At 42.4% G+C, this 71518-nt stretch overlaps 1 protein-coding gene across 2 annotated transcripts; it reads right to left on the bottom strand.

Annotated features, from left to right (window-relative positions):
- Window positions 1–10802: 10802 nt before the first annotated feature.
- CSNK2A2 (casein kinase 2 alpha 2) lies at window positions 10803–55435 on the bottom strand. 2 transcript variants are annotated; one of them, XM_017502585.2, is made up of 12 exons: window positions 54968–55435; window positions 54065–54176; window positions 43137–43238; window positions 40314–40364; window positions 31534–31593; window positions 26409–26492; window positions 25508–25618; window positions 25021–25122; window positions 24276–24376; window positions 23286–23434; window positions 21795–21888; window positions 10803–11246 (listed from the first exon to the last, which is right to left on the bottom strand). In XM_017502585.2, exons 1-11 carry the CDS (start codon window positions 55069–55071, stop codon window positions 21812–21814), a joined length of 1053 nt encoding a protein of 350 aa, XP_017358074.1. In that variant the 5' UTR covers window positions 55072–55435; the 3' UTR covers window positions 10803–11246; window positions 21795–21811. The 2 variants fall into 2 exon arrangements, with proteins under 2 accessions (XP_017358074.1, XP_037585207.1); XM_037729279.1 differs by lacking the exon at window positions 10803–11246 and adding an exon at window positions 12401–12617 and having other exon boundaries at window positions 54968–55071.
- Window positions 55436–71518: the final 16083 nt, after the last annotated feature.

Raw genomic sequence — 71518 nt, 5'->3', positions numbered from 1 at the left:
ACGGGGTTTCACCATGTTGACCAGGATGGTCTCGATCTCTTGACCTCGTGATCCACCTGCCTCGGCCTCCCAAAGTGCTGGGATTACAGGCTTGAGCCACCGCGCCTGGCCAATCCCATTTTTAAAAGAGGTAAAAGAAAAATCCTTTTTGTTTATTTATTTATTCATTTATTTTTATTTTTGAGATAGGGTTTCACTTTGTTGCCCAGGCTGGAATGCGGTGGTGCCATCTTGGCTCACTGCAACCTCTGCCTCCTGGACTCAAGCTATCTTCCCACCTCAGCCTTCCCAGTAGATGGGGCTACAGGTACACACAACCTCATCCAGCTAATTATTGTATTTTTTGTAGAGAGAGGGTTTTACCATGTTGCCTAGGCTAGTCTCGAACTCCTGGGCTCAAGCAGTCTACTCTCCTTGGCCTCCCAAAGTGCTGGGATTATAGGCGTGAGCCATCATGCCCAGCTATAACTATATACTCTGTACTATTACCTTTATTTCTGATGGGAGGGAAGTTCCATTTTGACTCAGCTTTTTAAAAAAATACCTATGAAGAGGATTTACCAACTCAGCTCTGATGAGACCCAGATCCTCTGCTTATCTTTACAAATGTTACAAAACCATGTCAATCACTTGAATAAATCACTAAGTCACCCCCCAAGTGCTTGGAAGGGGCCCAGCAAGTGAGGGTCCCTGAAGTTTGCATTTCCTCTGGATGAATATGTCTCTGCTTCCCTCCTATCATCCCCTTACTGATACTTTATTCAGCCAGGTTGGTGTTTGCCATTTCCCATAAATGAGCACTTTTCCACCTCATTTCCTGCCCATGCCATTCCCTTCTCTATCTTGTCTGCTTATTCCCAGAAGGCATGGCTTTCTCTTCAACCCTCTTAAAGTACCCCTCAACCTTTGTACCTTAAAGTAACCCTCTCCTTTGTACCCCTCAACCACTGGAGTAGTCTAGAGGTGGGATATAGGTCCTCCTCTTTCTTTGTATCTCCTCCCAGACCATTGCCTCTCTCTCATTCCAAAACCCCCCAGCTCCTTTGAAACTTACACCATCAGCCTCTGCTACCCACCACCCTTCCCTCACGGCAGCCATCTCAGATCCCTGCTTCCTCTCTTGAATATTTAATGCCTGGCCCAATATCTCTCTCCATTGCTCTCATGATTGACCATTTCTGATATGTGTGCAACAGCTTCATTGAGATGTAATTTACTTACTAGAAAACTCACCCATTTTAAGTGCACAATGCTTTTTCATTTATTTACTTAATTCTGCAATCACCATCACAAATTTTCCATGATTTTCATCAGTTGAAAAAGAGTCTATCTCTCTTGTAGCTTTTGTCTCTATAGATTTGTCTTTTCTGAACAGTTTATCTAAAGACAATTGTACAAAATGTGGTCTTTTGTGTCTGCCTTCTTTCACTTAGCATAGTGTTTGGAAGGTTCATCCACATTGCAGCAATCAGGACGGTTCATCTTTGTTGTTAAAGGGCTTCCATTGTGTGGATATACCACTTGTTTATCCATTCATCAGCTGACAAATATATGGCTCGTTTCTACTTTTTGGCTATTAAAAATAAAGCTGTTATGAGGCCGGGTGTGGTGACTCATGCCTGCAGCACTTTGGGAGGCTGAGGTGGGCAGATCACCTGAGGTCAGGAGTTCAAGACCAGCCTTGCCAACAGGGTGAAACCCTGTCTCTACTAAAAATACAAAAATTAGCTGAGCATAGTGGTGGGCATCTGTAATCACAACTACTCGGGAGGCTGAGGCAGGAGAATCACTTGAACCTGGGAGAAGGAGATTGCAGTGAGCCAAGATCGCACCACTCTACTCCAGCCTGGTCAACAAGAGCAAAACTGTCTCAAAAAGAAATAAGGCTGTTATGAACATTCACATATAAGTCTTCATGATGACATACGATATACCTAAGAGTGAAATTACTGGGTCCTACGGCAACTCTCTGTTTAACATTTTGAGAAACTACCAAATTGTTTTCCAAAGTAACTGTAGCATTTTCCAGTTCTACTAGCAATGTGTGACAGTTACAATTTCTCCACATCATCACCAACCGCTATCATAGTTTTTGATGACCCAGGACTTGGAAGGACCTCTCTCTCAAGCATCCCACTCCACTACCCTTCCTATTGTTCAGCTCCCTGTTCTGAGTCGTTGAGTCCTCAAATTACTCAACATCACTGGGACTTTGAACATACTACTCACCTACGCTGGACACTCCCTCACCTCTGTCACATCCTCACTTTCCTTTGTCCTGGCTTAGATTCCACAGCCCATTATGAACTCATTGGTTTGAGTACATCCTCCGCAACATTTTCACCCTCTCCTGGTATGCACATGGATTCGTGTGGCAAAACCCAAGCTGGGTTAAATGTGGTTGGGTCTAGTCAGTTTATCCTCAGACAGAGATGGCTGGAGAAAGGCTCACAGCCATGAGGACTCATCTTGCATTAAATTCGTAGCCATGAGCCTCCAGTGGGCACTTAGTGCAGCTCAGCAATTCTCTGACATTTCCTGGACACTTGCTCTGCTGTATTAGTCTGTTCTCACACTGCTGATAAAGACATACCCAAGACTGGGTAATTTATAAAGAAAAAGAGGTTTAATGGACTCACAGTTCCATGTGGCAGGGGAGGCCTCACAATCATAGTGGAAGGTGAAAAGCACGCTTTACATGGTGGCAGACAAAAGAGAAGTGAGAGCCAAGTGAAAGGGGTTTCCCCTTATAAAACCATCAGATCTTGTGAGACTCACTCACTATCATGAGAACAGTATGGGGGAAACCACCCCTGTGATTCAGTTACCTCCCACGGGGTCCCTCCTACAACACATGGGAATCATGGGAGCTACAATTCAAGATGAGATTTGGGTAGGGACATAGCCAAGCCGTAACACTCTCCTTTATCACCTTCCCCTCTTCTCAACTTTCAAAATTTCCCACAGTGATATCATCTTCCTCCTCCTCTTCCTCTTCTTCTCATTCTCCTTCTTCCCCATCACCGTGATCTATTTTCCATCCTTTTAAATCATTTCAAACAGGGACTCTGTACCCATTAAGGAAGTATGACCTTGCTTTTACTTCACTGAGAAGCTTAACAGGGCTTCCATAGGTCTCTTCTACCAAACACACAACCTGGACTTATCCAGGTATTACTGTACATATCCATATTACTGTACATATCCAGGTATTACGTTTTCCCTCCCATTACACAGGAGAACCACCTGTGCTATTTAAGGCCAGCCCTGGGCACCAGGTCCCAAAGCCATTGACCCATCACAGATGTTATTCCTGCAACGATGCCCTCATGCTCCTGCACTGTCAATTTTCCTTCTGCAGAGGATCAGGTCCATAAGTCTATGAACAGCTGCAATATTCCCATCTAAAAAATCCCCTCCCTTGGCCCTACCTCATTTCCCCTTCAGCTCAATTTCTCTGCTGCCTTTTACAGCAAAGCATCTCAAAAGAAGTCCCCACTTCTTTTTCTCCTGTCCCTACTTCAATCTATTTCAATCCCACTTCTGCCTCACCATCCTCAAGCTCACGCCTCAAGCTCACAAGTGACCGCCATGTTGGCAAACCCAGTGGCCAATTCTCACGCCTCATATGACTTGATTTTTCAGCAGCCAGTCATTGCTTCCTTCTTCTTGAAACACATTTTTCCATGACTTCCAGGCACCATACGCTTCTGGTTTTGCCCCTTTTTGCTTTTCACCAATCTTTCCTTCTTTATCTTCTTTGCTGGTCCATCCTCATCTCCTCCGTGTCTAAGCTTCACAGGGCTCCAAGTGCCATCTGCAAACTCCATTCTTCCCAAAATCCACTCCCTCAAATATCTGCTAGTCTTCTCACTTTAATACCTCTCCATATATAAGCTGATTCTTTCCACCCATGTTCCCAAAGTCTATCTCCAGTCCCACTGCCCTATTGGGCCCCATTTGCACATATCCAACCATCTACTTGACTTCTCCCCTGGGGGGTCTGTCTAATGGGCATTTTGATCTTAACATGGCCCAAACAGAGCTTTACAGTTTGTCCACCCTCTCCCCTCACACACATCCCACACACAACCCTTTCCCAAGCCTGCTCCTCCCCTAGTCTTGCCCATTTTGGTAAATGACAACTTGATTCTGTGCTCAGACCCAGCACCTTGGAGTCAGTTTGAGCACCTTTTCCTCACAGCCCACATCAGCAAATTCTATAGCTCTACTTTCAAAATATCTTTCCAATCGAATCACTTCCCTACCTTTATGTATACTGCCCTGGTCCAAGCATCAGCCCCTGACAGGGTTTGGATATTTGTCCTCTCCAAATCTCATGTTGAAATATGATCTTCAGTGGTGGAGGTGGGGCCTGGTGGAAGGTGTTTGGGTTATGGGACAGATCCCTCATTCATGAATAGCTTGGTGCTGTCCTTGTGATGATGAGTTCGTGCTCTGAGTTCATGTGAGATCTGCTTGTTCATAAAAGGCACTGGCATAGTGGCCCACACCTATAATTCCAGCACTTTGGGAGGCCAAGGTGGGCAGATCACTTGAGGCCAGAAGTTCAAGACCAGCCTGGCCAACATGGTGAAACTCGTCTCTACTAAAAATGCCAAAAATTAGCTGGGTGTGATGGTGTGTGCCTGTAGTCCCAGCTACTTGGGAGGCTGAGGCACGAGAATCACTTGAACCCAGGATGTGGAGATTGCAGTAAGCTGAGGTCATACCACTGCACTCCAGCCTGGGTGACAGAGTGAGACCCTGTCTCAAAAAAAAACACAAAAAAACACTATGTGGTACTTTCCCCCTTGCTCTCTTGCTCCCTCTCCTGCCATGTGGTGCACCTGGTCCCCTTTGCCTTGTGCCATGATTGTAAGGTTCCTGAGGCCTCACCAGAAGCAGATGCTGCAGCCATGCTAGTACAGCCTGAAGAACTGTGAGCCAATTAAATCACTATTCCTTATAAATTAACCAGCCTCAGGCATTTCTTTATAGCAACGTAAGAAGGGCCTAGTGCAGCCCCTCTCCCCTGTATACCCAAGACAGCCTCCTCCTGATTGCTGATGGCCACTCTTGCCATCCTGTAGTCCACTCTCCACATGGCATCCAGAAGGATCCTCTTAGTGGCTCCTTGCTCTGATAGCTTCTCATTTTGCTAAGAATAAAACTCAGGCTCACACCTATAAACCCAGCACTTTGGGAGGCCAAGGTGAGCAGATTGCTTGAGCCAAGGAGTTTGAGACCACCCTGGGCAATATGGCGAGACTCCGTCTCTACAGAAAAATACAAAAATTAGCCAAGCAGCTGAAAGTTTTAAATAAATGTCTGGAACATAGCAAATGGTCAGCAGAAGGTGGCCATTATTGTGTGGTGGTGCACACCTGTAATCCTAGCTACTGGGGAGGCTGAAGCACAAGAGTCTCTTGAATCCAGGAGGTGGAGGTTGTAGTGAGCCAAGATTGTGCCACTGCACTTCAGCCTGGGTGACAGAGTGAGAAATATGTATATATATAAAATGTGTGTATACAAAATACAAAAAATATTTAAAAATAAGTTTGTATATTTAAAAATATGTGTGTATATGTATATACTTGTACATACACACACACATACATACACAATACACATATACACACACACACACACACATATATACACATACATTAAAAAAAACCTCCTTACTCTAGTCTCCTCCGTCTTGTTCCCTGAAACCGCTTTGGCCTTCGCTCCCACATCCGTCTCCTCACGGACTCCCCCTCAGTGCTGCCGGCACCCTGCATCCCTCTCTCACCCGGCTGCCCTCTGCCTCTGCCCCTGCCCTGGCCGGTCCTGCTCCACTGGCTCACTCCTTTCCTCACTCAGCACTCCACTCAATCACTATCTGTATTAGCTGCCTAGGGCTGCCATGACAAATGACTACAACCTGAGTATGGTAGCAATTGTCTAAAATAAAAGTAAAATTAATTCAAAATAATGTGTAAATGTAAAATAACAGCAATGTAATCTGTCACAGTGCAGGAAGCTAAGAAGTCCAAAATCAAGATGTTGACTGGGCCATGCTCCCCCTGAAGGCTCTGGGCCAGGGTCCCTCCTTGCTTCTTCCTGGCTTCTGGTGCCCCCAAGCATTTGCTGGCTTGTGGCAGCGTCATTCCAATCTCTGCCTCCGTCTCCACGTGGCTGCCGTATCTCTGTGTCCTCTCATTATAAGGACACCCAGCATTGGATTTAGGGCACAGCATGAACCTAGCATGACATCACCTTGAGATCTTTGATTAATTATATGTGCAAAACCTTCCTTCCAAATACGGTCACATTCTGAGGTTCTGGGTGGACATGCATTTGGGGGGATATTACTCAGCCCTCAATACTACTTTACTGGAGAGGATGTCTTTGACAACCCAGTCTTAAAAACAGCACCCCCTCCACACTCTACCGACGCTTGTCCTCCCGTTACTCTGCCTGAGTTTTTCCTAGCACTTATCACCACTTGACGATCTAAATTGTTATTTGCTTATTGTCTGTCTCACCCATCACTAGTTCTGAGCTTCTGGGAGAAAGAATTAGGTCTGTCTGGCTTATAGATGTATAACCAGTGCTCAATCCTAGTGCTTGCATTTTTAAGTGGATATGCAGTAGGTTTGTGCTGAATCAGTGAATTGGAATCACAGGCTTGGGGCTCCTGGCCACTGCAGGCCCAGCACAGGCTCTGTGTCTCCTGGCCTCTGCAGCTCCAGACCCCCCCAGTCCATAGAGACCCCTCCTCAGCTTGGAATCAGGGCTCACTGAGCCCAGTGGCCTGCCCACAAAAACTGGTCTCTTATGGGTTGTATTGTTCTCGTAACTTTCTCTCAGTAACTACGCATTTTCCCCAATTAAAATGATAATATGGCTGGGCACAGTGGCTCACACCTATAATCCCAGCACTTTGGGAGGCCAAAATGGAAGGATTGCTTGAACCCAGGAGTTCGAGACCAGCCTGGTCACTATAATGAGCTAGTTTATATTGCTCATCATGCTAGGCTAGTTTTTAAATTTTTGTATCTACAAAAAAAAATTTAAAAACTGGCCTAGCATGATGGCGCATGCCTCCTGTAATCCCAGCTACTCAAGAGACTAAGGTGTGAAGATCACCTGAGCCTGGGAGGCGGAGGCGTAGTGAGCTGAGACCTTGCCACTGCACTCTGGCCTGGGTGACAGAGTGAGACTCTGTCTCAAAAAAGAAAAAAAGAAAAGAAAGAAACAATAGCCAACAGCACAGACATCTCAATTTGTTCTGTTTACAGAATTTTGAAAATTTTAAAAATCAAGAAAAATAAAGTTAAGCAAACTTTCCATTTGATGGGTGCTAAAACTGCTCTGCCCAGATCAACTATAGAGAAAAGCGGAGCTTTCCATGGCAATTTAAAATAAGTGGGACCAAGAACCCGAAGGATTTCTTCAAACAACTGTAACAGGAGATGACATATGGGTTCACCAGTACGATCCTGAAGACAGAGCACAAAGCAGTAGCTACCCAGAGGTGGAAGTGGTCTGGCCAAAGCAAAAGTAGACCAGTCAAAGGTCATGGCAACAGCTTTTTGGGAGGCTCAAAGCAAAGGGAGCCAAAGAATGATAACATTTGCTTCCTATGGGAGTGTTTTGAGTAAGTTACCTAGAGCTTTAGCAGAAAAATGCCTGGGAAAGTTTCACTAGAGACTCCTTCTCCACCACAGTGCACCTGCTCACTCATGAAAAACACGGGCAATTTTGCAAGACTTATACAACAAGAAATCATTAGGTATCTACCTTACAGTCCTGGTTTAGCTCCTTCTGACTTCTTTTTGTTTCCTAATCTGACAAACTCTTTAAAGGGCACCCGTATTTCTTCAGTTAATAATGCGGCTGGTGCGGTGGCTCATACCTGTAATCCTAGCACTTTGGGAGGCCATGGAGGGAGGATCATCTGAGGTCAGGAGTTCAAGACCAGCCTGGCCAACATGGTGAAACCCCATCTCTACTAAAAATACACAAATTAGCGGGGCATGGTGGCCCACACCTGTAATCCCAGCTATTTGGGAGGCTGAGGCAGGAGAATCACTTGGGTGGTGGAATTTGCAGTGAGGCAAAATCATGCTAGTGCACTCCGGCCTGGGCAATAGACCACGACTCTATGTCAAAAAATAAATAAATAAATAATGCAAGACTGCATTGGCATGGGTAAATTCCCAGGACCCTGAGATGTTTTTTTTTGTTTTTGTTTTTTGACAGAGTCTCACTGTGTCGCCCAAGCTGGAGTGCAGTGGTGCGATCTCAACTCACTGCAACCTCTGCTACTTAGATTCAACACTGCAACCTCTGCCTCCCAGGTTCAGGTGATTCTCCTGCCTCAGCCTCCTGAGTAGCTGGGATTACAGGTGCATGCCACCACACCCGGCTAATTTTTTTGTATTTTTAGTAGAGGCAGGGTTTCACCATACTGGCCAGGCAGGTCTCGAACTCCTGACCTCAAGTAATTTGCCCGCCTCAGCCTCCCAAAGTGCTGGGATTACAGACGGAGGTTGCAGTGAGCCATACTAAGTGCATAGGAAAAAAATGGGAAGATATACACAAAATTTAATGTGGTTACCTCTAAGGGAGGAAGAGGCTTTTGTGTGAGCATGTTGTTTGTGTGTCGCTGGGGGCAGGGGCTTTATTATTTACTTCTGTAAGCATTTGAATTTTTTACCACAGGCAAAATTTATTACTTTGGTAATCAGGAAAATGCAATCAGTATTGTTTAGAACACAGCCAGGACCGCTGGGAGATGAGAGCTGATGTTCTGAATCTCCACGCACATTGAGGAGGAGCTGAAGACGGTTTTCATGTTAGCGGGTGTTAGGGCATGTCCCTGCTTTCAAAAGTCGAAACAACCTATTCAAAATAACCTCCTTTTTCTTCTTTCTACAACCACACGCTCTCCACCCAACCGAAATTACCCATAAAACTCAGATATTTGATATGCTTCAGAGGTTTCAGGTTTTCAGAGGAAAACATGATTTCCACACTTAAAGAGAGCCCTGGTTGAGGGGGGGAAATTGGAGGAGGAAGCTATGGTTCTAAGTTCTACATGACTTGCAAGCCAATCAAATGCTTCTGTTCAAATCATTTTTGACTGGCACAGAATGGACCCTTCATGTCCAGAAAAGACCTCAGATGGCAGCATGTTGTGCTCTGTAGCACAGATATGGGCTGTGGCGATAAACGTGCATGCATGAAGCATGTTCACAGGACATGCTCATTATAACAAGGTATTTTGATGCCATCCCAGAGATCTGGGAGACTAACGGAAATTTGCACAGCCTTGAGTCACAAAGGGCCCCTTGAGCCTTGAGAAAATTAGACCAGTGATGGAGCTGGAAAGCATCAAGTCTATCTGCTCAGTGTCCTACTGGTGGGGGCCTGTGGGTCATCACCTGCTGATGTCCAGGGGGCATGCACAGTTTCAAGCTCCCACACCTGAGCAGCAGCTTAGATACCACAGAAGCTGGTCCAAAGGACACCAGGATGCTGTGGCTACCCTGAAAGTGGCCTCTTTGCTTTCCTTTAGTCACTCTGAAAACTTTGAACATCCACACTTGGTTTCCACCACGGGCCAGAACTAGCCACGGAGGAGAGAGAATGTTGTGTGGACCATGTTGCTTTTGTGGAGACCTAGCTGGTGCGCCATGCAGTTGCTTTGGTGTCTAGATCTGCCCGTAGCTTCTGTTGTCCTACAAGCAGTGGGAAGACACAGACCAGCAGCCAGGACAAGGTCATGGCCATTGCTTTCACCTGCCCTGGCACTGCTGTCTTGAGCTGAGGACCATGGGAGCCAACGAAGGCTCATTTGTAGCACTGGGTTTCTCTCATTTAACAAATACAACTAGTGCTTCTGTTCTAGCTCTCTATCTGCGTGTCCACTTTTCCTTCCAGTTCATGGGTGCTTCAGAATGTGTGGTCAGAAGTAGCCCTCATATCAGAGACCCTGGCCCCTCTCCTGCCTCAGGACAGCAGACTCCACCAGCCTCCAACATGAGGCCTTTCTTTAGCTAGGGGGACAGGATTGAGATGGAATGAAATGTGGAGACGGGAGCAAAGGGGCACCCAAGAAAGGGCCAAGGCATCTTCCTAAATTCACAGGAGGCGACATTTACCCACCACCTACCATGCTAGGTGACTCTCCTGATTTGAAGGAGAGGCCAGGGGAGGATGCTGGCCAGTGGGAATGTGTTCAAGGCAAGGCCCAGCTTTCCTGGCTCAGAGTCTACTTGAACGATCCATGGTTATTCCCATTCCTAGGATTGGTTCACTGTGTACCTCTTAACACCACTCAGCTCTGGAAGAGAGTCCTTACAAACTGGCCCTCCTTGGCTGAGTGTGGTGGCTCACACTTCTATGTAGTCCCAGCACTTTAGGGGGACGAGGAGAGAGGATCACTTGAGTCAGGAGTTTGAATCACTCTGGACAACATGGTGATACCATTTCTACAAGACAACTTAAGAAAACTCATCAGATGTGGTGGCATGCACCTGTAATCCCAGCTACTCAGGAGGCTGAAGCAGGGAGCTCACACGAGGCCAGGAGGTGGAGGCTGTAGTCAGCTATGGTAGTGCCACTGCACTCCAGCCTCCATCATAGAGCAAGAACCCATCTCAAAACAAAAGTGAAAACTGGCCTGCCTTGCCCCGGGGACCTCTCCTGCTTCATGTGGTTAGAACCTGGCATGAATGCGCTTTTGTCTCGTCCTGAGTCACAGGTCCCAGTTGATGGCCCTTTCCATACTGAAAACTCTCCATACGTTTCTTTTAAAACCTTTTATTCAATAATATATACTTTTAAAATAATAATATGTAACTGCCGCCATGCCACATACTGCCCCTGTCCCCCCACTGTGGAGTCTGTGGTCAGCTAGTTAGCGTGGTTTGCTGAAAACCAGGCGGCCACGGGATGAGCTGAGGGGCTTGGGGAGCAACAGTAACCAACAACATTCTGCATACCCTTCACATTCCCCATGCTTTCTGGGTCGGGAAGAAGTCAACAGGAAGCCAAAGGCCAGTGAGCCTTTTACATTCGGAAGTGAGGTTTGATATACGGTGGTGGGCTGCCCTTCGCTTGGTCTAGTTCGTGCTTGCCAAACCTGCCACCGTTTTGTCTGCTCACGGAACGTGATCTCTCTATACGCGTTAAGACGTTTGATTTGGTTCTTGTTCTGCTTATGGAAAAGTGGGAGAACCGCAACAGACCTGGGGAAAGAGATGGGAGGAGGGAAAGATGGCATTAATCAACCTGAGCAGGCGAGGGAGGCCTCCACCTGTGGGAGGAGGGCCTGTGCTAGAATACAAGCTTGGCCTTCCCATGCCACTTGGTGAACCTTGCGAGAACTTGCTTTGAGTTCAGGTTTCCAACAGTACCCTCTGCCTTCTTCCTCTTCTGATCACCGTGACAGAGTGGTCTCTAGCACAGCCTTCTGTCACAGGAAGGGTGCTCTGGGCACGTGTTGTGACCCAGTCTCCTACCCTACCCCACCCCATCCCTCAAGTCCAGGGCGCTGATGGAGAAGGCTCGAAGACTCTTGACCATTCTGTACCAGTCAAGCTACAAGTTCAGCAATCAGCTCTAGGTCCCCCTCAGACCTGACCTGATTATTTGAGGTGTCTTGGGACTAAGAAGGGATCTGTATTTACTCAGAAAAAGGGCTGAGTCCACTAATAAAGAGCAGTAAGTGAGCTCAAATATTTTTAACTCTCCCCTGGAAACAGCTAGCTGCCTGGCATGGCCTGAAAACCTCATTTCTCCTTCCATGTCCAGCATAGCGAGTGGGTGGTGAGATGCCAGCAGTGGGATTCTAGCAGCAGTGCCTCCCGGAACAGCACTACAGTGCTGAGAAAGGAATATGCACCTGGGAAGCTGTCACACACACAGCATCACTTCATGAAAACTTTCTTTGGGTAAAGGAAGGGTTCCACTGCGTAGTATTTGTAAAGGGCTGTGTGGTGCATAAGGTTAAGAAAGAAATGACTGTATTTGCCTTAAGCACTTCAGCCGATTCGAAGCACCCAACTTCACAGAGGCTCAGTGAGGAGAAAGCACACTAATTAAAGACCCCACCATCTGCCAAATAATAGCATGTGCTGCAAGGAATGGGGCTAGGGAGGGAGTTTCACGAATGCAGAACACTTGGCCACAAGGTTAAAGTCATACACTAAAACAGTCAATCCCAAGAAGCAGGTATCTGAGTGGCGTGACTCAGAGTCAAGTACATACAAATGGAACACTCCCACCAGGACACTCTAGCCCCACTTCTGCTAAAGGAAAGTCTTCACACCAAGGTGTAACATACATCTTTGCATTTCAAAGTTTATCCCTCCCTTCTCCCCAAAGAGACAGGAAATACAAGTTAAGGTCCTCATAGCAATGGTTTGTCTCCCACTTGGGAAGGCTGGTTATTGTCAACATTTTTATTTAAGAAAACAGGATTTAACATGGCATTTTTCTTCCCTCTAAGGGCAGCAGCACATAAATCATACATCAGTCATCCAGTGATACAAAGAGGTGGCCAATTGTGTCTGAAGTAGTCACTTGTAAAGGATCACAACCCAGGCAGTGTTGCTTTTCTGCAAACAGAAGGAAACAGAAGGCTCCATGGTCCTTGAAGATTATCCAAGTTTTCCACTAGTTGTCAAGATTTCTGTCCCAACCTCTTAGTCACCATTTACAGCAAGAAGAGCCAGCAGGTGAAAAACTGTTAATTTATTGATTCAAAGTTGTTTTTTCTTANGAAACTGGTGATGAGTACAAATAACACTCATTAGAATATTTATACTAAGTATGTACATGTTTATATGGGTATATATGTATGTATATGAATACACACACACAAGAGGATTTCAAAACTTCATAAAAGTGAAATTGAAAGATAAAAATAAAAAATTTAAATTGATTTTCTCAACATAAGCTCCATCAAGTTTAAGATACTTTTGTAAGTGGCGATACTAGCCATTTAGTTTATCCTTAAAGAGATGAGTATCTTGGGAATTTAACCACGTTAATTTGTTCTTTTTTACATTATGCACTGAAGAGAAATGGTTGTCCTAAATATTTTCTAAGATTAGAATACAAGAAGTCAAAAAGTGCCAAATCAGGACTATGGGGAGGCTAATGATTTCCCATGAAAACTTCAACAAAATCCCCCTTTTTTGATGAGAGAAGTGAGCAGGAACATTGTTATGGTGGAGAGGAACTCTCTGGTAAAGCTTTCCTAGGTGTTTTTTTGCTAAAGCTTTGGATAAATTTCTCAAAACGCTCTTATAACAAGATGAGTTGTTATCATTGTTTGTACCTCCAGAAAGCCAACAAACAAAATACCTTGAGAATACCAAGAAACAGTTGCCATGATGTTTGCTCTTGACTGGCCCACTTTTGTTTTGACTGGACCCATTTCACCTCTTGGTAGCTATTGCTTTGATTGAGCTCTGTCTTTGGGATCATGCTGATAAAGGTGTTTCATCACCTATCACAAGTCTTCCAAGAAATGTTTCAGGATTTTGATCCAACTTGTTTAAAATTTTGATTGAAACCTTTGCTCTTGTCTGTGGCTAATTTGAGTACAATAGATTTGGCACTCATTGAGTGAAAAGTTTGCTCAGCATCAAATTTTCAGTAAGAATTGTGTAAGCTGAATCAATTGAGATGTCAGTAGTGTTGGTTATTGTTTCTTCTGTTAACCATTGGTATGCTTCATTTAGGGCACGAACAAGATAATTTTTGTCCTTGCAGATTCATGTGGATGGTCTGCTACTGTGGGCTTCATCTTCAGTATTCTCTCATTCCTTCTTAAAATGTGTTACTCCTTTGTAAACCCATGATTTCTTTTGGGCATTGTCTCTTTAAACACGTTGTAAAACATCAAGAATTTCACCGTTTTTCCACTCAAGTTTTTCCATAAATTTAATGTTTGTTCTTGGTTTCATTTTGGCAGAATTCATGTTGCTGTTATAGGGGCACTTTTCAAACTGATTTTTTATCCTTCTGATACCTCAAACTAGATCCTATTCAGACATATTAAGTTAGTATGAGTTTATTTTGGCAAAAAAATCTTTTAAAATTAATGTGTATTTTTTATAATATGCATTTTCATAAACATTTGGAAAATTCTGCTGTTTGGGTCTGTGTGCATGTGTATATGTGTTTGTGTCTATACACTAAGAAATAAAGCCATAAAAACAAAATAAGTGACTTGGAGATTAAAATCTAAAAATGATGGTCCTGAAGAAAACATTTATAATTTCTTATTTTTCTTTTCTCTCCTTTCACCTCCCCTTTTCTCACTCTCTTATATTTTGAATTTAATAATTTTCTTTTTGAAAGATTTGGTTTATGTTACTGTTTTCATAGTTATAAAGGTTTTTAAACCTATTCCTTTTAACATTTTTATAATGTATGCTCACATTAATTAACCAAAATGTATGTATACCTTACCTTAATAATAAAATGTCACTATTGCCTGAAATGGTATTCCAACTAAGCTTAAGCATGTCTCCTAGGACCATATCTCTGAGGGGACAGGTTGAAAAGTAGAAGTGTTTGAACATTTCTAAACAATGCAATAATTTTCTCCAAAATGATTTAATGGGTGCAATTACTTTGGAGAAAATATCTCCTCTGGAGGATGTGAGAGCTTCTGCTTCCTCACATCTTTGCCAACACTAGATATTATCAGTACTTTGATTTGACAACAACGATGGTCAAGAAAAATGTTAAACAGAATCGTTCATGGTAGAAAACTTGTTTTTGTTTGAAAGGGAATTCTAAAATTTTATGTTAGGTTTGATATTGATATTTTAGAAAAATATTAAGTAAAAAAAATCTCCCTCCATTTCCAGTTGGATACATGTGTATTTTAATAATATATATTAAAAAGTGCTGAAAGGGACCATTCTTGTCTTGTTCCATATCTTGGCAAAAAGGCATTCAATTTTTCTCTGTTTACTATGGTATTAGCTGTGGTTGCCATATATGGCCTTTGTCGTTTTGTGGTTTGCTCTTCACATATCCAATTTGTTGTGAGTTTTTATCATGCAAGGATGTTGAATTTTATTGAATAACTTCAGCAACTTTTGCAATAGTCATATGATTTTTGTCCTGATTTTTCTGATGTGATTAATCACCCTTATGAATATGCATATTTTGAACTATTCTTGCATCCCTGGGATAAATACCAATTGATCATAATGAATGATATTTTCAATGTATTGTCAAATTAGGGACAGTAATAATTGGTGTACAAATTTTACATCTATTTTCAACAGATATATTGGTCTGTAGTTTTCTATTTTTTTGTTTGTTTATTCTTGTCTGGCATTAGGCTAATGCTGGCCTCACAAAACAGATTTAGATGTATTTCTTTCTCTTCAGTTTGGAATAATTTGATAAGAATGGTATTCTTTTTAAATGTTTGGTAGAATTCAGCAGTGAAGCAGCAGTTTTAAACTTGTTTTTTTAATAGGAGACTTTGTAATGATCTAATTAGTACTGATCTGTTCGTGTTTTTATTTCTTCATGCTTCAATCTTTCTAGGTTGTATTTGTGTAGAAATTTAACCATTTGTTCTAAGTTTTCCAATTATTTGATGTATAGTTATAATAGTCTCTAATAATCCTTTGTATTTCTGTTTTATCACTTGTAATGTCTTCTTTTTTGTAAGTGGTTTTATATATGTGGATCCTTTTTCTTAGTTAGCTCAGCTGATGATCTGTCAGTTTTGTTTAACTTTTCAGCAAATTATTGTGTCATTTTGTTTTTCCTTTGTATTTTTTTAGTCTTTCTATAGCTCAGTTCTGTTCTGATAGTAATTATTTCCTTCTACTAATTTTGGATTTTGTTTCTGCTTTCCTATCTCCTGGAGATGCATAATCAGGTTGTTTATCTGATATCACTCTATTTCTATTCTAATTCTATTCATTGTTTTTAATGTAAGTCTTTATTGCTATAAATATTTATCTTAGTACTGGTTTTGTTATATTTTAAATATGTGGTATGTTGTGTTTTCATTTTGTTTCAACATATTTTATATTTTTATTTTTTTATTTCTATATTACCCATTGGTTGCTCTGAAATATGTTTAATTTTTATGATTCATATCTATATTCAAAACACAAGCTTTATTTTAAAATCACCTGCAATAATTTATATCTCTTTTGTTTTCTGAATCATGTCTTCTCTGTGTAGTTTAATATTTAAGCCAGGTTGGTTGTTCATTCCCTAGAGTTCCTAGATAACTACACTTTCATAAACGTCATATTAAAGATCTGTTATAATATTTCAAAATGTAAAATGTAAACAATTGAGTTAATAAACCCATCTATTGCAGGTAATTAATTTCTGTTGCTTTTGGCTATTTTTTTTTAATACGGTGTAATAAAATTTGCATAATTTTACTGCTTAGAAGCCATTTTGACAAGCATATTTATAGCTAATTAAATTAATGAGAAATTATTTTTACTATTGATAGACTACTTACCTATACCATAAGCTTTTGTTTAACAAATTGTATAAAAAACTATGTTCATATTACGTACATGTAGGGATTATAAGTAGATAAATACTTTGAGATGAGCCTTGTCTTTTATCTCATGTTTCTTCTTAACCTATGATTACTGGAGTTGAGTGACTGTGCTTCATAAACTGCTTTATCTGAGATTCATTCCCTCAACAACTCCAGTTTAAGCAGAAGATTGTTGTCATCTTTATTTGAAGTACAGTTCAATATTATCTGCAGAAGCCACAAACATACCACTATATCATAAAAGCTGCATGAAAAAATATTTGAAAATGGTTATGGTATGATTTAAAGTCGTTTATTCGTTTTATCTTGGCTTACTCCTTAAGAAAATGAAAATCTTTTGTGAACATTAAGAATGAAAACAGTATGTTTGATTTCAATGGAAACCATATTACCTTTTAGAATTATATTTAAAAATTTAGTAAATTAACTGTTTATGCTCACTTTTTCTTCTCATCATTAACTAGCTATAAGGCCTGAAATGAAATTCATTCTCATTAGTCTTTCACTGACAGACTAGTTTTATCAACTGCAAGCTAGGCTTGTATGCAATACATCAGTATATGTGAATTTGACATTTTCATCACAAGGTATGACCCCTGTTGAAATGTGTCTACCTGAATCACAGAAACTATATACTAAAATTACAGTGAGAACTCTGATTCTGAGAGTTCACTAGAGAGATAATTAAATTAAACTTGTTCACCTTCAAAAAGGAAATTCTCTTAACATTTAAAATGAATGGCAATAATGAAAGAATACAACTCAGTTTACTTGACATCTTGATAAGAATGATAAATTAATGCTGTTTTCTTGGTGGGGGGAGGGAATTAAAATTGTAGTGTGATGAAATAAGTATCTTATGAGCACTGGTTCTTTTTCTAAACAGCTGAAGAATTTTTTAACATTCAGTTTCACCAAGCTTTATTTTGTTTACCGCCTAATATATGCCAGGGCTACGAAACTCTTGGAGATATAAGTAAGAGTGAAATCTGTCCCTGTCTTCCTAGAGCTCATAGTTGGTCATGGTAAATATTTAAACAAGTATTAATTATGTTTACTCTGAGATGGAATGTGAAATGTGGACATGTGCTGGAGCTGCCATTTAGTCTTTTTTTTTTTTTTTAAACTGTTAATTTATTGATTCAAAGTTGTTTTCTTTTTTTTCTTAAGAAAAAAACAACAATCCCCAATACATGCAGTTCAGGGTTAAGTATCACATTTGTAGCACATTGTTGAGTCTCAACACGAAAATATGCATCACCTGTATAATCCCATCACATATTTTTCCAGCCTCTACAATATCTAGTTGGGGGTGTTTTCATTTACACATCCACATAGCTCAGAAGCATGTTATTACTGGTTGATCTGGCCCCATGCTTCCCTGCCACGTCCCCTGCCCTGGTCTCCACCTTGGGGTTAGCTTTTCCTAAAGGCAGGATGTTACTCAGTCTTAATTTATTAAGGTCAGTGACAAACTTTGGCTTCTTGTGTGCTCATGTGGTCCCTGCTTTTGCTTTCGGAAGGGTTTATATTGAAATGACTGTGACTCTGATCAATTAATATCCCCTCGTTTATTTGTAGGAAGTAAGTTTGCTTGTTCCTGTGGGTGCTCACACAGCAACACAGGTTCCTAATCATGTAATCTGAACTGGCATTAAAGGAAACTGTTAACTGGGCTCTTAGATCTATTTCAATTCATATAAAAAAATTCTTCCAATTGTTGCTTGTGTCTCAAAGTAGTTCTGCTTCCATCCTTATCAACAGAGCACCTGGGAGAACCTAAGTCATTTCCCTGAGTAGGCACGGACCGTGAGCCCCACGGCACCCAGCTCTCTCTGGGACTCAGCACCTGACTCGAGAGCACCACCTTTCAGTCCACTGGGACCAATCCAGGGGGCAGCAACCTCCCCAGGGTGCATTCCAGAACATAAACTTGGTAGCTTCTAATTGATCCCCTCAAGAAGTCCATTTCCTCCTCAAGAGCTACCTTTAGACGGTTTTTCTTATTGGTCCCTTTTCTTTTAACAGTCCCTCCCCTAGCCACTCTCTCCAAGTCCCCAAGGATTACGAGTTCGTCTGCCTCCTCTATCAGTCTGAGAGCACCTTCCTCTCTGCAAGGGAACACATTTGCTTTAAACCTTGTGAGTGCTGACAAGTTACAGAATGTCTGGGAGGAGGCCCAGCTGAGTGAGTGGTGTTGAATGCCTCACTGAACAACACCGGCGCTTCTCTGGTTGGTGAGAAGGCCCAGGCAAGCTTGGTCTACATCGTACACTCAATGGCTTCTCCTACCCAGCCACCTACTCTGCCTACAGGGACAGGATGAAAGCAAGCCAGCTGACAGCATCCAGGGGAGAGTGAACTGCCACCACACCAGAGATGCAAATATGACTCAGCACTTCATGAGTTCTGCTCTCACCATGGGATTTCTCAGCAGAAGCAAAGCTTGCAGTTAGGCTCACTTGTAGCCAACAAATGATATATCCATCTGGATTTGGCATAGGAACCTTTTGTTCTCACCATACCAGGTCTATGTTCTTGAACATAGGCAGTACCTGAGATGATAGTATAACACTACCCTGTTCCCCACATTTTTTGCTTTTCTTTAGGAAATAATTAAGTCCTTATCATAGGCACTTTTAACCTGTTTAAGATAATGATGCAAACAAATGAAAAGTACTGAGATGAGTTTAAGAAAGAATATGCTAACTGAAAAGGATACTGGGTACGTATATTTACCATGATTTAGTCTAAATATTAGACACACACACGCACACACAGACACACACACACACACGCACACACCCCTTTTGGAACTCTCCAAGACCATCTCCGAACCTAGGTAGTCTTAAAATTTCAGGGCAGCTAGGTTTGGAAACAAAAATGGTTTTTGGAGGCAGGAAAAGACGACAGTCTGAAACTGGACTCACTTCAGTTTGGGAAAGAATGGCCTAGGTGTCCAGACCAGACCCAGGAAGGGGTGAGCATTTCAAGCCCAGTTATGTTCTAAGTCTAAGGCATGAAGAGAGGTAAAAGTACAGGTGCTGGAAAAGCAAGCTGTGTGCTTACAAGGAAGAATGTCTGTGTCAAAGCTGCAGTTACAAAACCCTAGGACAAGGCAGGCAGACTGTGTCTGCACCTACATCATGGTCAGAGAGACAGGCAGAGGCCAATCACCTGACTCTTCTCCCCCAGGTACTTTTATTACCTCTGGGGGACCCAAGGGAAAGGAATAGGGTTACCGCTTCACCAAGACCCTCCAGTAGGCTCCTCTTGCCTGGTCCGGACAGGCAACTTAAAAAAAAAGGGGGGGGGGGAGGGCTGAGGAGTTGGTGATAACGGAGACTGGAGGGGGAGCAGGAAAGACACGCAGTGGCACATCTCCCTGACAATATCCAACGCTTCAGGATTGCCTATAAGGGCACAATAGAAGGCTTCTGATAATCCAAAACACTGAGTTTTGCTGCCTGACATATCAATATAGGCAAGAGCTCACATCTTGCTTTTAACTTTCAGGTAGAACAAATGTTTACACTAATATACAGAATGTGCAATGCAAGCAGGCAGCATTGGTATGAGGACCTTAACTGAATGCATTTCTTGGCTTTGGGATCTTATTTTTTATTTTTTTACTCTATAAACTCAACTCTATAATAAGAGAAGAGTTTCATTTGTATTTTAAGTTCCCACAGACCAAACAACAAAAATAGAATCTACATTTAGAGATAGGACCTGCTACCAATACCAATAAGATTTTATTGGAATATGGAATGTAAACAAATGTTTCAAACAAACAATCTAACCTTATAAAAATGTATGGCATTTTTAAATAGTTAATAAAGAAATCCTAAAGGGTGATGTGGTAGACACCTCTCGTTCTAGCCTAGGTGTGTGAAGTCCCCAGAGCTGTGGCATGGCCCTGCAGCTGGGGTGAGGGGACTGCCTACAAACCATGTTGGTGCTGAGTCCCCAAAATGAAATCAGCCCTATTTTTATTACACTCTAGCTTTCTCTGCTAACATGAAGGTTAGCACAATGGATCCAACACTTGCTCCAGGAGCACCACTTTCTTCCCCAAGCCCCTTGTATATTATTCTCAGTTGCTTATCAGATGAACCTGCCCACACAACTCTAGTACCTGCATGCAAGACAGACTTATCTTTGCCATCACAGAAATGTGTCACATATCAGAACTTACAAATGCATATTACCCTGATTACAGTGGGAAACTGTATCTCATGGGGATACAGGGAAGTGGGAGAAAGTTATTTTTTTCGGTCTTTCGTGAAAAAATTCTAATGGGATATTTTCCTCCCTCACCTTGCCTGAAGACTGACTTTCCAGCTTTAGTTATGGTTGTGAACAAAAAGGTCTGTTTCAGAGAGGTGCATTAAAAAAGGCGCACACATAGGGATGTGCTGGGAAGTGGTGAAGTTCTCCTTACAAGGCTGCCAAAAAAACAAAAAAACAGCAACAAGATTTTATGGTTAGGCAAATCAACAAAGGTTATAGTGAGCTCCAAGTTATGCACTTAGCATGGAACTTTTGATGACACCGATGGACCAGTTCATGGCATTGCAAGGTTTCATGATCCCTCCTGACATCAAAGAGGACTCTTGTGAAAGTGACTGCAGTTTGCTCCCAAATGAATCCACTTGGAGGAAAACTGCAGGGATGAGGTACATTTCCTGGAGAGCTCATGTCATAAAAAAATACATAAAACATGGATTTGTAAAGAGCTTAAAAAAAAATACTGTCACTGTTTTAATATCTCCTTTTCATAAATGAGGCTGGTGTGTCAGTATAGACTGCTGACATTTCGCTAAAACTTGAGCCTGAATTTCACCAAAGGAAACCCAGACCACAATGGAATAGATAGGAAGTCAGACATTCAGAGCTTGTTGACTGAATGGGTTAATTCAACAGTGGTGCCCTGTTAAACAAAGGTAAATGTACAACAACTCCGAGTCTCTATCTCCCATGCATTCCAGAGGCAGAGCTCCTTTAGATCCTGAACTAGGTGCATCCCCATGCTGCCACAGTGACAGCTCCCTGGAGACTAGCACTGGGGAGTTTCTTTCTTGCTTTTTGACAGACTTTTAGAGGTCTTTACTCTTCTTTGCATTTAGAAGGAATGATTAGAATTTCTTTTTATCACACTGTAGTTTTCCTTCAAGGTTTGTGTTTGGTTGGTTGGTTTTATTGGCAAGCATCAATGCTGCATTACCCGTCGCTTTCCAGTCTTCATCGTGCTGCCGTGAGACCACTGGAAAGCACAGCATTGTCTGCACAAGGCTGGGACTGCTCCTTCACCACAGGGTCTGCAAGAAAGCAGGAGGAAAGTCAGGCAATCAGGGTGGGGAGTGCCGAGAGACGCCCATGGCAAATCCATGCTTTCGACTGAGAGACAGACTGATAGGCAAGCCAGGGTCAGAGGGCAACAGAGGAGCCAGAAATCACGGAATTCCGGCCGTATAAAAACCAAACACTGAAAAATAACCAGCAACTGTTATTGCCGTCAACTCTTATACTTCCTCAGGGTATGAACTCAACTGCTAAGAGGCATAGAAACCCCAATTGCCCACTGTTCAACATTTCTACTAGTTTTATTTTCTTTCAATACTAACATCATCTCTAACCCCTAATTTCTTCAAAGCATGTAGAGTAATAAGCACTTTAAAGGAAAGGTGAGTAAAAGAGCCATTAGAAGACCAATCCATTTTAAGCAACAGTGCTTTGAAATTTTTCAAATTGAAGTATGACATGTATTCAGAAAAGCAGAAAGATCATTAATTACATGTGATAAACATTAGTAATCCTAATTTGATCTAACTCAAAGGGTAAAAACAGCTTTCTGAGCCAGATACTGGAGAGGGGACATCTGAGTACTCTGGGGCTGAGGTCTAGAAGGCTGAAGCCTTTTAAATGTGCTGTCTCCCTTATGCATATGGGCCACAGGTTCAAGACCACAGTGATACATTCTTCAGGCAAAAATTTAGTTAATCTCCAGAGGAAAAAAAAGGACAGGGAAAGGCAGCATATTGATCAAGCCAGAGACCACAACTTTAAGGGTTAAACATTTCCATCTTGATTCAGAAAGTGAACTGAGGTAAGTCTCTCAACCTCCCTGCTCCCCAGGAAGGAGACTGGTAATAGCCGGAAGTTTATTTGAAACACGTTATCAGTGGGGAGAACCATACACATGTGGAACAATAAGCAAGCACACAAACTGAATGTGTACACACTGCTAAGTGAGCAGTTCAGTCAAGATTTCAGTGAAGTCTCTCCATCTATTTTCCTTTCCTCAAATTCCTTTTATCCATCCATCTGTTCATCTCCTTTCAAAATATACAATGGTTATCTTACTACCTTTAAGTACTAGATTTCTGAGGGGAGAAATAATCTTCAGTTAGGTTTCCACATAAATGATATTTAAGAGCAAATCTTAGATACTTGTGATCTATGAATTCAGGGTGACAGGAAGTATTCAAACAGCCTGAACTCAAGGGAGATCCAACCAGTGAATAAGCAAACACCTCTGGTGATCAAGAAACTGATCTGCAAAGTTGTCTCAATCATCTACAATTAATGAGGCCAAATTTTAGGAATAATCTAATCCAAATACCCTAGAATTCTCCTAACTGGTCTCAAAGAGAACGAGTGGAAGATGTGTTCTCTTTAATGAATCACCCCCTGAACAAAGTCCCTGGAGACTCACAGAAGTAAGGGTGCTCCATGGCCTCTTTGGCAGTCAGTCTCTGTTGATGGTCGTATCGCAGAAGTTTGTCCAGAAGATCTAGTGCCTCAGGGCTGACAAGATGTCTGTTCTCACTATGGATAAAGTTTTCCCAGCGTTTCCTTGAATGTCTGAGAAGAAAAATGAAGCATTAGTCATCTGAGACTAAATAAGAATCCTTATCTCCTCGGGCTAAAGCCAACAAAACCTTAGAATAATGCACTGATTATAAGCTTGTGAAATCTCTAACTGGTACTTGACCTGCTGCCCCACAGTTACAGCATAGCATCCTGAAACACAATGGTGCTCCGTGATTAGATAAACAGAATTAGGTAAAACTTCTATATCTGATTTAGAATACATGGAACCTCTCTAATTTAGTTTGTATGCTGTAGGCTCTCAGTCAATTCTGGGTGGCGTGCAGGAGAGTGAGCAATTTTTATTGGTCAGCAGATATATTTCCCAGGGCTAGCCTCAGAAACAGGGAGGTTCCATAAAATACTGTTTGAAAACTATTAACAAAACATTTACTTTTCAACATTATTGCACTGTACCTGAAAACTCAATGCGCTTTAAAATTTGCTATCATATAGAAAATCCTTTACAGAGATCAGAAGAAATTATAAGTCTCTTCATCTTGAAGAGGTATGAAGTAAAAAAATTAAAAAACAAACTAAGGCTCTTATTTGAAGAATCACCACTCTCCAAGTGTGGCCGTTAAAAATAAGCACATGCTGTACCAGAAAACTTTTTTTCTGTAACATTATGATTTTGGTTTCCCTTTTCTATTGACAAACAGGTTACCTCTCAGAGAAGTATCAAATATCTCAAATAAGTTAAAGAAAATATGCATAGGAAAAGATGGCTATTTCCATTTTACTATAATTAGAACAGGAAAAGAAAGTGATTTTGGCTAACCTTTCCACTTCTGAAATAGGGTAAGGTAAAGCACTCTTTCTCTCTCTTACTTACTGTCCCAGGATATCGTTGAAGTGTGGATCTAGGTCTATGTGATACTTCTTCAGATACCCATACAGCTCCTCTGTACCCAGAACCTTGGCAATGCGGACAAGCTGTAACACAAAACAAACTGACCAAATCACTGAGCACAGAACTCACTGTTAGCCCGTGAGGACGCTGTACCAAGGAATCAGAAGACTTCCACACCACTTAATCTCCAGGGACCAGATACAAATCTGAGTCCAGGGCAGGCAGACAGACCCAAGGACAAGGAGTTCACATGAATGCAAATTTCCAAACTGCCTTTAAAATAACACAACTTCAGGGGTATGGAGGCAGCAAACCACATTGTTATGTGTACCTATGCAACAATCTTGCATGTTCTGCACATGTACCCCAGAACCTAAAGTGCAATTTAAAAAAATAAAAATAACACAACTTATGATAATAATCTTCTAGAGGTGGACTAGTACAGGGGCATCACAATTCAATGACTAACATCTAGTTTCATTAGACAAGGAGGTGCCTGACTTCTTCACAGAATCATTCTGGAAGTTTGGCACAGATAGCATTATCTGCCTCTACTTCTGGAGACCTGATAAACAGACAAAATTCTGTGCAATCTTTAGCTTGAAGAAAAGCTCCTATGCAGACACTGAAAGATGATTAGTGGCTCAATGATAGTATTCCTATGTAAGGATGCTATGTGCTTGGCATTCACCCCCAAACAAATAAGAACCAGATAGTGTTTGCTCACCTGGTCATAGTTGTCCTGTCCATGGAAGAAGGGTTCCCTTCGAAAGATCATGCTTGCTAACATGCAGCCCAAACTCCACATGTCCAAGCTATAATCGTACATCTGAGAAGAAAAGGACAATCCATCAGCCAAGGGTATTAGAAATCAGTTTTTCTGATAAAAACTTCTTTTTTAGACAAGATTAGGTGTGTTCATGATGGTATGGCCATAGCTAATTTCTTTCTTAAAAAAAAAAAAAAAATTAAACTTCCTGGCTCCTAGAACTGATCTGAATATCTAGTCTTCATTTGACCTTTGCAGATATTTTAGATTTAAAAACTTCTCTGCTCCCCCAAAAAAACTAGCTGAGAAAAAACTTAAAATTAGCATTTTGGGATGAAATAATGGCTGGGTTTTGAGTGTATCCAAACTGACTAGATAAACAGCAAACCAGAAAAAGCCCTAAGCAAGTATAAATAACCCAGAGCAGCTCTGCTAACAAGTTTACCTGATAGTCCACAAGGAGTTCTGGTCCCTTGAAGTACCTTGAGGCTACACGAACATTGTACTCCTGAGCGGGATGATAGAATTCTGCCAGACCCCAATCTATCAGTCGCAGCTACAAATAGGACAGAAAAAAACATGTAAAAGGAGTGTTTCTAGATGCCTATGCCTTACAAGGCCACATCACATTAGGTAACAATTATTTGGCCACACAAAAAATGTGAGCAGGTGCGCTGGCTTAAAAATCACACTTTCGGCAACTGTTTAAGAGGTCATTTTTAGAGCAGAGCACTTGAAATGCTTTTTTAAAAAATGTTAAATTATCCCGGCCCATCACTCTCTAGATCAATAGAGCTCACCCTTTTTTTCTGCCTACATTCAGAAACTCTAGGCAGTTACACACGGTAATATTCTCCCATCATTCACAGCTTTCGTTAAAAGCTCCAGGCGTCAGTGAAAGGGCTGGGGACACGTCTCACTCCAGGATTGAAGCACTGCTCTAGTGATTTATTCATCTAATACTAGATGATCCACTTATTCACTGATTAGGGCCAACCAGAGTTGGATATTAAAAATAGGAGGGACCCAAGTGTACTCTTAAGGCCAGTCAGATTGGTCTGCGGGTCATCAAGAAATGAAGCAGAAACCACCAGCTGTAATTTGTTTCTGAGGCCCTCCAGAAAACTATGACCAAAATGAAACAAGTGACTACAGTTAAACTGTCTGCTTTCCTTGTGCACTATGCTATACAAAGTAGAAATCAGCAGAGATGGGAGAAATCATGGTAATGAAAGTTTGCCAAAAAACCCACCACAGGTCTACAGAAACCATCACGGCACTGGACAGTTTTTCCGTCTGTGCTAAGCCTTTTAATCAAGCTTGCTGCTACCTGGCTGTAATGGTACCTTTTTCTGTTGGTGATCTATCATGACATTGTGAGGTTTCACATCCCTGTGCATGATTCCCTTGCTGTGGCAGTAATCCAGAGCCTATTAGGTGAGAAAGCACAGAGAAAAGTAAGCAAACCCTCTACCATCCCCCAATGCAACCATAGTCTTATTGTGACACCTTGACTTGAATACAGTCCCCCAAGGGGCAGCTTGCTGCCTGTAATGAAAAGAGAAAAAAGCGTGCTTCAGAAGGCACCCCTTTCTCTCTGTGCACACTACAGCTGGTAGAAAGGAGCTATGAAGGGAATGGCAAGGGCTATGAGATGAGGCCAGTCACAGTGACTCATGCCTGTAATCCCAGCACTTTGGGAGGCTGAGGCGGGTGGATCACTTGAGGTCAGGAGTTTGAGACTAGCCTTGGGTAACATGGCTCTACAAAAAAAACACGCCAGGCATGGTGGTGCATGCCTGTAATCCCAGCTACTGGGGTGGCTGAGGCAGAACTGCTTGAACGCAGGAGGCGGAGGCTGCAGTGAGGCAAGATGGCACCACTGCACTCCAGCCTAGGCAAAAAAGGCCAGGAGGGAGTGAGGGGGTTGGAGAGATGATAAACCAGATTTGGGAACCTCACTGGAGTCACCTCTCACAGTGGTTCGAGGGACAGACCAGCATCTATGTGGACATGAATAATCTTTCAACATGGCTTATCTTGTACACAAGTGTCCCACATGAGTTTTCTAGATGACCAAACGTTTAGTATTTTCCTTAAATACATTTTCCTTAAATATAATCCCTGAGCCAGCTGGCCTTTAAGAATTATCATCACGCCAGGCATGGTGGCTCACGCCTGTAATCCCAGCACTTTGGGAGGCTGAGGCAGGCAGCTCACTTCAGGTCAGGAGACCAGAGCAGCCTGGCCAGCATGGCGAAACCCCGTCTCTACTCAAAGTACAAAAAATTTAGTCAGGCAAGGTGGCGGGCACCTGTAGTCCCAGCTACTTGTGGGGCTGATGCACGAGAACTGCTTGAACCGGGGAGGTGGAGGTTGCAGTGAGCCAAGATGGCACCATTGCACTCTAGCCTACGCAACAGAGTGAGACTCTGTCTCAAAAAAAAAAAAAAAAGAAAAAATAATTAACGTTACATTATTTCTCCAAGGGAGAAAATTGCTTTGTATAAGACAATTGATATATAGGTAAGATTTTAAGTATATAATGGTTTTTCATAAATTTAAAGAGTTGTGCAACCATTATCGCAATCCAGTTTTAGAACATCTCCATCACCCCTAAAATGTGAGCCTGTCTGTAGTCAATCTCCTCTCCTAACTACTCCTGACCCCCTCCATGCCCTGCTCCCAACCACTGACCTGCTATTTGCTGGTATAGGTTTGCCTTTTCTGGACATTCATAAATGAAATCATACATGTACAGTGCTTTGTCTACTTTCTTTCATTCAGCATACTGTTTCTGAGATTCATCCGAGTTGTCTCCCTTGCTAAGTAGTATTCCACTACTAGCTGATGGACATTTGGGTTGTTTCCACTCATACTTTCATTTCCCCTAGGTTCCTAGGGGTGGAAGTGCTGGGTTGTATGCCAAGTTCAACTTATTTTTTTTTTTTTTTTAGACCAAATTTTCACTCTTGAATGCAATGGTACGATCTTGGCTCACCACAACATCCACCTCCCAGGTTCAAGTGATTCTCCTGTCTCAGTCTCCCAAGTAGCTGGGATTATAGGCATGCTCCACCATGCCCAGCAAATTTTGTATTTTTAGTAGAGACCGTGTTTCTCCATGTTAATCAGGCTGGTCTCAAACCCTCGACCTCAGGTGATTCACCCGCCTTAGCCTCCCAAAGTGCTAGGATTACAGGTGTGCGCCACCACGCCCGGCCTAGGCCTATGTTTAACTTTTTAAGAAACTGCCTAATTGTCTTCCAAAGTGACTGCATCACTTTTACTCCCACCAGCAACCTGACAGGTGTTGACAAGAATGTGGAGAAACTTAAACCCTCAGGTTGCTGGAGGAGTACACAAGCCAGGGAATGAGTCCTAGGATTAGCATTCCAGGAATAAGCTCCCCCGATCTGTGCTTTTCCCTAAACGGAAAGAGTACAATACAATATATGATGCTTGTTATTTGAAGATCAAGAATAGGCACTACTAAACTATGGGGACAGAGATAAGAATATAATCTTCAGAGGAGGAGACACTAAAGAGAAGAACACAAGAGAGCCCTGCAGGCTGGTACAGAATTCTCTACCAGCCCCGTGCAACAGGACTTTCTGCAACGATGGAAATATTCCATTCCTGCACTGTATGATATGGCATCCACTAGCCACATGAGGCCACTGAGAACCTGAAATGTGGCTAGTTTGACGAGGGAACTAAATTTTATTACTTTATTTTAGTTTTTTGGACAGGGCCTTGCTCTGCTGTCCAGGCTACACTGTAGTGGCACAATCTCAGCTCACTGCAACCTCTGCCCCACAGGCTCAAGCGGATCCTCCTACCTCCTGAGTAGCTGGGACCACAGGCATGCACCACACCTGGCTATTTTTTTACATATATACTTTTTTGCAGAGATGGGGCTTCACCATGTTTCCCAGGCTGGTCTTGAGCTCCCGAGCTCAAGCAATCCACCTGCCTTGGTCTCCCTTAGTGCTGGGATTTACAGGCGTGAGCCACCGAGTCCAGCCAGGAACTAAATTTTAAATTTTACTTAATTGAAATAGCTACATATGGGCAGTGGCTACTAACTATACTGGATAGCATCATCCTGTGTAAATCTGTGTGAGAGTTTTACATACACAAACATCCAAAAGACTGTACATTTAAGATTTATTTACTTCACTTACATTCTACTTCAGTTTTTTCCTCTGTTTTCCAAAATGCCTTTGTGGCAGTGCTTTATGAAACCAGGGGTCCTGAGGGCAGACCTCCCTGAATCCGAATCAGATCAGGTAGCACAACAAAGCCTCAGTGAGTCACTGAGTCATCACACTGCAGCTCTCAGCCTCAGTTGCTTCTATATTTTCAAAGGAGTTAAATATTTCATCTTCTCCACTCCATTTTTTTATTTTCAAAGAGAAAATTTACCAAGTGTTGATTCTGCTATATTGCCTACTCTTTGTCCAAAGGAACAAAATAATCAAGACCACAATATCTGGGATGTGAAAAATACTCGATGAAAGCAAAGGCTGAACAAATACAGTAAGGTAATTAATTCTTTTGCCACATTTCCTAGTCAGATTCCCTGTGGAGTTACTGACATGCTTTGAAATTCTTTGGGGAATTATTTCAGTTTTAAAATCTGGTACAGTTTCTGACCATTAAGCATGAAAGACGTTTTTCAAGTTTCATCTGGGATTCTATGTTTCATTAGCAAAAATAAGTATATGCCCTTACTGCCTAGCTGCTACCTCCAGAAAAGAGAAAGGACATCAGACATTGAACGATACCCGCACGTCCACCTGGGAAGACCTCCATTAGCTGGATGTCTTTATGGGACCTAAGAGCAGGGTAGCTTATTCAACTTTAGAGGTTTGGCTGATGGTTTAATAACACAAAATCTCAATACTACCTTACTTAAAAATAACCAACTGTGAGATTTGAATTGTAGCTCTCATAGGGTGAGAGTGCATGGGATTACTCAGGAAGCACCTCCAGGAAAGGAGCTAGCCTGACAGTTCACAGGAAAATGGCACTGTAAATTTCACCCACACCAATGCTTCAATTCCAGTCTGGAGAAGATAAGGAGAAAGGTGGGATAAATCAAGTTCAACCTCCCTGTCTTTCTGATCTTACTGACAAAAAGGAAGACCCACTAGGCATGAGTGAACCCTTCAATCCACCACCTTAGCTTTCCCTAATGATAAGTGGTTCGTACAAGTTCTTATAAAAACACATTCATTTCACAGAACTAGTTCTTCAAATTCCCATTCCCTAAAGCCCAGCCTTGATTCAACTTGGTCTATAACTAGTTGACAATCCCATCAAAACTCCATCTTGGCCATTTTCTTCAGTAACGCCAGTACCTTAAATCATCTCATTTCAGAGGTTCTTAAGATCTACAACTACCCTCAAACTTTTCGCAGGACTGCATATTAAAACATGCATTTTGGAGGGAGTTCATAGTTTTCATTAGGTTCTTAGTGATCCATAACACAAAAATTTCGGACCCGTGGGTGTATTCCGTTTTACAAATTGAGAGTTCTTTAAGTGTTTATCTAGGCAAACTAAAAGTGGTCATTCCTCCACCAACCAGTAATTCTACAAAATTTCATTGTGCTTGGGATTAGTAAGTCTTAGATATTCTACCCATCACTTCTCCCTACATTAACAAGCCAGGGCTACAGGGGTAGGGTAGGAAGACTCGTCCAAGAAGGGGATGATGACACATGGCAAGGAAAGATGGCTGTAAATGCCTGCCACCCTTGTAGGCATGTCCCTCTATAATATAACTTCAATGCTTTTTCTATCAAGAAGCAGAGTCAGTTTTTCCACCCCTTGAAGCTAGGCTTGGTCATGTGATTTGCTTTGGCCAACAGAGTATTAGCAAATATGACACGGGTAGCGGGTTGAAAAGTACCTATACATTGAGGTTTCCCCTTCTCTGCTATTAGGAACCCCAGGAGGACCACCATGGGAAGCAGCATGAACTTCACGGGCTGGAAGACGAGACCTCAGCTATCCCTGCTGCCCGAGCTGTGGTCTAGATTGTCAGTGAAGCCATCTTGCCCCAGTCAAGTCAACTGAGACCTAAAGAATCATCGGGCTAACTCACAGAATCATAACAAACAATAATCATTTTTTAAAAATCATTAAGTTTGGGGTGATTTGTTATATTCACAGCAAGTATTAATAAAGCAGAAAAGAGAAAACTCATGGACCAACAAGAGCTATGGGAGGTCCTAAGGTATAGCGTCCCTGGTACCCCTTGACTTGGCCATTTTTTTCTCAGTTCCACTGGAAAGTTTCTACATGAAGATTCCTTGATGGAAGCCTCAATATAAATTTTAAAACTTCACTAAATCCTCTGGATGTCAAGAAACATTTTACTTGAGTTATTTTTGCTTTCTCAAAAACTTATCTTCTAATGAACAAGCCTGAAAAAGTTAATGGTTTATGAATGCCACTTACTTTAAGTAGTTCATACATATAAAACCGGATATCAAAGTCTGTCAGGATCTGGTAGAGTTGCTGAAACAAGAGTCCAGAAAACAGAAAGTTAATTTAGTCTCATTGGGTCTTGTCATCCCAAGTGCGGGCCATTCTCTAAGCTTACTTGATACTTAAGTGACTAAGGAATCCCATGACTTTCTCACTACCTGATCTGAAATAAATGGGAGCAAAGTCTAAAGATGAAGGTTTAATATTTCAATCATAGGATAGAATAAAAAAAACGGAAGGAATTCCAAGGGAGAAAAACCATTTAAGTCAACTCAGATCTTTCCTATTTAATGCTCTGTGATTTTGCCAATTACAATCATTAACCACAATTACACCATGTGAAGTCTAAGTTGTCTGTCTTCACATTCTTACTGTAAAGAAATCTAACCCCACTGCAGCACCGCAGTATACTCTAGAAAGTGGGTTCTGAGTGGATACAAGGTCTCTGAAGAACTTCACAGGCTACTGTGGTAAAATAGTGGTGAGATAGGCTGTTCTTGAAAGAAATGAGGAAAAAGGAGGTGCTACAGCATTTGCAGATGGCAAGAGCTTACAAAAAAAATCTATACCCTCCGCTCCCGGGAAACCAACTCCAGGCTGGAAAAAAAGAACATTTCACAGGCAACAACTGATGGCTTGGGAGTGAAAAAGAGGGTAACAAAAATGATCACCGACCAAACTAATAAACAGTGGAAAGTTTTCATTACTGATAATCCAAAGATGCACTCACTGGGAGTTTTAAAAAATTTCTAAGAGTAAGAATACATTAATGCTACAAGCTTCATTTAAAGCATCATAAACCCTTGTCAGAAACTCTCATCTTTGATAGTCGATCAAATCCAAGTAAATCTCTTTTCCCATCAATCTAAGCCCCACACTTTCCATAAAATTAAGAAACACGCCTTTATTAAACTTCTCTTGTTCTTCCGTTAGAAAAGAGACTCAAGCAATGTAGGGAATCTCTCCAGGGAACACAGAACAGCATATACAATGTATCTGTGTAATAGCGAGGAAAATAAAACTATACATCCACATTTTCTGTATCTGCAAAAATGATATAGAAGTAATAAAAACTGGTTTCATGTATATATATGTAGAGGGACATGCAGCTGGAATACAGGGGAGTAAAAGAGTTTTTTTCACTGTCTACCATTTTATATTTTTGATCCAAATATAATGTTCAAAATATTTTAATAAAAACATCAAATTTGCCGAGAACCAAATTTAACATTTTCTAAGAATACCAGGTCTTTGCTTTCTCAAGTTTCCCCCTTTCAGTAATTTCCCCTTCGAGCTTAGGAAAAAATTTTATTTCATCAACCTCAGGGCAGCGCAGGGAATGAAATATACAGGCCAGCACACAGTATTGTAGAGTGGGTGGCTGACCCTGGCTGCAGCTGAACCCCATTTAGGCAGAACCGCACCAACAAGCCACTACTTCTGCTCAAGAGAGCTTCAGCTACATAACACATACTCAGGTTTTTTGTTCTCTCCCAGCTCTACTTAGGCTGCACACTGACAGCTTGAATGTACAGACAGAGGCTTAAGATGCCATCTCTTGGGTGTCAAAGCAGTTCCTCCTCTGTGAGTTAAGGAAATCATTCACAGAGACTATGCTAAATTGGACTTCAAGTCAATAAATACCCTATGAACTTAAAGTCAAAAAATACCCTATGAAAGAGAAAAGATCAAATTTTCTAACCCTTAGAAGGCTGGAGCATTTTATTTCCAAAAAATTAGCATGGGCTATTTTATTAGACTTTTATCTGTGGAAGGCTTTCCTCATCATGTGGTACCTACACCATGTATCTGTATAAATGGGTAAGCCATAAAAATAAATGTCTTTAGACTGCCAATAGTATTTCTAGCTACTACAACCATTAACAATTTAATTCAAGACACCAGTTGTATACCAGAATTTAGGCCTAAGATATTACAGAGTCCCTAGTGACTGGCTGCCTTTCACCCTCACTTCTCAGGATCTCTGGGTAGGAGAAGACCAACCTACATCTGTAACATTTAACTGCCTGGGCCTAAAATCCAAGACTATGCAGGGTCCACAGTCTGGCTTCCTCTGACTTTTGTAGCTCTGTTCTTCACTGCACCCCCCAGGAGTCCCTAACTGACAAAACAAGCCCGTGTTTGCTGCCTCCATTCTCTCCTCTCTAGCCCTGCTCCACCTTAGCCTGGAAAGCCAAACCCAACCTGTTTGCTCTCTAAAGAGCTGACAATGATACCTTCCTTCTCGGTCTCCATGCCACTGACTCTCCAACATGGCTGTGCACAGGACACCATTAAGAACACAGCGTCCCCAGAGTTAACATTCCTCACACAGGGACTGGTGGTGACCTCGGGTTCTCAAGGTGATTCCTCACTCTGCTGTGTGCTTTGTCCAGACCCCCAAGAATCCCATGCCAACATTCCCTGTGCTTCATGGCATACGCATATGATTGGGAGAAATGGGTACAGTGGCTGGTGGCAGACTCATCAAATTTGGTGATAAAAGATCTCTGAACTCCCCCCACGACCCAAGTATGCCAATGGCCCACTTAACAACCCACTCAATACCACTCCCACTTCCCACACTCAGCTCCAACCACATACTAAATCCTCACACAGCAGAAGAACAGGTGCTTCATACACCAAACACCACATATGGCAGTTCTGTCTTGCATACATGTTTTTTCAATGTTCATAGTCAGTGGAACAAAAACAGAAGAAATTTTCCAAGAAACAGAAGTATCAAGAGTCCATGACACATTAGAAAGAGGAACGTCACAAGAACCACACTTTCCCTCCCTTCTCCTTAGCCAGCTATGGGGAGAACATTATTAAAAAATCCACTGCAAAATGCTGGCAGGAAGTCAGCTTTGCTTACATTTTCGAAAACTAAACCACTTAAAAGGTGGAAATTTCCTGGGCCTTTTAATTAGCTCCAAAAAGTCTAAGGAAAAGAATGGCAGAAATTGTAATTTGATCATCTGAACCAGGGCCCCCATGGTCTAAAACCACAGACACCCACAATGGCATAACCATATGTGGGCCTTGCTGCTACCGTAGGCATATGAACAGCTGTTCAGACTCCAGCTGCGATTCAGCTCCATCACCGTGAGCCACAGATTCAAGGACCCCATTCCCACCATGACCTTCGGGAAGATAACACTTTACAAGAAAGCTTCCCAGGTAGCTCTGGTTAGTCCGTGCCCGTAAATCCCTGTAGTCATGTGTAGAGAGAAGAAAAAGTGGTGGGATATATAAAGTCAAAGCAAAAAAGGTGTTTACTGTACTAGTCACCAGTTTAAGAATTGTTTACAAGTAACCCCCAAGATCCAGAATAAAACCAAGGTCAACATTTTTAGAAATTTAAGGAAGTAGAATAAATCTTTAATCAAGCAGATCAAAGTTATTACAAGTCACGTGAAAATGTCACTTATTTTCCTACAAGGAAATAACAAAATGTCAACAACCTATAATAACATACGTGACAATGACAAAGAAGTAGAGCTGTTTCCCCAATTAAGGAAACTGTATTTAGTCTGTGAACTCAGGCCTCACATCACCTACTAAGTGGTGATTTACCTCTATATGTGAGCAATTTAGAAATTCTCCAAATATCAATGTGATTCTACCAGCTTCTTGGGATGGAGCCCATTTGGAATGTCTTATCAAAATCCTTTTTTGTATTTCAAAATAGTACCTTAGCTTCCCTTGAGACACTTTTTTTTTTTTTAAATTGAGACAGAGTCTTGCTCTGTCACCCAGGCTGGAGTAAAATGGAAAGATCTCCGCTCACTGCAACCTCTGTCCCCCAGGTTCAAGTGATTCTACTGCCTCAGCCTCCCCAGTAGCTGAGACTTACAGGTATATGCCACCACGCCTGGCTAATTTTTTGTATTTTTAGTAGAGACATGTTTTCTCCATGTTAGCCAGGCTGGTCTCAAACTTCTGACCTCAGGTGATCTGCCCACCTTGGCCTCCCAAAGTGCTGGAATTACAGGTGTGAGCTACCATGCCTGGCCTGAGACACAAATTTTAAGTATGCAAAGTTGCTGCAATTATTCATTCCAACTCTTACAGATTGGCTTTTCTCATTCACTCTGAAGCTTTGTCTTGCTCTAAAATATCTTTATTACAGTTTTGGCATATATGAAGCATAAAAACTTGATTTTAAGGAGAAACTGACCAAACCAATACCTCCACCAGAAGGTGAAATACAAGAAAAAAAAATTAGTAGACCATAATTCTAAACTAAATTAACAAGTTTGGTATAAAAAATGATCATGTACTAAAGTTACAAAGCAACCATCAACAAATCCCAAATAATTAACATTATACAGGTCATGTTCTCTGAACATAGTGCAAAGAAATTTTTAAAAAAAATTTCAACTGGATCCTGGATCATACATTCACAAACACACAGCTACGAAGGACATTACTGAAACAATAACCAGAGAGAAACTTTTGAGTGTGAACTTTGTCTTAGATGGCAATATTGTATAAACATAAAAGTTCTTCGGTGTACTAAGAGTATCGTGGTTTGCGGAGGAAAACAGCCTAGCTTCAGTGCTAGCATATTTACAATTGATGTATCATAATGATGTCTGCAACTTACTTTAAAATGACTCAGCAAAAAGATAAAATAGAGATAGGAGAGGCTGGGTGTGGTGGCTCACACCTGTAATCCCAGCACTTTGGGAGGCCAAAGTGGGCAGATCACCTGAGGTAAGGAGCTCAAGACCAGCCTGGCCAACATGGTGAAAACCTGTCTCTACTAAAAATAAAAAAAATTAGCCAGGTGTGGTGGTGCACGCCTGTAGGCCCAGCTACTTGGGAAGCTGAGGCAGATGAATCACTTGAACCTGGGAGGCAGAAGCTGCACTGAACCAAGATCAGGTGACTGTACTCCAGCCTGGGCGACAGAGCAAGACTCTGTCTCCCAAGAGAAAGAGAGAGAGAGAGAGAGAGAAACAGAAAGAGGGTTAGGGGACAGGGAGAGAAATAACTGCAAATGTGGCAAAACAGTAACAACTGGTAAATCTAGGTGAAGGGTACAAGGGTACTGATCGTGCTACTCTTTCTACCTTTCAAAGTAAAAAGTCTGGGGAGAAAAATGCAAATTCACAATGTTGCAGTTTGGACTTCTAGTTTGAAAACTATCCAGAAGTGAGTTCTACAACCACGGATGCAGGTAAAGCGATGCTTAGGGTTGTACAAACTTAAGCATATGTATTGCCAAGAAAAACAAAGACGAGTTTAATTCAACTCGAGAAATGATGAAAACCACTGAGAGCCCAACAAGGTTGAAGGAAGAAAGAAGAAAAATAAGATAGGAGCAGAAAGAAAACAACAAACAAAAATAACAGCTGAACAATAAAATCAAAAAGCTGGTTCTTTTAAAGGATTAATAAGAGATCTCTAGAAAGACTGATTTAAAAGGAAAAAGAGTAAAGGCACCCACACTGTTTAAAAATGTGAAGGAAAGGATAACTACAGATACGCCAGAGTTTTTTTTTTTTTTAAGTGACCAGTCAACAGTATAGTTTTTAAGTTCTAAGAGAATTATGTCAATCAAATTGAAAGTGAATAAAATACATATTATCCAAATAGACTCAAGAAGAGATAGAAAACCTGGATAAACCTTTAACCTATAAAATGCTTTAAAAAGGGAAGTTCAAAGTCTTCCTCCCACCCTTGAAAGACATCTACCCAGATAATACCTATCTAATATATAAACTTGTAGAGAATAGGAAGAGGAAAAGCTACTCGATCTATGTTACATCAAATATAACCTTGATACCAAATTTAGAGAAGGACCCTATGATAAAATAAAATCAGACATCAAAATTTATAATCCATTTCACCAATATAAAATATGGAAAAGAATGGGCTGTGGGCTGCATCACTGTTAATTCGCCCTGATATTAAGCCAGGGACAAACACTCTCCGGGTGATAACCTTAAAACCAGTTATTAATAGACTTTACACTAAAATGAAAAAGGTAAAAAATAAAAACAAACTTTCCTAGTAAGATGGACACAGGACAAAATAAAAAGATTAAAGGACCTCAGGACATTGAACTAAATAATTCTCTGTTTGTGGCCTGCCATACTATCTGGAAAAGAATATAAGTTTCCTGCCATGATTTGCTCTTCAAAAAATACACATCTGCCATCTGATATTTAATGATCTCTTAAGTTGACTAAAATATCATGCCTTGAACATTCAAAGGGGACCTCCAGTTAAACATGGCAGATCAAACACCTCTGCTCTACCTGAAACTCCTCTAAAGTATCAGTAAAAGGGGCAGGGAGATTAAATCTTAAGAACTAAGAAGACAGAAGAAACAACATTGTGAAGCTAGAAAACGTTTCTCTACCAACAGTGAAAGGGGGCCAGAAGCAAACAGCTTCAAACTGAACAACATCAGAAAGGCTCAGGACTGGGGACCCCCAATGTTGGTCTAAAAGAGCAGACAGAGTGCAGTGGAAACAGAAAAATGGGTTTAAGATGCCACATTGAAAACTGGAGAATTAGGTGAAGTGTGCACCACACTCCCCATGGTTCTTAACTTGAGGCTAAGATACCAGCAGCTAAGTTTGCATCCTTGAGACAGGGGCAGCTGATGGCTCTTTAGAGCAATAAGCAGACATTCAAGAACCATCCAGAGACAAATAACAAAAACTCACACACAAAGATAGAGGAAAAAGTATGAAAGGGAAAAATACAATATTCTTAGTGAGAAAATAGAAGGTATTACATAAAACATAAAAGAACAGGATACTATTTTAAAAAGTTCTGAGACCAAAATGGAGCTGTAAGATGTGAAGTCTAACATTTGAATGAGTTCTGGAAAGTGAGAACAAAGAAGAAAGGGGAGAAAAATCAAAGAACATTAAAAATATTTTTCCAAAACAGAGGGGAAAAAGCCCAGCAAGTATGCAGAACAAAAGATAAAAGGGACCCATATGAAGGCACGTCATTGTGAAATTTCAGAAGACTGGAAATGAGAAAATCCTAAAAGCTTCCAGAGGAAAAACATAAAAACAACAAAACCATCACATAAGATGAAACCAGAATGGCTTCAGTGGTAATACTGGAACAATCTCTTCAAAATCAAGGAAATTATGAATTATAACCGAGAATTCTATACTCTAGCAAGTACACTAATTGACAGGACAAAGTAAAAATGCTTTCAGATATGCAGGCCTCAAAAAAACATGAATTTCTCATGATCCCTTTAAAGAAAGCTATGAGAGAATGCATGAAACATCCCCTTTGAGGGTTAAGACCCCAGAGAGAATTTCTCTAAGAAATTAGAATTCCCACTAATTGATCTTTAGCATGTTGTTAAATCAACAGAGCAGATGTCACTTTAAGAAATACAAAATGCAGAGGTAAAATTCTACACATGTAGCTAGACAATTGGTAAAAACTCATTAACGAGGCACAGGCATTTAAAACTTGGGGAATTGCACTATGAAGTTCCATTCAGATCAGCCTTTAAACTTTTGCATTAGGAAAATGTTTGGTTTCATTAAAGTCTGTCTGGTTTTCTAAGGCATGCACACACATTCCCACTCGCATATACCAGGATAAACCTGGGTGATTCACAGGATCAGCTACACGTACATAACAGCACAGTACCCTACCAGCTAAGTGCTGTTATGCTACTGAATGAAAAAATTCACACCCCGTTTAATTTTAGAGTTCATTGCTGATTTCACCTGTAAAGGGTCACATTAACAAGAAAATCTATCACATGTGGGAAGTGCTCTACACGCAAAACTTCCTACTTATTGTTTTATAAGTCGAAATATCTTCTTTTGCTTACTTTTCACTAATTGACCTTGTTTTAGTCATTTTAGAGTGATTAAGAAAAATTAAGTGTGAGAATAAGGTTCTCTATTTTCACCCAGAGCCATCCCTCCTGATACCAACATCTTTCAGCTGCTGATTTTTTGTCTCTAGCTCCTGTCACAACAAAATCACAAGTCTCTTATTCACTGACAGAGTTACAATCAACTACAAGTCCTCTAAATGCCCCTGAAAATCAACACTATTTTGTTTGTGTATTGGTTTTCAAATTATGCTCTAAAAAAGAGTTTCCACCATATCTAGCAGGCCCAACCCCAAAAACCTTGATTGAAATTAAGGTTTTAATGTTTGAACAATAAAATTTGTGAAAAACCAGTTTAAAATCATGATTTTAGTAAAACATGTCAATGTCTAAAATAATTTACATTATAAGAAAATGTTAAAAACTCGGGATAGGCCTCTTCTAAAGCACTGAACTCTGGTTTTTCTGAATCCATTTCTTTGTACGTCACGTGCACAAACACACATTCATTATTTGACCGCACTGAATCCAAAGCATTGCTTCTTTTCACAAGAGCCTTGCATCAGTCTAACCCTTCCTCTCGGCAAAGTAAGATCTCGTACGAAAATCAAAGTTAACATACAATTTAAGCTATGCTGCCTAAAACAGGAGTGTTACAGATGAGGCATTAGCTTAGACCCAGCCGAGCAGTTACTCCTGGAATAGGCAAGGCAAAGGGTGATGAGTAATTTCACCCAATGCAAGAACCCTAACCACTTTCTGCATCCTGTATTCACGCTTTAAGGAACCCAAACTGTTATTTCCTACTCTCACCAATGACAGCCCTGGCTGCTTGGGTTCTGGAGTACACAGTACTTATTACCACCTCCCCCTCACCCTGTTAACCCCATGCCAGAAAGAAAAGCATACGCACCTTAAAATCTGTATTATTGATATATTCAAATACCAAAGCTGGTGTCTTTGACTGTAAAAGAGAATAGTAATGCTTTTTAAGTATCCAAACAATTATCAATATAATCTGCTTCTGCCAAAATGGCCCATCCCCAAATCCCACTTAGGTAACAAAGGGATTCACTTATCGGGGACAGCCTGTCAAGAAAAGTATTCTCTTGAAATTTTATGATGTCTGGAATTTGTTTCAAAATAACTGGGGATAGTGGGAGGTAGGAAGTGGTGGGAGTATAGATGAAACAAGGTTGGCCACGGCTGATTAACTGCTAAAGTTGGGTCATGTGTGAAGGAAGGTTCATTATATTATTCATTTACTTTTGAAAATGATTGAAAATTTCTTAAAAGTTTTAAAAGGAATGTATTCTGTGAATAACCTACCAAGGGCCTTAACCAATCTTCAATGGTTATGTGAGGATTTACACCCTGCATTGTTCCAGTTTGCCAACTATATACAAAAAAAAAAAAAGTGACACATTTTCATCTTAGTTTAGCAAGCCAGAATTGTACTTGACAGAATTATCATAGGTTTTGGGAGTGTATCATAGGTCTTTTGGGGGTCCCAAAGGAAAATATAACCATCTGTGACATTATCAATAAACTACGCTATACTATTACTGCCTTGACTAGAGACCATTAAAAATTGTCTCATCTTATCAAGCAGGCCTGTTCCTAAAAACTCATATATAATCAATATTTTTAAAGCACTATAATCTTTAATCCAATGAGTACAAAAATGTTCAATATTATCTTGTGTAAATCTACATTTTCAAATATCAGATTTCCTTAAGTAAAGTAAAATCATGCTAATTGGCAGTAATAAGCTTTCAAAATTGGGAGAAAGCAGAGACTTACGGGACTACGGGGGAAAAAAAATCATCTAGAATCTTTTGCTCAAGGACCATGTAAAAGTTACCTAGGAAACAGGCCACAGGGCAGCATGCATCTCTGTTTGAGGACAACTCAGAGTCCAAACAGCAGCCCCAGGAGCAGCCATGATTAAGTAATTCTTCACCAGCCTGAAGCTATAAGGGTTTCGTCAACATTACCACCTCTCTGTACAGGCTGTGAAGTAAGCCTGATCTTCTAACACACAAGAGGTCCCTGTTGATTTTTGTCAACTTCAATTTACTTGTCTTATGTATCATGTAAAACATACACACACTTAAACAAATTACAAAAATAAGATGTATCACTAAGTTTCGTTAAAAAAAAAAGCAAAAAAAAAAAAAAAAAATGCTCCTGGTGTACCACATACTGACTCACGTTTTTAAAATTATTCTGAAATTCCTATTTTTACATGGTGCTCACTTTTCAATGGGTACTCATTTTTAATGCAGTCCATTTTCAAACATGAGGCAGTCTAGAACTAGTCATTATAAAATCAAACTGTGCTAAAAGGACAGGATATATCTTAAAGGCCAAACTAGTTACAATCTGGCATACAACCATCCCTTCCCTTCTCAGTCTTTTCATGGTCCAGAAGGAAAAACTCGCCTTATGCTTCAGTTCAAGATTACTGTGTAATCTTGAGTAAACTTTTTAACTTCTGCAAAGTACAGTTTTCTCATCTGTACAATGTGAACAATAAATGTTACCTACCCCAATGGACTGTTGTGAGGACTGAGTGACATGACACAGTTGGGCACTTGGAATGTGCCTGGCATATAGTAAGCACTCAATGCATGTTAGCTACTACATTATTATGAGGATGTCTTTAGCAGCCAGAAGCAAAAACCTATTTCTTTAAGTAACAAAACTATCATGGGAGGAGAACAGGGAAATATCTGAGGTAGAGCAGGTGGAGAACAGCAATGGGACAGGAGGGGGTATAAAAATGGGGAGGTGAGGTGTCTCTAATCTTAGCTAATCAAAAACACCTAAGGTTGTTACTCCCTAGGGAAAGAAAACAAAATTAAACAGAACATCTACAATGACTAAACTTTAAGCATTAACAAAAATATTTCAGTTTATCTACATATGTGACGTGAGCCCTAAGGGCAAATGCTGAATTAAGGGAAAGAGCAAGACTTCTTCAAGGAGTCGGTAGAGTGGGGACCTGCTCAGGCCTTTATACCAGGTGTCCACGTGGAGCTATTCATCATTTCCTGTGTAAACCCAGATTTTCAAATGTCATGCTTACTTAAGTGAGGTACAGTAATGAACTTTCAAAACTGGAGAGAGGCAGGGGCTTAAAGGAGATATTCAGCAAACATTTGTGGGCTGAATCAAAATAGTGAAGTACAAACCCAGAAGAGGGATTTTTCTCTGTACACTTTTGTTTTGTTTTGTTTTTTTGAGACAGAGTTTTGCTCTTGTTGCCCAGGCTGGAATGCAATGGTGCAATCTCGGCTCACTGCAACCTCTGCCTCCCGGGTTCAAGCAATTCTCCTGCCTCAGCCTCCCAAGCAGCTGGGACTACAGGTGCGCACCACCACACCCAGCTAATTTTTATAGTTTTAGTACAGACGGGGTTTCGCCATATTGACCAGGATGGTCTTGATCTCCTGACCTTGTGATCTGCCCACCTTGGCCTCCCAAAGTGCTGGGATTACAGGCGTGAGCCACCGCGCCCAGTTTTCTCTATACACTTTTAGGTTCCTTCGCAGTGGTGGTAGCTGTTTTATCACCGGGCCACCATGAATTTTTTCTGGTTTTCAAACAAGTCAGTAGTTAAGACAAACACCATCATCCCCACTATATCATTATTTGAGATTCTGTGTGTTAACCAACCCCTATATCCACACCCCAGTCTACTAGTATACTCCCCCAACCATTTGGCACCTACCACAGGATCCTTTACAGTGTCAATCAGCTTAATGATATTTGTTCCACCACGAAGGTTCTCCAGAATCTTAACCTCTCGTTTTATCTTCTTTTTCTTCACTGGCTTAAATACACAAGAGTAATCAGAAGTGAGACTCCTTCTGAAGTTAATAAATAAAACTTTAAAGCAATGTTAGCCAATCAGATGGACAGTACGCTATCTTGTACACTCTGTTGCATTGAAGAGCATGCCTAAATTCGAAGAGAAAAAACTGAAATAGAATGGGCTTGCCTGTAAGAACCTTTAACATTAAGTTAAATAATTTATAGACTCATACAGTTTATGTGTCAAGATCGTGAAGTAGTTACACTGAGGGCACTGAAAAATTTTGAATACCCAGATCACACTTTAAAAATAAAACTCCTGCTTACTAGATAACTGCCAAGTGGAAAATATAGCTCTGAACAGCTGTATATCATGCATTCACAAACGGAAAAACCGAAACAAAATGGTGAGACACCTGCTCTTCCAATGAGTTACATGTAATTTTGTCTTTCAGGAGTGAAAGACCAGTTCACTGATATCAAGTTACAAACTTGCTTCCCAGCTGCCGGCTCTCATTTCCTGTCACCACTCCCATTTCCTTAATATCTAGAACCTGAAATCAGCACAGAGCCAGTTAATGTTTCCCAACAGATCCCATTCCTAAAGAGAGAGATGTTCAATCAGGAAAGGAGAAATCAATCTGATACAACAGTGACTGTAAACTTCTATCTAACTTTTCAGTCTGCTGGAAAGATTAAACACTTTAAACATAATTATTGTCATTACACACATTATTTCTTGTCTTAAATGAGCTGAAGAGTTCGAAGAAGAATAGAAGCAGTTCTGAAAAAGTAAGTCTATCATAATCAAGTATGCTTTATAAGGCACTCAGAGTGGTGACCGGAAAATAGTAAGCACCCAATAAATGATAAGTATTATTATTTTCATATTTTTAGTAATTTATTATCTAATAATGTTATTTTTAATCTTCACAAAGTCTCTGCGTAGCAGAGTTGAGCTATCTGCCCAAGATCACACAGCTCATGGCAGAGTGGGGCAGGAATCAAAGCTGGGCAGTCTGACTGCATGCTATACTCTTGCCATAGTGCTTTTGTTTCTGTTAGCAAGTGTGGCTAACAGAGAAACGTAACTAAGGAAAAAGAGTATTTCATCACTGAAACACTGTTATAATAGCAGAGGCAAAGAGAGGTCAATGGATTTGCCAAGAAATAATAAAGCAAGACTTAAAAAGCCTGTGTGTGGGGGGGGTAAGGGGAGGGGAGGGGAAAAAGGTAACATACACACATGCCAGAGAAACCTTCATCTTTTGTTGGTCACTAAGATACAGCTTTGAACACACAACGAAACAGAGAGAGAGAGGACTATGAAACACAGAGCTCTTGCATCACCTATGACAGGGTGCTCAACTCAGAGACTGGACTCGCGCTGCGTCCTTGTGAACCAGCTGCCATGATGATATCCACTCTCTGCCCTCTATGCCAGGATTCCCAGGAGAGCAGATGTGGCTGCTGTGCATGCTCCCCGACTCCACTTAGAAACCTTACTCCTTAGTCCTTTTCCGTTAACGAGGGAGCTCGAAACTTTGGGGCAAAAAAGCACTGTACAATCCAATCAAAAAATAGCCAGGAAAGGACACACTACAAAATAACTGGCCTGTAAGATTTAAGTATGTATGTCAATGTCATGAAACAAACTGAGCAACTCTTGCAGATTTTTATTTTATATTTATTTTTTTTTTTGAGACAGAGTTTTGCTCTTGTTACCCAGGCTGGAGTGCAATGGCACGATCTCGGCTCACTGCAACCTCCGCCTCCCGGGTTCAGGCAATTCTCCTGCCTCAGCCTCCTGAGTCGCTGGGATTACAGGCACGCACCACCATGCCCAGCTAATTTTTTGTATTTCTAGTAGAGACGGGGTTTCACCATGTTGACCAGGATGGTCTCGATCTCTTGACCTCGTGATCCACCCGCCTCGGCCTCCCAAAGTGCTGGGATTACAGGCTTGAGCCACTGCGCCCGGCCTTCTTGCAGATTTTTAAAATGTGACAACTGAATGTAACACATGACTACAACTGCATATAATCATGTAATCTGGGATTTTCCTTTGTTATAAAGAACATTATAAGGATAACAGGCAAATGTGAATGAGAGTTGTAGATTAGCTAACAGCATTGCATCAACTGTTACCTTCTGATTTTTGAATGAGGCATTGTAGGGTTATGTAAGATACTTCTTATTTTTAAGAAATGCAGCTGGGCATGGTGGCTCACGCCTATAATCCCAGCACTTCGGGAGGCCGAGGCGGGTGGATCACGAGGTCAAGAGATCGAGACCATCCTGGTCAACAAGGTGAAACCCCGTCTCTACTAAAAATACAAAAATTAGCTGGGCATGATGGTGCGTGCCTGTAGTCCCAGCTACTCGGGAGGCTGAGGCAGGAGAATTGCTTGAACCCAGGAGGCGGAGGTTGCGGTGAGCCAAGATCACGCCACTGCACTCCAGTCTGGGCAACAACAGCGAACCTCCGTCTCAAAAAAAAACAAAAAACAAAAAAAAACAAAAAAAACCCCAAAAGAAATGCATACTCAAGTATTTATGGATGACTATGATTTACTCTCAAGCAATTCAGGAAAAAATATGTAACATAAATTTAATTATATAGATGTATATATGAGACAGAAAGAAAGATAAAGCAAATGTTAACATTTGAGGAATCTGGGTGAAACATATATGGGAATTCCTGCAACTTTTTTTTAAGTCTGAAATTATGTTAAGAAGTTAAAAGAAGAAGAAAAGGTGGTTTTTTTTTTGTTTTTGTTTTTGTTTTTGAGAGGGAGTCTCGCTCTGTGGCCTAGGCTGGAGTGCAGTGGCATGATCTCAGTTCACTGCAACCTCCGCCTCCCGGGTTCAAGCGATTCTCGTGCCTCAGCCTTCCAAGTAGCTGGGACTATGGGCACGTGCCACCACACCTAATATTTTTGTATTTTAGTAGAGATAGGGTTTCACCATGTTGGCCAGGCTGATCTTGAACTCCTAACCTCAGGTGATCTGCTTGCCTCTGCCTCCCAAGGTGCTGGGATTACAGGCATGAGACACCGTACTTATAAATTCAGCCAATATTACCAGTTTAGTCAATGCCTTTTAAGAAAATTCTAGAGTTGTCATCCAGTACTGGAAAGCAGCTATAGATCTGTGGGAGTGGTAACAGAGAGAAAAAACCCCACAGCCAGAGGCCTATATCTACCAAAAACCTCTTCTTCTCCTAACAGTCCTCCTAACTCCTCACAGGGGCAACCCATTGGTTGCCTTTATGATGCTGCTCCATGTAAAGTCTTGCATTGCTCTCTGGTTATTCAGCAACAGGTCAGGCCTGGACAACCCAGTTAAGATTAACCTATCGCTCAATACGTCTAAAGGCAACTGACATAGCAACTGAAGCACATTTTGCAGTACACCAGTTGTCTAACAACTTCCCAAACTAGAGACTGGGAATAGCAGGGCAACTCTGAAGGTGGCACAAAGAAGTCCCATGGCAACTAGAGTCCTCACATGCTGACAAAAGACCAAGTGATGATAAAAAAGGAAAGTGGCTGACCCACAGTCCAGGCCTCTTCCCTCCAAACCATCAAGAACTAGGCTACAGGTAGATCCCTTCAGCCTCAGTTTATTCCCCTGAACTGGAGAGACGCCCGAGAAGCGAAACCACCAATGGGCTCTGAGGAACTGAAAGTGATCCTTTTAATGTGAATCACAAATAAAAAGTCAGGATCTTTAAAGGAGGATCGTTGGCATCCTAAGGAAAATAAACTGAGTTTTACAGAAATAAGGATGCTTCGACTCTCCTGTCCAGAGCCTATAGCTCTGTACAGCTGTCTGTGTAACCATCAGTTACACAAAATAGAGAACACACATACATTTCCACAACAATCTCACAATTTCACTTTGCATCCTAGAAAAAGCTTCCATCTGTGTTTCACATATTCCCATTCACAGAATATGTTTAAAAGATTCAAAGTTTAGCTATTCTCCAAACCAAAAAAAAAAAAAAAATTTTTAACTCAAAGTCTAATAGACAAAGTGGTAAAAATGAACTGACAAATTCAAGCCAGGCAGAAATATATCAACAGCTCCTGACTCTCAATTTGGGTTACAAACATTTACTCTACTACCAAGCCAACAACTGCTCCACTAGGATATTAATTTCATCACCTGCAATGAACAATTACAATGAACAATGGTTGCCAGGAATGAGGAAGGACAGAGTAAAACAAAGTTCAGCCTGGATGATGGCATGTATTTGACTACGCCGGTGGCATCCCTAAAACCCACTGCATCTGAGCTAACTAAAAACATTATCTGAGCAACATTATTTCATCACAGAAAACTTTTCCTCTAATCTTTCAAGTCTCATCATCTCAATTACACAATCAACTCCTTGAGGATAATTATTTATTCTCAGGATATTAAAAAAAAATTATTTAAAAAGGCAAGGCATAAAATCAAAATGATAATCAGATACCACCTCATACAAGTCAGGATGGCTGCTATCAAAAAAACCAGAAAATAAGTGTTGGCGAGGATGTGGAGAAATAGCCACACATGCACATTGTAGACAGAATGTAAAATGGTATAGCCACTATGGAAAGTTCCTCAAAACATTAAAAATTGAATTACCTATGATCCAGCAATTCCACTTCTGGGTCTATACCCAAAAAAAGTGAAGCAGAGCCTTCAAGAGGTATTTGTACACTCACATTCAAAGCAGCATTATTTACAATAACTAAAACATGGAAGTAGCCCATCCACTGATAGATAAACGGCTAAACAAAATGTTGTATATACATACAATGAAAAATTATGTAGCCTTAAAATGGAAGGAAATTCTGACACATGCAACGCTGATAAACCTGGAGGACAATATGCCATCATGCTGTATGAAATAATCCAGTCACAAAAGGATAAATACTGTATAATTCCACTTATATGAGGTACCTGGAGTAGTCAAATTCATACAAACAGTAAAATAGTTGTTACCAGGAAATGGGGGGGAGGGAGAAATGGGTAGTTACGGTTTAATGGATACAGTCTCCATTTCACAAGATGAAAAAGGGTTATGGAGACGGATGGTTGTGACGGCTGCACAACATTACCCACTGAACTGTACACTTAAGAATGGTTAAGATGGTCAATTTTGTTACTTTTTTTTTTTTCTTTTCTTTTTTTTTTTTCAGACAAGTTTTGCTTTTGTTGCCCAGGCTGGAGTACAATGGTGCAATCTCGGCTCACTGAAACCTCCACTTCCTGAGTTCAAGCAATTCTCCTGCCTCAGCCTCCCGAGTAGTGGGGATTACGGGCGCCTGACACCATGCCTGGCTAATTTTTTGTATTTTTTGTAGAGATGGAGTTTCACCATATTGGCCAGACTGGTCTTGAACTCCTACCTCAGGTGATCCGCCCGCCTCAGCTTCCCAAAGTGCTGGGATTACAGGCGTGAGCCACTGCACCCAGCCTATGTTATGTGTTTTAACACCAATTTTTTTTTGTTTAAGGCAAGGCATAGAGCAGACCCTTTGAATCACATCAAGAGAACGTTGCAACCCTTTCTACTATTGGTTCTATCTTTAAAATCATTTGCACAGCCCAACTGTAATATTGCCATTACTACTATACTTTACTGATTTCTCAGGCCAGGCACTGTTTTAAGTACATTTAATCCTCTTAGAAGAGCACTATCAACAGTTTTACTTGAGGAAGGACACCAAGGCACAGAGAACTTAAGCAACTGTTCAATGTCATAGAGTGTCTGCAGTTGGAATTAACACCTGAATCCAGGCAGACCGCTTCCCAGGCCTGAGAAAAGCATTTTGTAGATTTTTAAAAACATGATCATCTATCTCTCTACCCATCAATATACAGTTTACCTGACTTTGCTAACAACCCTGTGACTTAGGCAGGAAATGTATGCTTATTTCATAGATGAGAAAACAGTCAAGTGGGTATCAATCAAGAAGCTAGTTCTGGAACTCAAGCCTTCTGCTCTCATTTATAGCACTTCATACACTACACCACCCTGATTATAAGACAGCAGATCCTGAAATTAAACTCTAGAAACTATCTGGAGCCCTGCTTTATACACAAAAATGGGTACACTATCTCAAGACATTCTTTTCACATGTGGTTTGCTCTTAAATAAACTCATATATTAAAGGGATAAAACTGTTAATCCCCAAATCTGGCAAGTGATCATGCTGAGACTGGAGGGGCTCTATGGGTTAAAAAAAAAAAAAAAAAAAAGCATAAAAACACTACTTATTGAGGCTTCAAACCAAGACAGTAAAGTAGCATTTCATTTAAGTATTAAACTTGCTGCTGTGGATACAAATCACAGAGAACCCTCCCTGGGCCCCTACAGCCCTCTAGGACTCTTGGATTCCACTCTTCAACCAGCAACCTACCAAAGTCAAACACTTCCTTTGAGAAAAATAACTAAAAATCATTAGAAACAAATTATCTTCATTTGACTCCTGGTGGGTGTCCCTCAATTCTTTCAGTACAGGTCAGTACATCACAAAGTCAAACATCCAGAAAATGTCCTAATTATGCTCCTCACATCTACCAAGACTTCAGGACAGGTACACAGGATCCTACGCCGAGTGCTTCCACCCCCTGACTACATGATGCTGAGCAGACACATCCTTTCTCTGGGTCTTGGTTGATTTGTAAAAAGGGCCTAGATTCTAATGGTTTCTAAACACCACATTCTGTGATTCTGTGTGACACAGGTTTTCTTCTTTTTTTTTTTTTTTTTTTTTTTTTGAGACGGAGTTTCGCTCTTGTTACCCAGGCTGGAGTGCAATGGCGCGATCTCGGCTCACCGCAACCTCCGCCTCCTGGGTTCAGGCAATTCTCCTGCCTCAGCCTCCTGAGTAGCTGGGATTACAGGCACGTGCCACCATGCCCAGCTAATTTTTTGTAGTTTTAGTAGAGACGGGGTTTCGCCATGTTGACCAGGATGGTCTCGATCTCTTGACCTCGTGATCCACCCGCCTTGGCCTCCCAAAGTGCTGGGATTACAGGCTTGAGCCACCGTGCCCGGCCTTAACTACACTCTTAATCCATGACTCCCCTCCCACAATGTTAGAAACAGCCTTGTTCACATACAATTTTTAACATTATTTTTAATGTTAGCAATACTTTAGCAATACTGTTTTCACTACTTTTATGCCATGAGACATTAGTGAAAACTAGAATTTACAAAAAATTTAGATAAATACCACTAATGTATTGCTTCAGGAAGATGTCTTCATATAGATTCCTAAATGGAGGGTAAAAAACCTACCACAGGAGAAGTTAGAAATAAAGGAGAAAGCACCATTTTGATGTAACATAAAGATCACCAGCTCATGATGAAGCTGCCAACCAGGATGTATAACCAACGCTCATCCTTTTAACACTAGCTACTGACAACACAAAACTTAGAAAGTATCTGCAAATATGCTAAACATGCTTAAAAAGCAAAATTTAATACCACCATCCTTTGTTTAAAGCTCAAGAATTAATATCTGCGGGAAAATGGATAGTCAAGCTATTTATAAAATAACTACTACTAAGAGGAAGACTTATATGGGAATTTCCAAGTCATTTTAGCACTGATTCAAAATGCTACATATTTGTTTTTTAAAAATAGTGTTGCTCTTAACTTTCAATAGCAGTTTAATCTGAAAGCTTCCCAAGGACCCCAAGAAATGCTGAAATCTACACATACAGGCAGTGTTCATAAGATGCTAAAAGTTGTCAAAAGCGGCCACTTTTACTTCTGTATACCTTTTTCCAAGAGATGTTACAAAGGAAATGAAGAATTGATTTTTCAAAATTAAAAGATGAAACTTTCAGCACTAATGTAGCTTTCTGCCCTGCCATATAAACCCTTATCATTTTCCTCCTCTTCCTCAAAACAATCTGTCAAAAAAAGATACAACCTCTCTATTGATTGGAAAGTTTTAAGATTTTAGCCACCGAATATTACTCGAGGATGCACAGTAAAATTTTCCTCACCAGTTTCTAAATTCCTAAAACAACTTAGTAGCTCAATTTATTTTGATCAATAAAATACCTGGAAATCTACTAATGCAAATTAAATGATATAAAATTCCTCTGTAGTAACTCATCATCCACCCATTCTTACATATTGGAAAGAAGTGGTATGAAATGCTACTGACTAAAAAAGACAGCTTGTCTTCAAGAAAGATACCCTCTATCTTGGTCACTATGTGCATAATACAATCCTGCGGCTAAAATATGGCAGGCTTATACAAAAAGGAAGCCTGTTCTAGATTCTTCCAAGTTATGAGCAGCTGGTACTCTGTTAAGGACCTAATTTCCTATGACCAAGCACCACAATAGTAGCTATTAGTCATAACTTCAACTTATTTGAATAAAGAAGCACAACTTTGGCTAAAGACCCTGTTCTTTTTAAAACCACAATAATGCCATTAGTGATGTATTACCCCATCTTTCAGACAGGAACAAAATCTGGATAGAAATGCCACCAGGCTTTGAAAAAACACAACGAAGTGAGTATAGTTTTCACTAGTGGTTTAGACTGCACTGTGAAAAGAAACAATGTCAAAAGAGACAAGAAACAAGAAACATTTTATTAACTAGAGTATCAAAGGGGCCTCCCAAGTCTAATTCCAGGACACGGGTACTTGCTTTTGGGCTCAGCTTTAGAATCCTACAATCCAATGCTCAATGAGCAGTAAGAGATATGAAGAAATAGGAAATGGGAGTTCTGGCTAATGGTCAATCAACATAATGATGTTAGATAAGTTCCTCTGTGCCTTGGTCTCCCATCTGTAAAAATAACCTGCAGCAGCTTCCATACTGGGTTCCCCAACATATGCTAAGAATCTTTAAGAGTAAGGGATAAAGCTAGACCCTATGAAGCTCTTTGGATGACGACGCAGCAAGGTGATGTTCTCCTAAATGAACACGCTGGTATTTATACATACACCTGAATGCCGTTCCTTTCAAAAAAAAAAAAAAAAGAAAAAGAAAAAAAGCACCGCAGAAAAGTGTACACTTATTCTAAAAATGCTGCCATAGCACAAAAGTTTAGACATTTTTCTGGAATTGCTTTAGAGTCAGCAATTCATTCTTCCGAATATACAGCAGTAGAATGTGGATATTCCTAATTTCAATGTATGCCTTGCTTCTTAGATTTGAAGCAGTTTATTAATAACTTATGGTTATGTACATAAAGCTAATGTATGGCTTTTATAGGTAATTTCCCTGTGACTTAAAAAAAACAACCACCACCACCTTGTGACTTCGTAAGTGCAATTCATATTTAGGGAAGAGAAGAGTCACACTCAGTATCTTCAACATCAATTCCTCACAGATTCTGATCCCTAGTGTGTCTGAGAACACAAATAACTGTCTATTCCTCTTTCCTGCAATTCTGCTCCTTCATCACTAGGCTAGTATATATTGAGTGATGGAGCTGATCATTTTTCTGAAAGGTGATTACCAGAAAGCTAACCCTGACCCCTCACATTAAACACAGGTTACCTACACAGCTGCCCTACTACACAGAAACAGCTTTTCAATACCACATTCTCAGTCCACAGAACCTCTGCAAAAGGGCCACACTGGAAATCACATGTATACAAAAGTGCTTCCATTACTCTTCCATCTTCTCAGTCTCTCATTGAATGACACGTACCCACATGAAATGATCTGGCAATAATGAGGACCCATCACAGATTCTACGAATTACTTTTTACCGTACCCTATAAAACATTATTAAAGCTACACAATTAATCATTTACCCGAAGGAAAATTTGGCCAACCCTTCATGCTCATTAAAATCATCTTCATCAAAGAGATAACAAAAGCATAGCATTATCAAACTGAGATCGCTAAACCATATGTTAAGATAGTTTTGTTCCAGTGATTACTTCAGTAATTCTAAGTGAATTCTTCATATTTTTACTAGCTGATAAGCAACAATGGCTCTCTGGCTTCCCAATAAGCTTCTCAGCACTACTAGTGCACTGTATCCACGCCACCTGAAACTTTACTGCCAAAGAAGAAAAAAAAAGTGATTATCCACTAAGGAATTTCCTTCCACTTGGGCTTGAAATACATTTCTGAAGTCACTCCAATTTTGTCCAACTTTCTTTCTGGAATAAGGTAGATCAAGTACAAAGAGTAACAAACACAGTGCTCAAGGAGACCTGAAATTGAGAATGGCTTTTTTGTCTTTTGAATACCTATTTATTTTCTAACAAATGGAGCCCTTTTGGAATTTTTGCTTTAGGCACCTATAATTTACATTTTAGAACAAACACCTTCCTGAACTTAGAGTTGAGCTTAGATTTGTGACCAGTCAGCACATTTCCTTGAAAGTTCACAGGAAAATGGGGTGGAAAAAGAAGTAATGAAGGGACATCAGATAAGTAAAATTTGAGTGTGGGTTGGGCGCAGTGGCTCATGCCTGTAATCCCAGCAACTTTGGGAGGCCTGCAAGGAGTCGTTCTGGAAGACTGCTTGAGCTAAGGAGTTTAAGACCAGCCTGGGCAACATGACCAGACCCTGTCTCTACAAAAAAAATTTTTTGAATAGATGGGTATAGTGGCATCCACCTGTAGTCCCAGCTACTTGGGAGGCTGAGTTGGGAGGATCACCTGAGCCCAGGAGTTGAAGGCTGCAGTGAACTATAATCTGCACTCCAGCCTGGGTGACAGAGTGAGACTCTGACTCGAAATAAATAAATAATTAAATTCAAGCTTGCACTGCCCATTCTAGAATATGACTGGGGTAGCTTACATCCTTTTGCCCTGTGGGGGGACAAAGGTTACATTTTACTCATAGGACACTCACCTTGAGGATTTTTACAACCACTCTCTCATTGTTGGTGATGTTAATGGCCTCAAATACTTCACTATATTTTCCCCGACCAAGTTTTCGAACCAGTTGGTAATCATCTTGATTACTGTAAAAGGTAAGAGACACACATAAATGCCAGGACTAGGGGTTAGCCAAGCCTATGCCCACTACACACGTCATCCAGCCGCTTCCGCCAGGCAAACACTTGGAAGTGTCTATACATCACGTCACAACTCATTCCCTAAATGAAAGCCACGACGTAATCTTGGCTCCCTTTGCTCTGCAGAGCTCCTAACCTAATTGGTCTCTCCTAACTTGGGAAGATGGGGTAGGAAGGCAACGCTCTGAGCCAGTCCAGAGGGGCGAACAAAGCACCCGTCCTGAAGGCCTAGAGGGTGCCCCCTCTGCCCCGTGGCTCCACAGCACCTGCTTCCCGTTTCACACCCTGAAGGTAGACAGTCCCTGTTTTAAAAACGTGGACGTCTTTAAGAAATTTCCTCCCACCACCTCATCTCAGAAAACCGAAAAGGCAGCGAATTTTAATAGCTCCAGAGGACAGCTGTTGACTTCCCACCCTAGTGGAAACCCAAAAGTGTGAGGAAGGGCTGCTCCCTCACTTCCACCCAGCGCCGATCCGTGCACCCCACACTTCTCCCCGAGTAAAAAAGCATTCCGTGGGGGAAAGGGGTGCGCAAAGCGGGGAGAAAGAGACGAAACGGGGGTAAAGGGGAGGGAAGAGGAAGACGAGGACATGTGCGAGAGCGGGACCTCTGTCTCCGGCGGGGCCGCGGAGGGATCGGCGGGAGACACCACCCGGGCCGAGTGCGGGTCGCGGGGGGCGGCCGGGCGGGGGCAGGGGTCGGCGGGCCCGGCGGGGGGCGGCGGCGGCGGCTTTACCCCCAGCTCGGGACGTGAGACTCGTAGTCCCAGTACTCGCGGCTCCTCAGGCTGTTCACCTCGGCGTAGACCCGGGCCCTGCTGCCCGCGGCCGGGCCGGGCATGGCGGGCGGGACCGGGGGGCGGCGCGGGGCGCAGAGGGTGGCGGCGGCGGCGCGGCGGGGGGCGCGGGGCGGCGGGCGGAGGAGGCGGCTGGCCGCCGGGCTCTGGAAGAGGAGGAGGAGGAGCGCGGCAGCGGGCGGCCGCGCCAGGCCGGGCCCGCGGGGGCGGGCGGGCTGGGGGCGCGGGGGGCGCCGGCCGAGCCGGCCCGGCCCTGGAGCGGCCGGCGGAGCGGCGGGGCGGGCGGCGCTCGCGCTCCGCGGCGGTCTCCGCTCGGCTCGCGGCCCCCAGGAGGCGGCGGCGGCGGCACCGGCAGCGGCAGCCACCGGCCGGGAAAGGGGCAGCGGCGGCAGCAGCGGAGAAGAAGGAGGAGAGGAGGAGGAGGCGGAGGAAACCCGGAAAAGGGGCCGCGCTCACTGGGAGCGGCCGCCGCCCGGCCTGGGGCCGCCCAGGCTCACAGCGCCCCCTGCAGCGCGGGGGGACCCGCCGGGCGGTGCCGACCCCGCCCCGGCCCCGCCCCGGCACGCCCCGCCCCCTCCCCCGCGCCCTCCACCACCTTGGCCCTCCCGCCGCCCCAGGCCGGGCTGCCCAATTCGCCTTATCCTCGGGCTGGCCTGACCTCACGCCGCAGGAGCCCCCCTTCCACTGGCCGTTGCCCTAGAACCCTCTCCTTCGAGTCCCGACCCTTTCAAGATTGTCCGTGGAGACCCTGCCCCCAGCTCTGCACTTACCCAGCTTTTGCCCCAACACCTCCCATACCCTCCTCTCACCCAAACTGTCAAGTCCCTCTCTAGGGCCTCGTTCAAACCTCAGAACCTCCCCCACCTCAATACTTCCCTTCCCCCGAGACGAGACGTACCCCTCCTTCCCCCTCTGGACCCTTCCCTGTTCCTACAGACTCCTCCGTCCCCAAGACTTCCCACCCCCTTCACTCAGAGTCCTCAGGAAACCCTTCTACATTTCCCCCAAATGCCCCGCCAGAGCCTTCCCTGAGGTCCCTCTGAATACCCACTTTGGTCAGTTGGTTAAGCTGGAGTCGGCCAGGTTGTGCCACTGCAAAGTTACAATTTTCTCCTTTGTGATTAGTAAGTCATTTGTGGGGAGAGACTTTGAGAGTCTGTAAATCTGTTTTTGCTGAGGAGGAGGGAAAGCAGGAGAATGTAAATCCTACCTGAAGGGACAGACTGAGGTTGGGGATGCACACCTGGGGCGGGTGGCCAGCTGAGCTGGCCTGGCTTCCAGTGTTGCCTGCAGTCCTGAACATCCTCTCCTTTGACCTTCTAGGCCCTTATTCTGACTTCCTTTCTCATCCAGCCTCCTTTCGCGACAGAACCTCTGCACCCAGTCCAGGTTGCTCTGATTCCAATCCCTTTTCACATTCTGTTTTCTGGGTGAAACCCTGCGCCTTCCTCCTTGACGAATCTAAGAGCACAAACTGTGGAGTCAGATCCATCCAGTACTGCTACTTACAAGCTGTGTGACCTTGGGCCAATTATTCAACCTCTCTGTTTCAGATTCTACAGCATAAAATCAGTAATAGCACCCACTTCACAGGGCTGCAAGGAGAACTAAACAAGGTAAACCACGTGAAACACTTCGGATGATGTTCAATGTTAAGATACTGTGTGTTGAATATTATCATTACCAGACACAGGGCCTTGCTCCTATCACTCTTCCCTCCTTGAGACCACCACACATCCATCTTTCAGTTCCTTCCATGCTCCAAGCTTGACTAGGAGCCACCCCCAACCCCTCCACCCCACCTTCCCAAGGGTGACTCCTTTTTCCTATTCAAGTTTCACCTTTTTCTTTATTAGTAGTATTTTTTAGAGATAGGGTCTCGCAAAATTGCCCAGGCTGGAGTGCAATGGCTAGTCACGATCCTACTATTGATCAGCATGGGAGTTTTGACCTGCTGTTTGCCACCTGGCAACCTGGTGGTCCCCCAGCCCCAGCAGGTCACCATAGTTGATGCCAAACTTAGCGAGGACACCTGATTGGCATAGCACACCTCAGCCTCCCGAGGACTTGGGACTACTGGCATGCCCCCAGCTCAAGTCTCACCTTAAAGATCGCTTTCTCTAGAATTGATACTTCTCTATCTTAGCACCCTATCCACATCCTTCATAAAATTGCATATCTTGTCATTATTTGTTTCCTGGTTTATTGTCTGTCCTCTCCCCTGTAAAAACAGTGCAAGATCAAGGACAGATTGTGAATGCTCACCACTGGCTCTCCCAGCATTTGCCACAGTCAGAGACCTTCAGTGAAGACAGTTTTACCCCACAGATGACTTAGGGATTACTAGAAGGAAACTGGAGGTCACCACCTTACCAATGGATCCGATTTCTCATCAGTGGGGAACCAACTGATCCTCTGATGTGATGCACTGGGAAGGGACACTTCCCCAATGTGGCACTCCCGCCAAGACTTTTAACCTGAATCTAAATAAGGACACCATCAGACAAATCCAAGCTGGGCGACATTCTGCCAAACAGCTAGCCTGGGTTCTTCAAAAATGTCAGTGTCACAGGAGAAACAAACCCAAACAAAACCCTGGATGAGTGTTCTTGATTACTAAACACTGAGAAACATAACTAAATGAAGAGTATGATTCTGAATTAGAGTCTGGATTAAAAAAAAAAAAAAAGGAAAGGAGGGAGGGAGAAAGAATACAGCTCATATTAGGTTGGTGCAAAAGTTACTGAAATTCAATTGAAAGTAATGGTGATGTTGTCAAAATCTGCCTTTAAAACTCTGGGGAAAAAAAGAAAGAAAGAAAGTAATGGAGAAAACCGCTATTATTTTGGCACCAACCTAACAGAAGTGTACTCCAGGGGAAATTTGAATATAGGATGTATATTACAGGTTGTTAATGCATCTTACAGAATGTTACATTGTATCAATGTTAAATTTTAAGTGTGATCATTGTATTTAGCTATGCAGGAGAATCCCTTAATTTTAGGATTTATGTATCTTGTCTGTAGAGATGAAGTATCGACATCTGCAGCTTAGTCTCAAATGACTCTCCAGAAAAAGCATGGGTTTCTGAGAGCATAAGCATGCATAGATCGGGAGTGGGGAGGAATTAGGGGCAAATTTTGATAATTAGTGAATGTAGTTGAAGAGTACATGAGCTTGCAACTTCTTGTTAGAATTGGAAAACTTTCCAAATAAAAAGCAGAAAAAAAAAACATTAATGGAAAAAGTGGACTTTGGAATTTAATTTCCAAACCTGCAAACTTCTCTAAATCTCTTTCACACTAGAAGACATAAATATTCTCAAGCTCTTAATGCAGCTTTAGGATTTGTTTCTGACAAGTCCCTTTGAACTAGTCCAGACCAGAGAGTCTTAATTCCAAGTCCTTGGATGAATTTCCTGAGTTCTGGGAACCCCTGACACAATGTGCAGAATGTGTGTGTGTGTGTATGTGTGTGTGTTTTCATTATTTCCTTAGCATACATCAGATTCTCAAAGGAGGCCATGACCCAAAAATGATTCCAAACCACTGGTGTAACTATTATGTCCAACCTCTGCTGGGGCCCCATTCCTCAGCTCCACCCTCGCCCACTTCTGACCCCACCCACCTTCCGTACATCTTCCTCTCATCCTCACCACGTAGCCCACACCCATCTCATGTAACCTGCTCCCATACCTGCGGGATGCTGAGGATTCACCCACACACCTCTCTGGTGCAACACACTCCTGCATTTGGCTGACGCTATACTAACTCAGCCCTGAAACCTGCAGTCTGTCACCCACAGCCAAATGGAATATTTTTGTGGTTTGTTGGGAGGTTGGATGGGCACCCCATGGAATTGGCAGAGACCCCTGCCTCAGATTTCTGCCCATGAAACTGACTTAGCTTGAGTTAAGGTGGGGGTTGGAAGTGGTACTCATGCAACCCTCACTGACGGAGTCTCACTTGGATATAAAGACAGGAAGGCTGGTGGCTCTGCAGGGGGAGGTGACAGGCAGGGAGGGTCTGCAAATTAAAAGTGACTTCCCCTCATTACTCTGTGTGTACAGTTTGAGGGTGGGTATAATTCAGTGTTGCAACAAAAGGGAATGAAAGAAGGTATCTTGAACCAAATAAGCCAACACTTTCATACCACCTCCTATGCTCCCAAATTCTATCCAAACACCAAAAATCCAAAAAACAAAAGCACATTTACAAATCCCTCTGAAGGCCACCTTCTATCTTCACGAACCTACTTTCAAAGCATTTGAGAAGTTTATAGGCTTTTGTCTTGTATTGATGCTTCTCAAGAACCTTGCCTAAAAAAATAATGAAAATTATGATCAGATAATTATTAATCATGATGGCAATTTGTGTGTTTATCAAACAAATGATTCTACATCATTGAATCCTGCCAAAATGGTACATGGCTAAAAACCATTGAATTTAGACTTTAAATGGATGGATTTCATTTTTCTTTTCTTTTTTTCTTTTTGAGATGGAGTCTCACCCTGTTGCCCTGGCTGGAGTGCAATGGGCCAATCTCTGCCCACTGGAACATCTGCCTCCCAGGTTCAAGCGATTCTCCTGCCTCAGCCTCCTGAGTAGCTGGGATTACAGGTGCCCGCCACCACGCCCAGCTTATTTTTATATTTGTAGTAGAGATGGGGTTTCATCATATTGGCCAGACTGGTCTCGAACTGCTGACCTTATGATCTGCCTGCCTCGGTGTCCCAAAGTGCTGGGATTACAGGTGTGAGCCACTGCGCCAGATCTAAATGGATGGATTTATGTTATGTGAATTTTATCCCAACATACCTGTTGTTAGAAATCTATGAGGTTGGAGCTTTTCTAAGGGTCCCCTTTGTGCAAAGGAGGAAACCAAGACTCTAATGACAATAATAAACTGAGGCAGAGCCTGGATTTGAACTCTGATCTTCCTGACCACCAAGTCACTTTCCTTAACCCTTTCTGATTCAGTATGGCCCACAAAGGACCACAGATGTTCCTCATGACAGTCATTATCTTTAATCATGAAAACATAAAATGATTGGGACCAGCTAAATAAATTGTGGTACGTTCTCTGTAGTGAAATATTAAGCATTACTAAAAAGTTTGTGGTACATTTGACCACAAATGGGGTACCAGCTAAATAAATTGTGGTATATTCCCTGTAGTGAAATATTAGGCATTACTAAAAAGTGTGATTATGAGGAATTTTTAGCAATGAAAAAATTTTATGATACAAGACTTTTAAATAGGAGGGCTGGGCTTGGTGGTTCTTGCCTGTAATCCCAGCACTTTGGGAGGTCAAGGTGGAAGTATCTCTTGAGGCCAGGAGTTTGAAACGAGCCTGGACAACATTGAGAGATCCCATCTCTACAAGAAAATTTTTAAAATTAGGTGGACATGGTGGAGCATGGCTATATAATCACAGCTACTCAGGAGGCTGAAACAGGTGGATTGTTTGAGCCCAGGAGTTCGAGGTTGCAATGAGCTGTGGTCAGGTCATTGCACTCCAGCCTATACGACAGAACAAGCCCCTGTCTCCAGAAATAAATAAATAAATAAATAAATAAATAAATAAATTTTAAAAAAGTTGTACAAGTAATTGTGGTAAGCAGAATATTGCCCTTCCCCCACCTCAAAGATATACACTTATGGCTCGTGGCTCATGTCTGTAATCCCAGCACTTTGGGAGGCTAAGGCGGGTGGATCATCCAAGGTCAAGAGTTCAAGACTAGCCTGGCCAACATGGTGAAACCCTGTCTCTACTAAAAATACAAAACTTAGCCAGGCATGGTGTCAGGCGCCTGTAATCCCGGCTACTCGGGAGGCTGAGGCAGGAGAATCGCTTGAACCCAGGATGCAGAGGTTGCAGTGAGCCGAGATTGTGCCACTGCACTCCAGCCTGGGTGACAGAGTGAGACTCCATTTCAAAAAATATGTTTATACACTTACTCCTCCCCAGAATCTGTAAATATGTTACCTTACATGGAAGAAGAACTTTGCAGATGTGCTTATTGTTTTTATTTTTATTTTTTTAGAGACTGGTTTTCTCCACGTTGGTCAGGCTGGCCTCGAGCTCCCAGCCTCAAGGTGATCCACCTGCCTTGGCCTCCCAAAGTGCTGGGATTACAGGCGTGAGCCACCGTGCCCGGCAGATGTACTTAAATGAAGACTTTGAGCTGGGAAATATCATGGAGCATCTAGGTTGATTTAGGACACTCACGAGGGCTCCTATAAAGTGAAAGCGAGAGGTGGGATGTCAGAGAAGTAGATGTATTGATGACACAGTGGTCAGAATGATGTGATTGCTGGCTTTGAAGATGGAAGGGGGTGGTGCCAAGAAATGTAGACCACCTCTAGAAGCTGAAAAAGGCAAGAAAACGGTTCCTTCCCTAGACGAGCAACGTAGCCCTGCCAACACTTTGACTGTAGTCCAACGAGACCCATTTAGAATAAATTTGTGTTGCTTAAAGCCACTAAGTTTGTAATTTGTTACAGCAGCAATGGGAAACTCCTGCAGTAGCACGTGGTTAATAACAAAGACTCTCTCCTTTGATGAAAACTTTCCTCAGGCTCCTAAGTCCTTTTTAATAAGCTTGACCTTGGACTTCTCTGTCCTTGTTGAATCTACTTTGAGCAAGAATGCTGCTAATCAGTTGAGCAAAAACTCACTACCTTTGCTATCTGGCTACCCTGCATATCCTATCACCCTGGCCTGCCTTTGGCAATAACTCTATCAAGTTAATTTAGCCAGAAACCCCTTGTCCCTGATGTGTCCTCCTAGTAACTTTTGGTCCGCTGACGCCTGCTCTGTTCCTTAGTTATAAATACCCACATGTTCTTGTTGAAGTAGCACTTGAGTCTGGTCTCTGTCACTCACTGCAAAACCCCACTGCAGTGGTCCCTAACCCTGTTGCCATGACCCTCATATGGATAAAGTCCGCCATACCATCTTTAACAAAAGTGCTGCGAATAATTTTTAAATATTAATCTTTTTCAATAAATGCAAGAGTCAGGCAGGTAAAAAGTGAAACTTGTCCTTCTTTGCCTTCCACATTTCCACAGTTCAGTATGTATCCTTGTAGGCCTTTTTTGCTTTTATAGATGGGGTTTCACCATGGTAGCCAGGCTGGTCTCGAACTCCTGACCTCAGGTGATCCACCCGCCTCCGCCTCCCAAAGTGCTGGGATTACAGGCGTGAGCCACTGCATCTGGCCTCTTTAGGCCTTTTTCTATACAATAAGAACAGATGATACTTTTGTTCTGCTTTTCTTTGTTTCAAAGTAGGGCACCAAAGTGTATTCCTGTAGATTTTGTTTGTTTGTTTTTTGTTTTTTTGATTTTTGTTTTTGAGGCAGTGTCTTCTTCTGTTGCCCAGGCTGGAGTGCAGTGGTGCGATCTCAGCTCGCTGCAACCTCTGCCTCCTGGGTTCAAGTGAGTCTCCTGCCTCAGCCTCCCAAGTAGCTGAGACTACAGGCACTTGCCACCACGCCCGACTAATTTTTGTATTTTTAGTAGAGACAGGGTTTCACCATGTTGGCTAGGCTGGTCTTGAACTCCTGACCTCAGGTGATCTGCCTGTCTCAGCCTCCCAAAGTGCTGGGATTAGAGGCATGAGCCAGTGCACCCAGCCTATACCTACATTTAGGAGGTAAATTTTCAGGTATGTAACAAATGCATAAAAAAAAAAAAAAAAAAAAAAAAAAAAAAAAAAAAAAAAAAACTGGAAGGAAATGCATTAAATGCTTTGGGGTCTTGGAAGCATAGATTTTACTTTCATAATCGGGGGGGAAAGAAAACCAAGGTTTTCAGACTGTTGACAGTCCTCACCCTCTCCTCAAGAACTTGTGAGTTAATGGGGGCTTTACACCAGCTAGGAAAGGATAGAGCGTAGGGAAGTAGGGTCTTGAGTTCTCTCTGTAATCCAAGGAGTTCACGAGGAATTGCTAAGAGAAAAACTTTAGACAAATTAAATTTAGCAGACTTTAATTGAGGAAAGAATGATTCTGGAACCAGAGACCCCTCAGAACCAGAATAGGTATGGAGAACTCTGGCTTGACACGTGGTCAGGCAACATTTGTGGACAGAAAACACATGAGGTACACAGGCAGTTGGGTTGGTTACAGCTCAGCGCTAGCCTTATTTGAATGTGGTCTGATCAGTGGGGCTCCTGTGATTGACTGCCATTCAGCTGTTTGTTACAAAAGTACACTCCTAAGTTAGGCTTTCAGTCCGTTCACCTGCTAAGGTAGGTTGCGGTTCACTATATAAAGACTCAGGTACGGAGATGTCTGCAGGCCAAATTTAGTTTAATTTAACAGAGTGCTGGACTCTTACTTTTGGGTTGCTTTGAGGCTCCAGACAGGTGAATAAAATATATACATTATGGCCAGATTGGCTGCACTCCACCTGGGTACATGTGCACATAAAGTCCTTAGTGTTAAAACACGTGCACTGAATTAAGAGACCCCCCTGCCAAACAGTCTTTGTGTGAGCAACATGGCTGTTTATTTACCAGGGTGTGGGTGAGCTGACTCCAAAAAGAGAGTCAGGGGAGGGCAGTGGGATAGGAGTTGGTTTTATAGCTTTGGGGTGGGCAGTGGAAAGTTACAGAAGTTACAGTTTAGGACAGTTTTTTGCAAGCTGGGAGGGGGTCGTAGGGAATGAAGTCACCCTACAACCCTACATAAGTTGACGAAGGTTGGTTACAAAGTCCAATGGCCTTTTTAATTGGGGTAGGAATAAAGAACAACAGTGAATGTCTTAAAGTTAAGTAGGCACCAAGGGATCGATCATTTCTTCCCCTTTTCATGGTCTTCCAGTTACTTCAGATTTTCCAGGAACTCATCTGGAGTGTCCCTGAGGGTCACAGAGGTTAACATGGCATCCATGGGGCCATCAGTCAGCCTAAAAGAGCTTACACTTAGGGATATCACTTTCTGATTCCTTTTTGTCCTAGTCATTCTTACCATGTGACCCCACTCTGTCCTCCAACCAGAGAGTGGCCCTGAGGAGGATGGCAGGAATGTGGCAGAGCCTGTTCCAGGAAAGAGAGCCAGAGAAATGGGAATTTTCTGCTGGTGCTCCCGTGGGAGACCCCTCTTATTCAGTCTTGCCTGGCTGGAGAAAAGGGCACATTTTAGCACTCCTGACCTCCCCCCACCAACACCTACCTATTCCCAGAAGCTCAGTAAACAGAAACTCTGCTAATATTCTTAGGGAAGGATGGCCTAATCTCTTCAGACCAAAATTTAACTAACAGCTATTGCAAAGGGATTTAAATCTTAAACAGGGACAGGACTACGTAGTCTGGTGAATGCAGCCTTAATCCTGGAATTTCAAGAAATGAAAAGGTGAAAGGGCTACTTTGAAGGGCAAATAGTACTTTCCTGGTGGACACACCTACTTCTGCCTGGTTAGAGTGGGCTGAACCCTGCAGTGGCAGTCTCCCACAGTCCCTGGCAAAGCCATCAAACTTCAAAAACACTCATTTTCCTGCCAAGTTTCTCTTCTGCAGTATCTCTTTATTTATTTATATATTTAGTTTCATGAGACAGGGTCTTGCTCTGTCACCCAGGCTGGAGTAAAATGGCATGATCACAGCTCACTGCACCTCAATCTCCCAGACTCAAGCAATCCTCCCACCTCAGCCTCCCAAGCAGCTGAGACTACAGGTGCACAGCATCATGCCCCAACAATTTTTATATTTTTCTGTAGAGTTTTGCCATGTTGCCCAGGCTGGTCTCAAACTCCTGGGCTCAAGTGATCCTCCCATTTCAGTCTCCCAAAGTGCTGGGATTATAGGCATGAGCCATTGCACCTGGGCTGCAGTATCTCTCAGCCCAACCAAATTGCCCAGAATCACCATCAGCTCCCACATCCCCTCCCCAGTGCCCCCTCCCCTGCCTGCCAAGTCCAAATGGCTTCTTCTCCAGTTGGCCATTCCCATCTACACTGTTGTCTGGGTCCCACAGCTTTTGTCCTGAGTTAAGCCATTTCCTCCCTGGGTTTTCCCCAGGAGACTTTCCCACAGTGATCTCTGGGCTTTAGACTCAGCACACACTAACCCAGAGGTCCTCAACCTGGGTCAGTAGTGAGAACTCAGTGGGTTCATAAATTCAGATGCAAAAAAATTATGTCGTTATTCACCAACCTCTAAATAAAATGTAGCATTTCCCCTTCTCCATTATGGATATAGTAAAACAAAACAATACAATACAATACAAAACATGGCAGTATTAGCAGTACCTGTGACTTTGTCACTGGTGGAAATCAGAGACATTTGCTAGTCACATTACAATTGGTATTGTTTTGAAGCAGGAAAATTTGCTCCTTAGAAAGGCTAGCTGCTCTGATTGTTGCAGGCAAAAAAAAAAAAAAAGTGGAGGGATCCTCTTGAATTTGGGCTTTTCCTCCTGTGTTCCAGCCCCTACTCTTCCTCACCTTAGGGCTTCTGTTCAGAAGATTCTGAGCCTGGGATTTGGTGGCATTCATTTCCCCTAACAGACACTAGCTTCTCTATCCTGAAGAAAAACTAAATGAAACTAAACAACGTTGCACATGCAAGCTCTACTCTTTGTTTTAGGAAGCACACCATTCTGGATGCGTGCAGAAGTCTTCCTGTTCTGAAGCAGGAACGGCCGCAAGAAGCAAACCTCTTAAACACTGACCTGGGAAGGAAGGAGTGTGATTTATTCAGCCGGGAGCAAGGCAGCATAGCTGACGAATAGCCAAGCTCGTCTAATAAAGGAAATCTCTGCCTTTATAAAGGCTTACAACTCTAGATGTTACATGTGAAAGGGACTTGGGTTTACGGCTCTAGAATTTACATGTGAAAGGGTCTTGGGCCATGGAGTAGGGTGGGGTACAGTGACTTAGGTGTGGGTTTGATTGTTTAAGTAAAAACAGGGCCTTCCAGAAAGATTCCTCCATACCATGCCTGAGATCTATAGGAGGGTGATTAAAGGTGGTGTCAGGTCTGCCAGCCTTTACTTCTATTGATATGCAATGTGGAAGTCAAGGGAAAGGTGGGCTTAGATGCTGAAGGGTGACTAAGGGTCTCCTCCCTCAGTTCGACCAGAGGATGACATGGAAAGCCCAGATCATATTGACGGGCCCTATGTCAGCTCTGATGCCCACAAGAGCACAGAGTATAGCAGAAGTTTCCATAGATGATCTCCCAACCTGAGAAAACACAATCAATCCCAAGAAGATCCAAACTCTCCAAGCCTAAGGTGTGATTAATCCCTCCACTGAGAAAGCAGCAGAGACACAGATGACAGTGGGGAAAGACGAGTCAGAAGAGGCGGCACCGGTAGCAACCACACTAGACATCGGTGTCGTTGAGAGGCCCATCTTTCAGTGAAGCAGGAGCTTGCTCTGATTAGCAGAATTGTGTCAGTCTGTCAACACCTATACATTATGATCGTCCAGTCCTAAGTGTCTATCCTAATTTTGCCATTTGCCTTCCCCTCTAGGAGGGGTCCCTAACCCTAGCGCTGTGGACCGGTGCCAGTCAAAGGCCTGTCAGGAACCAGGCTGCACAGCAGGAAGTGAGTGCTGGGTGAGCAAACATCACCACCTGAGTCCTGCCTCCTGTCCGATCATGGTGGCATTAGATTTTCATAGGAACCTGAACCCTACTGTGAACTGCACACACCAAGGATCTAGGTTGCACGCTTCTTACAGGAATCTTTTTTTTTTTTTTTTTTTTTTTTTTTTTTTGATACAGAGTCTTGCTCTTGCCCAGGCTGGAGTGCAGTGGTGAGATCTTGGCTTACTGCAACCTCTGCCTTCCAGGTTCAAGAGATTCCCCTGCCTCAGCCTCCTGAGTGGCTGGGATTACAGGTTCGTGCCACCATGCTCAGCTAATTTTTGTATTATTAGTAGAGACAGGGTTTCACCTTGTTGGCTAGGCTGGTCTCAAACTCCTGACCTCAGGTGATGTGCCCACCTCAGCCTCCTAAAGTGCTGGGATGACAGGCGTGAGCTGCCACACCCAGCCTCCTTATGGGAATCTAACTAATGCCTGATGATCTGAGGTAGAACAGTTTCATAGTGAAATCATCTCCCAACCCCCAAATTGTCTTCCACAAAACCCATCTCTGGTGCCAAAAAGGTTGGGGACCACTGCTTTAGAGCAAAAAGATCCCCTCAGTAACCACATGCAGGATTTAGTGTCATTTTTGAAAAATCTCTTTCCATTTATGAGTTTTTTAGTGTCTTTTGAAGATTATTGGCGAGTTATTTTGTGGCATATTCCTCAACAGGGTTATCTGGTGTTTCTTCATAAACACCAATCTTCATAGATTCAGATTAGCTTCTTGGGCAGAAATATCACAGAAATAAAGCTGTGTTCTTCTCATTGCATACTACCGGGTGGCATACCATTTTCTTGGTCCCATGACTGAAGATATTAACTTCAATCAGTTGATTATCAGGGTAGTCTCTGCCAGATTTCTTCACTGCAAAGTTACTCTTTTTATGTTTGTTTGTTTGTTTTTTGAGATGAAGTTTTGCTTTGTTGTCCGGGCTAGAGTGCAATGGCACCATCTCAGCTCACTGCAACCTCTGCTTCCTGAGTTCAAGCGATTCTCCTTTCTCAGGCTTCCAAGTAGCTGGAATTACAGGCGTGCACCACCACGCCCAGCTAATTTTTTTGTATTTTTGTGGTGAGGGGGTTTCACCATGTTGGCCAGGGTGGTCTCGAAATCCTGACCTCAAGTGATCCACTCACCTTGGCCTCCCAAAGTGCTGGGATTACAGGCATAAGCCACTGCACCTGGCCTGTTCTTTTTATGTTTTTAATGAACACATGTTTGGGGGTGAGGTATTTTCTCAGGTAATTCACCCACCTTGGCCTCCAAAGTGCTTGGTTTACAGGCTGAGCCACCACGCCCGGCCCAAACTTTCTATTTAATTATTTATGTTATTAGGGGTTTTTTGTTCATATTTTGAGACAGAGACTTGCTCTGTCACCCAGCCTGGAGTGCAATGGCACGATCACAGCTCACTGCAGCCTTGACCTCCGAAGCTCAAGCGATTCTCCCACCTCAGCCTCCCAAATACCTGGAACCACAGGCAGCTGCCACCATGCCCAGCTAAATTTTAAAAATTGCTTGTAGAGACAGGGTCTTCCTATGTTGCCCAGGCTGATCTTGAACTCCTGGGCTCAAGCAATCCACCCACCTTGTCCTCTCAAAGTGCTGGGATCTCAGATGTGAGCAGTTATTTACATTATCATGAACTCATGGATGTCCATTTTATTCAATGATTTATAATCCATTATTATCATGAGTTATTTTGATGCTCAAATCGTTTCTGTTGGCTGGTGGGAGCCCTTTCCAACTGGTTCCTAAATCCCTTTTACCTGTCCTATTGTCTTCTGATCACTTTCTTGTTTTTTGACATAAAATTTGCCCCTGGTTCATCTTGTACTTTTCCTTCTCCCGCTCTGGAATCAACCATTGCTCAAAGGGATCCTGATTCCTTTCAGTGCAGAGCCAACATCAGGGCATGAGTGTACTCATTGTTTTTGTTTGTTTGTTTTCTTTTCTTTTCTCTTTTTTTTTTAGATGGAGTTTGGCTCTTGTTGCCCAGGCTAGAGTGTAATGGCGCAATCTTGGCTCATGGCAACCTCTGCCTCCAGGGCGCCAGTGATTCTCCTGCCTCAGCCTCCCAAGTAGCTGGGATTACAGGCATGCGCCACCACGCCTGCCTAATTTTGTATTTTTAGTAGAGATGGGGTTTCTCCATGTTGGTCAGGCTGGTTTTAAACACCCAACCTCAGGTGATCTGCCTGCCTTGGGATTACAGGTGTGAGCCACTGTGCCCGGCCTAGTGTGCTCATTGTTATTGGACTATTGCTGCCCCCAGGCTGAGCTACAGCATATATGTATCAATATGTTCGATAATGCATACACAGATGTAGAAACCCATTTATATTTCTATTCTGTATTTATTTGTGTACATTGAAAACCATGAGTACATTTTATGCCTCCAATTCCAATCTAACACCATAGAACTCATGTAGTTTCTTCCTTTCTATATTTGTAACTCTCTTTTCTTGACAGTGAGCAATCTGGCAATACTGGGCTCTTTGAGATGGAGGCGGCAGTGTTAAGAAAGGTCTTTCTGAGGAGGTGACATTTAAGCTGAGACTTGAAGAAGTGAAGGTATCAGCCAGGCAGATTCTGGGGGAAGAACATTCTAGAGAGAACACAACAGTAGTTGCCATGGCCCTGCAAGAAGCATGCTGGTGTGCTGGAGGAACAGCAGGTGTCTTGTGGCTCAGCCAGTAGGCAAATGATGTCAGCCAGGTAAGAGGGATAGTTCAAATAGCACCTTATTGTAAGGACTACAATTGTGGCCAAGATAGGCAGCCATTGGCACATGCTGAATACAGCAGAGAGATTGCTTTATAAAGGATTGCTCTAACTGCAAACGTGGAAGCAGAGTCACCAGCCGGGAGACCTGCAGGAAACCAGGAAAGTGAGGAGGATGATTGGGAAGGTGGTGAGAAATGCTCAGATTCAGGAATCATATTTTAGGGAAGCTAACAAGATGTGGCATGTGGGGTTTCAGAGGTAGGTGGTGGCACATGGTGCTGTGTAAGTGTTTGTTAAATAAATAAAATAGAAAAATTGTATGCAAAGCACTTAGCACAATGTGTGACACATAATAAATAAATCATTACCACTGTCCAATGATGAATGAAGATGAAAACCTTCCCTGGGCCCCATTGACCCAATTCTGGCCCCATCTTGGCATCCTGAAATGTCACCACCTCTTGAACAGCGCTACCCCTTTTCCACCAGAGCTCCCTCATATCCCGTCCCCACCCTTCCCAATGACTCAAAACTCCCACTTCCTCTGAGTCCTGTCCCTGCAGGGTGTGGGTTGGCATCTGATAAGCTAATTCGCAATAAGGTATGGACTTCTTGCAAGATGCTTACGCCTCCCAGAAAGATTCACATTTTTAAAAGGTGGCACCTTATTTACTCACCTCTGGGGATGTGGTGGAATCTCAGACAGTACGGCAGAGTGGTGAAGGAGGTCATGTTGTTTTGTGCAAGCCTCAAATGACACCTTATGGAGATCTGGGACCTCCTTGAGGGGGCCCAGCCCAGGGCCAGGCTGCATGCTTCTCTCTCCTGCTGCACATTACAAACCCTGGCACTTACTGCTGCTATTTACTGCAAGAATTTGATCCTGATGTGGTCAAAAGATCATCATTCTAGATTATCTCCCTGTGGTGGGCAGGGCTTGGTACAGCAGCCATACCCCTTTGAGAGCCCCTACTGAGTACCAACTCAGCCGTAGAGACCCCACTCAGGTGGCACTGAAGGAACTGAGAGGCAGGCGCCCAGACAGAACAGCAAAGTGGGTCTATCTGGGGGGCCAGCAGGCTTCTGAGCTGAGAGCCTCAGGGGCTGACAGCATTGCAGGCTGAAAGCCTCGAGCAGATTCTGATTCACAGTCTCTCTGAACAGCTGATCATTATTAGCAAACAGGTGTTCTATGTTTTCTCATAACACAAGATATGCCAAGTAGGCAGCTGGTGCCCACTTACCACTGATCACAAACAAACTAAAAAGTATTCACCACGAGGGAGCCACAGGGGCACGGACAGAGATCGTAAAGAATTGTTTTAATCTGTATGATATTTATACATTGTCCTGCTGCTTTGGAATGCCCCAAGTAGTTTTCTACTTGGGGGGCGGGGCACGACTAGGTTTTCCTTGCCATCGTTCTTCCTAGCAGACAATATATTCTATCATACATTCAGCATTCAACAATATTCATAAATTTAACATTTCTCAACAAGCCCCCACCTGTGGGATGGCTCAGAAGGGCAGTCTTCACTCATTGATCAGACTGAATGCATGAATGGAAATTTATAACTTGACACCATGGTGCTGGGTACATCAGTTGTGTGCAAAATTGGTCTCTGTGCAAGATTGGTTTAAGAAGCAAGGCCACAAAACCACAATAAGATACCATTTCTAGCCCACTAGCATGGCTATAATAAAAAAGATGTATAGTAACAAGTGTTAACAAGATGTGGAGAAATTAGAACCCTTATACATTCAGGGCTGGTGGGGATGCAAAATGGTGCAGCCACTTTGGAAAACAGCTTGGTAGTTCCTAGAAAGATTAAACACAGAGTTACCGAATGAGCCAGAAACACTCTTAGGTGTATTATACCCAAGAGAAATTAAAACATATGTCCCCCAAAAAACTTGTCATGAACGTTTATAGCAGGATTTTTCATAATAGCCAAAGAGTGGAAACAACTCATATGCCCATCAACTAATTAATGGATACATAAAACCTGATATATCTATCCAATAGAGTATTATATAGCAATAAAAAGGAATGAAGTACTGATCCATTCTATGACATGGATGAACCTTAAAAATATTGTGCTAAGTGAAAAAAAACAGACACAAAAGACCCACATATTATATGGGGTCTTTATATA

Source organism: Cebus imitator, unplaced genomic scaffold (genome assembly GCF_001604975.1).
Source record: "Cebus imitator isolate Cc_AM_T3 unplaced genomic scaffold, Cebus_imitator-1.0 Scaffold297, whole genome shotgun sequence".
Classification (NCBI taxonomy): domain Eukaryota; kingdom Metazoa; phylum Chordata; class Mammalia; order Primates; family Cebidae; genus Cebus; species Cebus imitator.
Note: the sequence above shows the minus strand (reverse complement) of the source record. Positions and strands in the feature narration are given on the sequence as shown.

Bases quoted from the DNA above. Each gene is read 5' to 3' on its own strand.
- CSNK2A2 (XM_017502585.2), bottom strand. From the start codon at position 55,071: ATGCCCGGCCCGGCCGCGGGCAGCAGGGCCCGGGTCTACGCCGAGGTG. The intron at 31,594-40,313 runs GTGCGTATGCTT...CTCTTGTTTCAG, and splicing joins TCAATAATACAGATTTTAAG to CAACTCTACCAGATCCTGAC. The intron at 25,619-26,408 runs GTACCATTACAG...TCCTATTTGTAG, and splicing joins TAGATCACCAACAGAAAAAG to CTGCGACTGATAGATTGGGG.